A 69,269-nucleotide genomic window follows, 5' to 3' on the forward strand; every position below is an offset into this window, starting at 1 on the left:
TCATTTTGTTTACCCATTCATCAGTTGCTGGACATTTCAGTTTTTCTTACTTTGGCCATTATGAATAATACCATTAGGAAAATGTATGTGCAAGTTTTTGTATGGACATATTTACAGTTCTCTTGAGTAAACACCCAGGAGTGGAATGCTGGGCCATTCGGTAAGTCTATGTTTAACTTTTTAGGAACTGCCCTACTGTTCCAAAGCAGCTGCATCATTTTACACCCCACCAGCAACTTATGAGGTTCAATTTCTACACAACCCCACACCATTTGTTATTGTTTTTTATTCTAGCCACCAAGTGGGTGTGAAGTGGTATCTCAATGTGGTTTTGACTTGCATTTCCCTAATGACTAATGATACTGAACATCTTTTTTTTTTTTTTTTAATCTTCACCCCATATTTTTACAGAGGGTGGAGGGGATGAAGAAGGGGGGAGGGGAGAGAGAGAGAGAAACATCGATGTAAGAGAGAAACATCGATTGGTTGCCTCCTGCACACTCCCTGACCGGGGCCAGGGATCAAGCCTGCAACCAAGGTACGTGCCCTTGACCAGAATCAAACCCGAGACCCTTCAATCCAAAGGGCCGACACTCTAACCATTGAGCAACACCGACCAGGGCAGTGTTGAACGTCTTTGCTTGCGCTTATTGGTCCTTTGTATATCTTCTTTGGTGCAATGTCCACTCAAAACCTTTGCTTCTTTTAAATTGGGTTATTTATTATTTTATTGTGGAGTTGTATATTTATATAGTTTAGATCCAAATCCTTTGTTTCATATATGTGTTGGGGATATTTTTGCCCTGTGGCTTGCTTTTTTTTAATGAGATTTTCCAGAGAGCACAAGTTTATAATTTCGATAAAGTCCAATTTATCAATTTTTATTTTATGTTTTGTGTTTTTGTGTTCCACCTAAGAAACATTTGCCTAACTCAAAGGTGCAAAGATTTCCCCCTGTGTTTTCTTTTAGACATTTTATAGTGTTGGGCTTTACATTTAGGCTTGTGATCTGTTCAAGTACATCCGCTTAAGATGTGAGGTAAGAGTCATGTTTGACACTGAGGATACTTCCAAGTATCTCTCGTTCTACATTATTACATATATGTCGACACTGCATATTATTTTATATTTCATGGGGGAGAAAGCCTAGCCCACCTGCCCCGCACCCCTTACAGGGAAGCTTTTTCTGACTTATGTTTTCTGTGCATTTCTTTTCTTTTTTTAACAGTAAAGATACAGAGGTATTTTGCCAATATGGAGCATGCTATTTTGATTCAACACGGCCACATTCCTCTCCGTCTTTGACAACACCTGGTATTATAGAACTTTGAATTTGTTTTTATTTATTTATTTGTCAATTTGGATGGTGTGAAGGGACATCTCACAGTTTTATTGTTGATTTCTCTACTTGCTGGGAAGTTTAAGTATTTCTTCACATACTTGTTAACCATTCATATTTTCCTTATATGAATTTTCCATTATGGCTATATCCATTATTGATATTTTTATTTAATTCCTCTATTTTTCTTCTTGATTTGCAAAAATACTTTGTATATGGTAAATTAGAATTCCTTAATAGTTTGTTTTATTTGTGAAGTTAAATATATATATGTATGCAATAACCATTGTAAATTTGACACTGCAAATATTTTCTTTCATTCTGTCACCCATCTGTTAACTCTGTTTGTGGTGTTTCGTGAACAGAGATCTTTAATTTTTATGTGGTCGAATCCATCATTTTTTCAGCTGTACTTTGTGCTTTTAGAATCTTTACTCCCTCAATGTACAAAGGATGTCCTCCTTTATGCTCACCTCTTAGCTTCATGGCTTTTATGTTTAGATATTTACTCCATTATGTGTGTTGTGAGGTAGGGATCCAACATTAGTTTTTCTGTCCTGGTTTACCAGCTCCGTGTCCTGATTTCTTTAGCACAGCCGCTAGGCAGCAGAGGGGGGAGAGGGCCCGGGGATCAGGAGCCCTGAGTGGGGAGCAGAGACTGACCCGCTTTGGGGGTTTTCTCCCACTACCGGGGCTGAGAGCTGGACTGGGACAGCATCGGGTATGGGAGTCAGAATGGCCGGGAGGGAAGGGAATTGGGGACTGGGTGGGGGCAGGAGTAGACACGATAAGCCATGAAGCGCTGTAAACAGGAGCAAGGGCTTTGGTTCCTGTGAGTAGGTGCTTGAGACACAGGGACTTGCTTGCACGACAATCACTGAAAATCTGACCAGCAGGCCAGCGTGGGGGCAGAACACTGGGCCCCAGTGTGATGTGAAAGGAGACGTTTCCTTTATCCCCTCCACCTGCCAGCCACAGAACCTGTCAGCAAAGGTTCAGGGCTGTCCCCAGGCCTCTGCCGGCTGCACTGCCTCGAGGAATTCTCCACCGAAGGGGCAGAGGGGGAGAGCGAGAGAGGACAATCCCCCGGGGCTTTTTAGTCACAGTTTTGAAGTGACATTTCGTTGGCTGGAAGGAGTTATATGACTGCCCGCCTGCAGGAGCGCAGGAAGGGCCGGCCTCTGTGGACCTGCAGGTGAGGTCTGGAGAGCAGCCACCAACAGTCATGTCCACCGCGGGACGCGCAATGCGGTGTCCCCAGTCAGGACTGGCCTCCTCCTGGGCCTGCCTGGGCTTCCAGCCGGCCTGGGACTCGCCCTGGAGGGGAGATGTTGATGGTGGAGGCCCTGCAGGTCCCAGGGAGGCCTGCCCTCCATGGAGGGGCTGTGAGGCCAGCTGGCAGGAAGGGGGACAGTGTCTCCGGCTACCAGGGTTCCTTCCTGCCCTTTCTCACCAAGGGCGCTTCAAAGGGCTCACACCTGGGAGGAAGTGACACCAACTGAGCGGAGGGGGAGGGTTAGGAGTGATGCTGTACTGTCTCCTCCTCTCCCTTCTGTTCCAGTTTCCGTAGTGTGGACAGGCTTCTGGGACAACTAGGGAAATAACAAATGTTTATGTGTGCAGCTGGGTGTGGTGGGTGAGGCTTCTGTCCCCGGGGAGACGGGACTGAGGGTCTCAAGGGCCTCCTGGCCGGTGTGTGGTGCCTTTTTCGCTGGCTTTCACCAGAGAGGCCACCCCCTTGGATCTCCGCTTGGTAGCCAAGGAAGGTGGGGCTCAAGTCATTTAAGGGCCTTGACCAAGGTCCTGTGACGACTTGGGAGGGACCAGGTTGGGAGCCCAGCCTGCTGGCCCTGACCTGACCCTCATCTTCACTCCTTTCCCTCCACCTTGGCACCTCCCTAAGCTAAGCCTGCCCCTCAGACCATATCTGACACATTAAGACCATCCCTTCAGGAGAGCAGAATCGAGTATAAATTCCTTCCAACCCCCAGGAGTTGAAAACAAGAGGCCTGTGCCCCGTAGACCCACCCAGGAAAGGTGATGTGAAAACCCAGGAGGCGGGGGTGGGGGCCCGAGGCAGGGCCCGGGGTGTAGGAGGAGTGGAAACAGGATGTGAGCAGAGAGGGGGCCCTGAGCAGTAAGGTGGCTCCCAGCAGAGGCGGCCACCTGGTATAGCGTATTCTGAGCCATGGAAAAAGACCCTGGGCTGCGTGGGAGGTGTCACATCCTGCGCCCTGCCAGGCCTCCCCCAGCCTGCCTGGCTCCTGGCAGAATCCAATCCATGGGGGGGGGGGGTGGCCCTTTGGAGAGATGGGGGAGCCTGGCACCCAAAGGCGAAACCGAAAATGAAAGGAAGAGCAGGGCAAAGGGCTCGCTTGTCCACACGGCCAGTGCTAATAGCGGCCTGCTCAGCTGAGCTGGGCAGAGGGCAGGGAAGCTGAAGCTGCCGAGGCCCACGCCCTGGCTTCAGGGAGCCCACGTATCCTGTGCAGGGCAGAGGTGGGCCTGCCCTAGGAAGCCCTGGGAGAGGCCCTGAACTCAGCCTGAGGATCTGGGAAGGCTTCAAGGATGGGCGGATGAGGGGTGGGTAAAGGCATCCCAGGCAGTGCCAGCCAGCACAGGGCGCTGACAGGATACCTGGCCCGAGGTGTGTGGGTCATTGTCACTAGGGTCTCTTTTTGCCCACCTGGCCAGAGCCCACCCCCTTGGCCTGCTCAGGACCTGCAGTCTCTCCTCTGGCCTTGCCTTGCACCAGCATTGACACCCGTCATTCTCCTTCCTTGTCAGAGCAAGCTCCTTGGCCCGTATCCCACCCCCCAGCAAACCTGCAGCGTCACCCCCAGTTCTGGCTGAGTCACCATCAACCTCCTGGGGGTTTTCAACACTTCTCCTTGGTTTGTAGCCAGATGTTTTCTCCTGGAGCGTTTTCATACATATTTATGTTTATATAGAATCTAGACCTTTCTCTTTTTTATAGAAATGGTATCCTCCTCTGTGGCCTTCTTTTGCCACCTGCTTTCCTCGCGTGGCCGTGGAGCTGGTTCTGTAGCAGCGTGCACAGAGCCGCCTCCTTATGGCCGCGTTATTCGTAAGCAGGGGCTTGGAGACACTAGAAAAGCTGCGTCTCCCGTTTCCGCCGGTACAGACAATGCTGCCCTGGATGGGCATCTTCCTGCAGCTCTCTCCGTGCAGAATAACACCCGGGGGCAGGGGTGCGGTCAGAGGGCGCGCGCTTTCAACGTTTGGATAGGTCCTGCCTATTGATCTCTAAAAGAAACCATACCAACACCCTCTCCCATCGAAAGGGCATGAGGTTACTCATCTACCTGCCCCTCTCTTACTAAACCTTTGCCAGCCCCACGGGTGAAAAAGCCATCACCTTGTTTCAGTGGGTACGACGTGAGTTTCGCACTTGCACTTCTTGGCTTGTTGCTGTTCTTTGCTCCTTTCCTATCGTGTTCGTTTTTGTTGTTGTTTTTAATTAATCTTTATTGTTGAAAGTATTACAGGTGTCCCTCTTTTTCCCCCTATTGACCCCTCCCACCCCGCTCCAGCTGCAGCCCCCTCCCCCCCGCAAGCCTTCGCTGCGTTTCTACTGTGTTCGCCACTGTTTCTTACTCATTCCTGGAGGCCTCACGTCTTTGCTTGCCTTCCCCATGCTCTCTTCCCTCCTTCCCTGTTGTGTTTTTTCCCATGACTGCCATCTGACATATTATAAATTTATTTCCTTATTGCCTGTTTCTCCTGCCCCATAGAATGTAAGAACCAGGAGGGCAGAGAGTTTTGTCATTTGTTTATTTTATTGTTTCTAGCACCTATGCGCCTAGCACATAGTAGGGACCCCCTAATTAATTGTTCTATGAATGAGCGAATGAATGCGTGAATGAGTGAGTGAATAATGACCTTTTTTTTATTGATCTTTTTAGAGAGAGAGGAACGGAGAGGGAGAGAGAGAGAAATATCGATGAGAGAGAACCATTGATTGGCTGCCTCCTGCACGCCCCACAACCCGAGCATGTGCCCTGACTGGGAATCAAACCCAAACCGGTGACCCCTCGGTGCATGGGAGGTCAACCCAACCAACTGAGCCACACCGGCTGGGGCTGAATTATAACCTGTTATCGTTATTTGTTTTTCCAATATTTTCCCCATGTCTCTCACTTGCCTTTACCTTTGTTTATCACAAGTTTGATCAGATGGAAAATTTTAATTTATATGAGGTCAAAACTATTAGTCCTTTCACACATGCTTTGGTGTTCCGCATTTTGCTTAAGGCCTTTTTTTAATCTCAAAGTTATAAACAAATTCTGGTATGTATATTTTGGTCTTAAGTGATTTCTTGTAAAATCACTGGGCTTTTATAGTTTCTTTTCTTTTTTATTTATTATTTATTTTTTAAAGTTTTTTGTTGTAGTTTATTTTTATATCAAGTGGGACAACTCCCCCCTCCTTGTTCTTTAAAATATATATATATATATTTGAGAGATTTTATATATATATATATTTGAGAGAGAGGAAGGGAGAGGGAGAGAGAGAGATAGAAACATCAGTGATGAGAGAGTCATTGATCAGCTGCCTCCTGCACACCCCCTGCTGGGGATCGAGCCCGCAACCCGGGCATGTGCCCCGACTGGGATTCGAACCGCAATCGCCTGGGTCCTAGGTCGATGCTCAACCGTTGAGCCATGCTGGCCGGGACCCTCTCCATCTCTTAATCTGCAAAGATGTCTTTGCTTTTTTTGTACATTTTCTCTTTTAAGTGAATATGAAAACCAGCGTGTCAGGTCCCATGAAAACGTCTTGTAACTTTGGGCTGAGGTACATTTACCGATCAAGTCAGGCAGGACACGGCATCTTTATGTTCCTGGGCCAGACACAAGGATCTGTAGAGTTCGCTCCATCCTGTCCTTCAGCCAGATGTTACAGCCATCTGCCTGTGGGTTTTACACACTCCCATTAGGCCTGTTTCTTGGTGTTTTCCAGTGTCTGTCGATATTTGGGAAGGCATAGCTCTGTTGCAGTTTCTCGTTGCCTTTCCCAGTGTGTGGAAAGGCAACGGTTCCTGGCTGACCTCCCTTTTTAGTTCTCATACGTGTCCGATGCTTCTTAGATTTTTCTCGTGGGCAGTTGTATTTTCTGCAAGTAACAATGGTTAGGCTCCCCCCCACATCTCTCGCATCTCAGCGAGGCCCAGGGCCCCCCAGCACAGCCCGCAGCCGTTCCCGGGGCGCTCCCCTCGCTCCTCTTGCAGATTCGCCCTCAAGCACAATGTTTGCTGGAGTTGAGAAGGCTTCTGTTCTTCATTTCTGCTTCTAGGATTCCACTTTTCTATTGTCTCGGTGAATGTGAGATGGCGTTAGGCTTTAGACAGCCTGCGCGGTGTGACAGGGACTTCGGCCGGGCGCAGGGCTGCCCAGGATAACTGAAGCCCTTCTTGCAGTTGCGTGTGGCCAGGTGACTACATTCTGGCCATTGGGGTATAAGCAGAAGTTACTGCAACTTTCTGGAGGTGCCTTTAACGTTTTTAAGGGGCACGTCTTTCTTTGCCCTTTCCTCTGCTGGCCGGACCGCCGACATGAAAGCAGGACCTGGAGCGGCCGGCTGGGACTCTACGGTGGCCGTGCACTGCAGAGCCACAGGATGGAAGGGCCCAGGCTTTTTGATGCTTAAAGGAGGCGAGCCTCCAGGCCAGCCGAGTACCTACATCCCAGCTTACGCCCGAGCTACTGTTCCATCAGCCCAACCCAACGCCCGCTAACACACCTGAGTGCCGACAGGGGATGACACAGTCAGACTTACATTTTAGAAAGTTCATTCCGGCTGCTATGCGGAGAACGGACAGGCAGGAACCGGGTTGGAGGTGGGGTCTGTCAGTCCCCTTCGGCCACAGGCCACCGGGAACACACCTGTAGTTGAACAAGCCGGCTTGTTTGCAGACAGAGAGAACCACCCCCCCCCCCAACCTTAAGGAAACCATCGGACATCTCAGTGAGAGGATGTTAGAAAAAACCTGTTACAGAGTCCAGCTGTCCCTGTGACTCACTTTGACAAAGCCAGAGAAGCAGGCTCCACCTCTTGATGGCAGAGCAGCAACATGTGTTACTGTTGCCTCCACAGGCCAGTCCTGCATCTGGGGCTGGAGGGCAAGGGCGTCCCTGAGCCCCATGAGCGCTGGGGCTATGCAGAGGGGTCACCTCATGGGTCACAGGGGGACCCAGCCACTGCGCAGACCTTGGCGCCAGGGCAGTGAGGGAGTGGGGGCTAAGCACCCAGACTCTCCTGCTCTCCCTTTGCCAGCTGGCACCTCCTGGCTGATCCTTAGGAGGCCGAGGGCCAGGGAGCCCAGGTGAGGTGTCCACACAGATTGGAGCAGAGAGGGAGGAGCCTGGAAGAGGGGGCCAACAGAACAACCAGCATAGATAGCCATGCGTCCCAGAGCATGGTGGCCCTGGGTGTAAAAGCTGCTCCACAAACTTGTTGAGTGAATATCACAGGGGCCCCCGGCCCAGGCTCGACCCCTCTGATGTGTGTGTCTGGGGTCTGGTAGCCCTGGTTCCCCCAGGGAAATTCCAGGGTGGATGAAAGAGGTACAAGAGGTGGTGGGCCCAAAACAGAGTGGGTGACCCCCCACAGGATCCAGGGGGCCTTAAAGGGCCAAGAGCTTGAGGAGGGTCTGAGGGAAGGTTTGTCCTTGGCTGTGGGAGAGTGACCACACGGGGCAGTGAAGGCAGCCCTGTGCCCGGGGAGCGGTGGGGAAGGGAGAAAGGCCTTTTCTGGGGTCTCGGCATAGGTGGGGGCTGCCCCGCATCCGAGGAGGCCAGCGCACTTTCCCACGCTCATGAGTCTGTTGTTCCCTAATTATTTACATTATTTACCGAAGGCAGCCCTTCACAGTTTCCAAGATGCTTTCCTGAATGGTGATACATTCAATTCTTGAAACAGGCAGGTGGGCTGTGCTGCTCTGGCCCCCGGGGCCCAGGGGCGGCTGAGGCTGGGGTGACTCACTGGGACACCCTCCAGCCCACACCGAGGGACTGCCCAGCAGGGCTGGCTGGGAAGGGGAAGGCGCTGTTGTTGGTGTATAAGAAGTTTCTGTTTCCCTTGCCTGGGCTGTGGGGAGCTGCTTCCCCGCCATGACCTGTCACCCTTACCGGGCTCAGTCTGGGGGAGCTGCCCTGGCTCGCTGGTTCCATGGCCTCTCCTTAGGGCTTTCAGGCTGCTGGACACTGCCTTGCCGGTGACCCTAGACCCATGTGGCCACCCCCAGCTTGGGCAGATACCAGTCCTGGGCCCCTGGGGCTCTGGCTAGGGAGGCGGAGATCATGGAGGAGAAGCCCAGTGGCTGCTCTGTGACCTGCTCCACAGCCCCACTGCCCAGCTTGGCTCTGGGGGTGCCACTCCGTAGTTGGGCATAGGGGCCATGGAGGAGCTCTGCAGAGAAGTGGAGGGAAGGGAGTGCTGCTCCAAGGCAGCCTGAACAAAACCTTTCTTGCCCCACCAGCCCGATGCCCTGGATGTGGCCTTGCAGGACTCACTTTCCCTCTCTGGGCCTGTTTCCTCATATGAAAAGTAGGGCTGATGAAAGTCCCTGGGATGAGCGAGGCCTGGGTGAAGCAAAGCCAAGAAGGAAGGAGCCCTCTGCACCCCCCCTCCTTGACTGCAGTCTTATGCCTGGCGCTGAGCCACAGCGGATCCCAGAGGGGCAGGTGGGCCAGCGGCAGCCTGAGTAGAGAGACTCCAGCGGGACAGGTGCCCTCCCAACTGCATGCCTTTCTGGCTGCTGCACAGGACACTTCTCCAGGACACTATTCTCTTGCCCTTCAGGGGGTCCTCCTGTGGGCCCTGGGCATCCCTCCCTCACCCTCAGCACTCAGACCATCGTGGGGGAGGCTCCAGCTGTTAGCAAAGGCAGCTGGATATTAATAAGGGAAGCACGGGGAATGGGGCATTGTGGAGCCTAAGGGGCTGGGGAGCTGAATCGGACACCGAGCCAGCTGGCTTCCTGGGAAGTCACAGCTTCACACTCCCCCGGGGACTACCTGGTCCATTCCCCAATCGCTGGGGGAAGGGACAGAACCATAAAGGGGGTTAAGCACATGCCCTATAGGAGCCAAAACAGCGACCATAGAGGCCTGTCCGTCTAACCTGGGAAAGGATCGATTGGTTACGGGGTGGACCCATCAGAAGCCTGCCAAAGCTTGGGAAGTTGATTGGTCATTTTGAAAAAGTGTCTGGTCCTTCCCAAACCCAAGATAATATAATCAGCTTAACAAAGAAGCACCCCCACCTTATTCTCCACACCCCCACACACACTTGGTAACATGCCCCGCTCATTGGCTCCGCAGCAGCCAGGTGGGACTAGCAGCCACCTTCACAGACCCCAGCTAAGGCACCGCCAGAAAACAAGCAGAGCTGTCTGGATGGTGAGAAAGGCTGGACTGAATTAGCCTTGGCATGGTGCAAAATGCGTGAACACTGGCCCTATTCCTGGGCCTGATGAAGGCAAGATTGGATTTTTCATGGCGGGACAGACAGAGATGGGACACTGGAAACCCAGGGAAACTCCTTTGATTTCGCATCTGGCGCCACAAGTAAATGTTATCACCAGACCTCATCTTCCCTCGTGCTTTTCTTGGGATACCACGAGAACCCCACTTCCACCAGCAACACAGCCACCTAGGTTTTTGGCCTAATGATTGTTGTCCTTGGGGCTGCACCCTGGGGTCCTTGGTGCCCTGCCTCCTGCACCCTGCCTCCTGCCCTCTGTCACTCAGCCCACTTCAGCCCCAGCCAGCCCGTCCCATCCTGGCAGGAGCACTAGGCCCCTGGGCATGCCTGGCCCCTGCAGGCTCCAGGAAGCTGGCCTCCATCACTATTGCCCTGCCTGCCTTGTCTCCAGGGCCTTTCCTATCTTAGACTAAATTCGAGGCTTGCCCCTGCCCTTGGGGAAACTGAGGCAGGCATTCCTTGCTCAGGCTCTGCTGTGTGTGAGTCAAGCTGGGGACAGAGTCAGCAGCTACACCCCAGGAAGGAGCAGTGCCAGCAGGGATAGGCTTTCCTGGTTGGGGTGCTTGAGAAGGGCCCACTGAGGATGTGCCCCCCCAAACAGCTCTGATTGGGCACCCTCTCCCTGGAGCAGCGTTCTCTGACTTGGGGCAGTGGGTGGGCTCCCAGGGACTGTGTCAATGGGGATGACAGCAAAGCCCAGCTCACAGTGAGGTGCCCTGGAGGCACCCAGCATAGGGTTTGACACCCATGGGACCCTTACCACCACATTTGCAAAACCAAAGATTAATATGGGCCATTTGGTTTTAGCCTCTAGTCTCCCACATGGAGACCCCTCCACAGAGCAGCAGTGGTGGTGGTGGTGGTGGTGGTGGTGGTGTGTGTGTGTGTGTGTGTGTGTGTTTCTAGGAAGCCAGGCTCTGAGAAATGACCCTGCTTGGACCCATGTAGCCCAGTTTCCTTCTGGCTCAGCAAGAGTGGGGTGGGGAAGCCACAAAGGGAAGGGGAAGTCACACCTGAGCTGTCTGAGTGGGAAATGCACTTGGAGAGCTGTGTCCAGGCTGGACTGTGTTCCATGTCAGACACAGGTGGGTGCTGGTAGACGGGGTGAGTCTCAGGGCTGGCGATCAGGTATGCAGGTATGTGAGCTGCACAGGAGCAAGTGGGGAGTATGTGACAGGGCAGTGGGCCCCAGGGCCAGGGCTGGGCCTGCAGGCCTGTGTACTGGCCCCTGTGGACACTGGGGTGGGAGGATTGCTCACAAAGGGGCTGCTGTGGGCTGTCCTGGAGCCTGGGAGGACATCCCAGTGTCCATGGGTGAGGGGAGGGTGCTCGAGTTTGGCCAGGTGCGATGGTGTATGGCACCATGTGTACAAGGACAGGCGTGTGAGTGTATGAGTCTCCGTGCATGTGCCAGCCTTCTCTGGATGTCCAGGGCAGCTCTATGAGCAGCTTTGTCAGGAGCCCACCGTCTTCAAGGGCAGTACCTTCCCATTTGGGGCCCCCATGTTCCCTAACCCTCTCTAGGTACTTCCTCTCTGTCATCCACCCTCCAGCTAACTGTGCTGCTAACCCAGCCTGCGCCCTAACCAAGACTGCTTCTTGGTGCCACCACCCCCCCCCCAGCCACCTCCCCCCTCTGTCATTTTCCCTCGCATGTGCTGAGTGTATGCCCCTCTTCCAAACTATAAAACTGAGTCTTGGGGTAGGGTGAGGACACACAGTGGCTGGCATCTCTCAGCTGGCCCCCGAGTCCCTGCCTCTGGAGCAGGTGCCCAGGAGGGGCTCTGGGTTTGGAGGAAGGGGAGGGAGGCTGTGCCTCACCCTTCCCTGAGTCAGCTGCCCCCCTCAGCTCAGCCTGCACTGAAGCCCTCCTCCACTGCTCTGTCCACCGGATCCTGGATGCCTGCTCACTTTCACTGTCGCCCCGGGTCCATCACCATCCCCTAAACCACAGGCACAGCCCTGACCTCTCCCTGCAGCTCCCACAATCCCTCCTCCACCCACAGCCAGTGGGGCTGCTCTGGTGTCCATCAGATGGTTCGTTCCCTTTATCAAGACCTCCCAAGAATTCCCATTGTCCCTTCAATCAAATCAGACCCTCTCGGGAGACCAGGCCCAAGGGGGGCCACTTCTGGGACTCCACCTCTCCAGGCGCTGGCTCCATCCTGGCTCAGGGCTTTTGTCCTTGCTGCCTCAGCCTTTGGACAGCACTTTCTTACCCATCCCTGGCTGGGCCGCTCATCCCTCAAGCTACTGCTCCAAGGCCATGGCCTCTTAAAGCCCCCCTGCTGGGCCTCATTTTCCCTGCCGGTGTCCTCCAACGCACCTACCCTTGTCTGACATCAGCACAGTTTTTGTTTACTTGTCTATCTCTCTCCCAACTGGGAGGTCGGCCCATGAGGCAGGAACCTTCTCCGTCTTGTCGGTGCATCCCAGCACCCAGCACAGAGCTTGGCGCTCAATACACACCCAGTGGTTGAACCAGTGCAGCCTGCCCAGGTCCTCTGAGCTGCGAGTGGCAGAGTTCGCCCTTGAACTCAAGATACTTAGCTCTCTGCGCAAGTTACACGGGGCAATTCCAGTCACATGCTGGTATGCTTGCTCTCTGGGACCATCCTCTGTTCTGGGGACGCAAGGGTGCCTCTTCTGGCCTGGAGCCAGGGCAAGTTGGGGTGATGGACCAGCAGGGCCCTGTCCTGACACTGACCTCGGTTGGACATTGTGGATTGTCAACTTTCTATGTAACTGTCTTCGGGTGAGGGCTCGCTGGGGGCACAGAGGCGAGTGGACACATTTCCAGAGATGCAGCAGGCAGCCCTGAGACGGGTGCTGCACTTCCCAGTGCCCTGTGCCTCCTGCCCTCCCTGGAGTTTAGGAGTTTAGAGCTGAGCCAAGATATGGCACCAACGCCCTAAAAGCAGCAAGGTCCTCCCGCAGGGGGCCCCGCAGACCCTGCCCAGAGGCTGAGTCACCTAGTGCCTCACACCCAGGTTCCAATCTCAGTTCTCAAACTTACTGGTGTGTGGCCTGGCTCAGCCACCTTTGGGTCCCTATCTCCTGAGGAGCCCCTGGGATGCAGTAGCTCCTAGAACGCACCTAGCACAGTGCTAGTCATCACTATTGTTTAATGAGGGCACAGAGAGGTTAAGTCACTTGTCCAAGGCCACACAGCGAGGAAGCAGCCCCATTGGGCATAAGCCAAAGTGACATGGCCCTTGAACACCCCCTCTGTGCCCCCCAGGTTCCCCGACGTGCCCTGTGGCTGCTGGTGGTACTGGTCTTTAAGGGGGTGGTCCAGCCTAGTCTTGGGTGGTGGGAACAGTGTCAGGTGTGACGAGGGGGAAAAGCAGTCCCGGCTCCTCTGGACCTTGAAGTCCCCTTGCCACCTTCACATGGTGCCTGGCTTGGACTGCAGAGAAGCCCTGGGAATTCTTTTGACACAGAGCCAGCCACACACCCTCTGACCACAATGGTCACATTTCGGAGAATCCCTCACCTCTTGCCCAACCATTATACTGGTGACAGAGCCCTTCCTTAGCAACGACCTCTTCCTCTTCGGCCACCTGGACCCAAGCCAGGGGCACCCAGCTGACAGGGTGGGAATGGGCTAGCTCACTGCTGGAGGGGTTTGGGGCCACAGGTGCTGGGAATGGGTGCACACCCAGGGAAGAGACAGGGAAGGAGGTCTCCTCTGGCCGCAAGCCCAGGCAAGTCCAGGGGTGCAGCCAAGCCCGGGTCCCTTTGATGGACACGCACAGAGCCACAAGGGACACAGATGAGGGGAGCTAGCTCTGGACTTGGCAACAAGACTGGCTTTCCCAGACCCCCTTCCTCAGGGTTGCAGCCCCCTCTCCCCTCCACTCCTAACGGGAGGCCACAGCAGGAGGGGGAACCAGACCCCACAGCATGGCACTGTGCAAGGCTGCAAGGGGCTGCAGGGACCCTCTCTTGGGCATTGTGTCCTGACTCATGTCTTCTACCTTCTTACACTTAGTGACATCTTTGGGTACCATCTGTACCATTCACCTTAGTTGTTACGAACCTAACATTTATTTTAAAAGGAAACTCTATCATTACTCCAGGTGGATAACCAGTCTCACTTGGCATGAACACAACGTAATCACAAAATAAATATTATTGAAACAATGAGGTCAGCTCCCCAAGGGCAGTGGTTTGCGATTTGCTGCTGTATCTCCAGCTCCCGCGACAGTACTGGCACGTCACAGGTGCTCAAAGTCTGTCTTTTGAACGAGGGGCTGAGTAAACGAGTAAATGAATAAATGCAGAAAGGAGCGTGTGGTCTGGAATGGATGCCTGGGGAGGGCACCAAGCCTGCTTGTTAAAACGAGGAAAAGCAAGTATTCGAGAGGCATCGAACCACGCCGGTCTCACATGGAGACTTTCTTCTTGCATTCACCGTGTCCAGCAGGGCTGTCCAAGTGTGTACCTGACGTGACACACGTGCTCGAACAGTCTCCGGCCCCTCCGCTGCGTGCAGGCCCCCCTGCGCCGGCCGTGCTGAGGGCTGGGCGCTCGGTCACAGCTCCCCTCCTGCCTGTCCTTCCCACTGTGGACAGGGCCATCTTCATAGACCATGATGTCACTGTCCTCGCCTGGCTGGAGCCTGTGGGGGTGGCCGCTGCACTGCTTGGGTAGAAGCCTGGCACAGGAAACCTGACGTCATCCTGACTCACTCCACACGCCGGGCTGGGGGTGGCCTCACTCGTCACTCTTACCTTCATACCTGCCCTGGCCTATGGATCGCAGCCACACCAGAGGCCACCTCAGCACAGAGCTTTGTGCTTCGTGATGTGGACGGGAACACCGCTCTGCAGAGGGGTTGGATGTACTGTGGGGCAGGGAAAGACCGGGGACCCCAAAGCTGGGAAGCGGAGGGGGCAGTGATGCTGAGCCAGCCAGTTACAAAGAACACCACCCAATAATCATGTGTTCCAGCTGGGTATTTTAATTTTTAAAAAGGCAGAGCCCCAACTCTACTTGATAGTGTCTGCTCTGTAACAGCCAGGCCAGGAAAACAAAAACCCGAAAATCCTCCTGAGTCTGGCACACACCTGCTGCCACCCCCTCAAGACCCAGTGGTGGGAGCAGGGTCCTCCCTCTGGGACCTGCAGGCTGTGGGCATCAGGTTTTCGAGACCCCTCCTCACACTGTCCTCCACCTATGTGCCCAGAGCCCCGCCTCCCCTCTGCCAGGGCAACCAGTGGTCCTTGAGGAGGTGGCAAAGGAGACGAGACAACCGTGGCGTGACTCACCAAGGGTCGGGGGATCGTTAGTCAGAGCAGAAGTAGGGTGGGATGTCGGCTACACTCTCCTCCCCTCTCTTCTTCCCCAGGCAGCAGGCTTTCACTCAGTTATGGGGGTGGGGGCTCCCCCAGTTTGGGAATGGGGGCAGGGGAGTCCCTCCATGGTGAAGTCAAGCCTCCTTGAGCCTGTGTTCCAGAGCTGAAAAGGGACAGCCCCAAAGCAAGTGGCTTTGCATACACGTAGCCACGGCCAGCATCACTGCTTTTGGCCAGAGTGGTGGGCAGGGCCCTGGGGCCTGGGCACTGGAGCAGAGCCTCAGCAATACACTCCCACTCCCACGGGGAACTTCCCGAAAGGTCACTGGCTCTTCCAGCAGGGGAAGAGGCTCAGCCCAGCACGGACTGCAGGGGCTGGAGTCCCCACACTGCCGAGCTGGTTTCCTCCTGAGCCAGGGTCGCAGCTGGCCAGTCCTCACTACTTGTCCCCTTGCTGAAAGGCCAGGGCTCCCAGCACAGCAGGTGACCAGCCTCGTGGTCAGCAAGCCTGGGCCTGACTATCCTTTCATGCGCTCTGTAATTTGCCCCTAGAATCAGCCATTGAGTCATCTGCTGGCTGATGCCAAGGATAAGACCCATATCAGACTCTGGGATCTGTGGCCCAGACTCCCTGGCTCTGCTTGGCTTTGCCGAATCAGCCTCCAGACTGGCCTGATAGGAGGGACAGAGCCCTGTAGGTCCTCCGACAATGGTGTGGCCTCGTGGCCTTGGAACCAGTGTAGGCTAGTAACTGGTCTATTATGAGTTCCCATCTTACTGATGGGGACATTGAAGCACAGGAAGGTGATGTGACCCCAGCTATCTTGGGCGTCCTTAGGGTTCTCTCACCTGTGTCCCTTCTCCCTCACAGCACGCAGAAGCAGTAAGCTGTCTCAAACATTGTGGAACTGCATCCAGAGCTGCTTTAACACAGACACATCAAGCCCAGTGGAGGGCTGGGGAGTGCCCACGGGTCCTACCTGTGGTCCTCCAAGAAGGTTGTACTAGGGGCCTGCAGGGGAGCTGGAGGGGTCCCACAAAGGGCACAGAGTAGTGACTCAGAGATAGGGGGCTGAAGGACTTAGAGTTGGGGGTGGAGGTGGGGGCAGCTCCAGCTCCAGGATACTGTCCCCACCCACTTAAACTTCTCTGTTTTGGAGTTCAGAACCCCCACACACACCTGGGGCTCACCACATCCGCCCAGGGCTTTCAGTTGGGGTGGGGGTGGGCAGAAGGGGTGTGATCGCTGAGAGCTTCCTCTTCTTACTGCTCTTGACCTTGAGGGAGTGCAAGCCCTGGGTTCCTGCCGTCCAGGGGTCTGCTGCAGGACTGATGAAGCTGAGCAGGGGGAGGTGGGGGCGGAGGAGGCAGGCTCTGGTAGTTCTTCTCCCCCTTCCCCTTGGGGCCACTCCTGAAAATACCCTGAGGTCCTGGGGAGAGCCCAGCATCGTCAGCAGAGTTCCCCTTCAGAGCTGGCCTGTGACTTGGGGAAGTGCTTTGCCTGGGGCCCCTGGGGTTTCCCTGGGCTCCTGGGGAAGAAGCCTTGCCTGCTCGTAACTGGAAATTCATCATGGGCCCTTGCCTTTCCCATCCTTCCCAGCCTGGGGTCCTCCTCACCCTAATGCCCAGGGTGTTGGCCTCAGAGAACCATGTTCTGGCCCAGCTTGGGGAACCTGCTGGGCAACCCTGGGTGCTGGTCTCAGCCATGAAATGGGGGAGAGAGAGGGAAAATCAAGGCCCTCCTGCCCAAGGTCTAGAAGAAGAAAGGGTGCACCCTCCAGTGTAGACATCACCGCGGCAGTAGGCACACGTCAGCTTTTGTCGTAACCAGTTCCTCTGAGGAACATCCTGGGAGGGACAGAGGAAAGGGAGAGGAAGCGGGCAGGAGCACCAGGGCTCCAAGTCCCTGGGAGGAGTGTGTGCGTCTGAGGGGCCACCGCTTGAGGACTGAGCCCCACGGGGCGGATCAAAGGGGGGCGCGCGCTCCCAGGCTGCTGTGCAAAGCGGGAATGTTTGGGCCTCGCTGCCCTGGTCCCCAGTCCTACCTCACTCACCCCGCCCCCAGTCCCCGCTGAGCCCGCGTGAGGCCGCGGGGGCGTCACCGGCGCCTTCCTGCCCTGCCCATGTTTGGCGACCCGGAGGCCGGGCCGGGCTACATAAAGGCGGGGCTGCCGAGGGCGCAGGAGCCGCCGGCGGGACCTCGCTGAGAGCGGGAGTTGCGGGAGGAGTGGGGACCAGGCGGAGAAGCGCAGGAAGAGGCCGGCGCCATGGGGCTGGAGGCGGCGCGCGAGCTGGAGAGCGCGGCGCTGGGCGCGCTGCTGCGGGAGCCGCGGGAGGCCGAGCGCACGCTGCTGCTCGACTGCCGCCCCTTCCTGGCCTTCTGCCGGTGCCACGTGCGCGCCGCGCGGCCCGTGCCCTGGAACGCGATGCTGCGGCGCCGCGCGCGGGGCCAGCCGGCCGCCGCGCTCGCCTGTCTGCTGCCCGACCGCGCGCTGCGGGCGCGCCTGGCCCGCGGGGAGCTGGCGCGCGCCGTGGTGCTGGACCAGGCCGGCGCCTCGCTGGCCGCCCTGCCGCCCGACTGCCCGGCCCGGGTGCTGCTGGCAGCGCTGCTGCAGGAGACCCACGCTGGGCCCACCGCCGTCTGCTTCCTCCGAGGTGAGCCGTGGGGCCCGCTCCCCTGCCCGGCCCGCCCGCGCCCCCCTCCTGGCCCTCCCGCTGACAGCGCCCCCTGCCCTCTCCGCAGGAGGCTTCGAGGCCTTCCAAGCCTGCTGTCCTGATCTGTGCTCTGAGACCCCCGCCCCAGCGATGCCACCTGCTGGGGCAGAAAACAGACGCTCGGACGCCAGGACTCCCTTCTATGACCAGGTGAGTTGAGATCAGGGCTCCTTGCCTCTGTCCCCCTGTGTGTGCCTGGCATGGGTGGGGTGTGTGCCTCTGTGGGTCGGTAGCCTGTTTGGGGGGCTCAAGGGGGATGTGTGTATCTGTGAGTTTATATCTCTGTGTGGCCCTTGGTGTCCTCATATCCTGGAGCCTGGTCCAAGTCAGGACTGGCGCGGGGCACCTCCAGAGTAGACCTCCTCCTGGGCAGAGTAGACCTCACACCACCCCTTCCCTTCTCCCTCCAGGGTGGCCCTGTGGAGATCTTGCCCTACCTGTTCCTGGGCAGCTGCAGCCACTCGTCGGATCTGCAGGGGCTGCAGGCCTGTGGCATCACCGCTGTCCTCAACGTCTCCGCCAGCTGCCCCAACCACTTTGAGGGCCTTCTGCGCTACAAGAGCATCCCGGTGGAGGACAACCAGATGGTGGAGATCAGTGCCTGGTTCCAGGAGGCCATAGGCTTCATTGGTAGGAGGGGGACTCTGCTCCAGGATTGAGGGGTGCCGGGGAGGGACTGGGGTATGGTGTCCTCCCTGCCCAACTTCCCATCTGACCCCTGCCCATTTCCCTTGCAGACTCTGTGAAGAACAGTGGGGGCCGGGTGCTGGTGCACTGCCAGGCGGGCATCTCCCGCTCTGCTACCATCTGCCTGGCCTACCTCATACAGAGCCACCGTGTGCGACTGGATGAGGCCTTCGACTTCGTTAAGCAACGCCGAGGGGTCATCTCCCCCAATTTCAGTTTCATGGGGCAGCTGCTACAGTTTGAGACTCAGGTGCTGTGTCACTGAGGCAGGACAGCGGTGTACACAGCCGTGGTTTCCAGGAGAGCTGACCTGGGACAGCCGGGCTCTCTTCAGGGCCTCGCAGCCCGCCTCACCTCAGGGAGAACTGCCCCTTCCTTGTAGTTTGGAAAGACCCGAAGGTGGGGGCGCTGGAAGTACAGGAGTGCTGGACTCGCTCACCTGCTGCTCTTCTGCTAGGGGTCTGAGGGCTGGCCCTCATTTGGGGACAAAAGTGAGGGTTTGTCTACTTCCCTCCTCCCCCATCCTCTGGCAGAAACGAACTGGACTCTACTCTCATGGATCCAGTGGTCCCACCACTGTGTTGAAGCCCTTGGCAGCCTGAGAGCCCAAGGAACAAGCTGTGATAACCAGGAGCCCCATCTGGGGGGGGGGGTGCACCCCAGGGCCTGGAGCCTGAGCCCTGTGCTCCTGGGGAGCTGGGTTGAGGGAACTGATGAGTCCCTTGCGTGTGGACCTCTTGCTTGCATGTGTGTATTTGAGCATTTCACGCCTTGTTGGCGCTGGAAAGTTGTGTTCAACTGACATTTAACACTTCCTCCCCTACTTCCTCCCAGCCCTGTGGGCGGGGATTGGAAACTTAGCACTTTATATTTATACAGAACCTTGAGAATACGTCAATAAAATATTGTTTTGTTTAAAAAAACAACTTCTTGAGCATCTGGTCTCAAGTCAATGTCTGGGAAAATGCTCAAAAGCTGTTTCTTAATCAGAGCTCACCTTTCCTTGTGCTTGGGGCCTGGAAAACAGGAGGAAGGTGCATGTGTACCCACATTGGCAGGCGGTGCCCTCAAACACAGGGGGTGCCCTCTGGGCCCCAGCTCTCCTGTGCTGCTGGCCTTTCCCAAGTATTCTGTCTCAGCTGAAAGGTGGTTTCTGGGAGACTGTTTCCAACTTTATTCCTGTTACTGGCATTGGTCCTGTGGGGAAAAGGCCGTGTCCATGACTCAGAACTAGGCCCAGCGCTGCCCTAGTCAGACCCCACTTCCTTCTGGAGCATGTGGATAGACGTGTGTGTGTGTGCATGTGTGTGGGTGTGCATGCACCCATGTTTGTGACAGTCCTGTGGGTGTGGGTGTCTTGTGCTTGGCTTGCACACACCTATATGTCACATGCATAGGTGTTGGGGCAACAGGCTGAAGTAACTGAGGAGAGAGGGCAGAAGTCAGGGACCCCTGGGGACACAGGCCAGCTAGCTTCCTGCCACCAAGGGTGCCACAGCTCAGGTCCCAAGAGCCATAAAGATGTGAGCGGCCTGACACAGGCATGTGGGAGTGGGCAGGCCATTAGAGGTGGGATGGAAGCTGAGAAGTCAGCTTGGGTTGTGAATCGTGGTGCACAACACAAGCCTTTTTTCTGTATAACAGAACTCGCAGCTGATTCTGTGGTGCCCATCAAACAGAGCACTTGTCCCTGAAGAGGCTGGCTAGGGGTCCCAGCACCCCGTGTGGCCTAGTTCAGAAGTGCTCAGAGCTCTGCCAACAGCCCCTCCCTGGAGCACAGCAGCTCCTTCCTGAGCACCTTAAATATGTGGTGGAAAGATGGGGCAGGGTCCTCCCTGGCCTGATTTTAAGGCACTACTCTTGGCCTTGGCAGCTCTTCTCTTCCACCAACCAAAACCCTTTGAAGCACAGGCTTCACAGCACCCAGCATGTCCTACCCCACAGGCCAAAGGTTTTCCTGGATTCTGCTTTTACACCAGGCACTCAGGGTGTAATGGAGAACAGGAGCCTCACCTTGGCCTATCTGCCGGCCCCTGCCCCTGGGGTTACCCAGCCAGCCCAGCCCAGCCTCATGCTGTGCCATCTGCAGGCAGCTTCCAAACCACAGAACAGTCTTGCTCTCACCAGGTCACTGTCTTATTCTGGAGCCTGCTTCCACCCCCAGTCTTCTAAAAGATGGCATTGCTCTCCTAAACACAGAGTGTCCCCTTCTCCACTGGCTAGTCGCCCCAATTCCCATCCAGCCTGCTCCCTTTCGACTCTGCCCATCACCCCCTGCCACAATGGTGTCTGTGTCACTCCTTGTTCTGTCTTCCCCAGACTACCAAAGCCACCCTACAGCCCCACCAGCCACTCTGCCAACCTGTGCTCAGCTCTCCCTTCATCCCAACACTTCCTGAGCATCTCCTCTGGGCAGGGCACCAACCTGGGTCTGGAGGGCTCAAACCCGGTCCTTCTGGAAGCCCTCCCAGCTACCACCATTCCAGATGTTACCCTCCTTTCACATTCAGGCTGGCTGTTTCTAATAGAACACTCACTCTGACTTTGGAGAGAAGGGGTGTCTACCAAGCTATGAGCAACAAAGAGATCCCTCCCATGTTACATCCCAAGACGCCTAGGAGTTAGAGGAGCTCAAAGGCCTCTGTCACTATCTGTGAGGTTACTGACACCTACTCACTCACTGGCTGGAGGATGTCCCCCTTAAGGAGGAAGCTGCTCTCTGGGGTTTCCTCTGGGATGAGCCCTGAGAAGGAAGGGAGAGATGTGTGTGGGCCCAGGCCCCTCAGAGCACATGCTCTAGATACAGCCTCGCAAGGTCTTGACTGCCAGACCAAGCAACACCCCGGGCTGTCCATTCTCTGACTCTGGAGCCAGAGCTCCCCTGGGCACAGTGGCTGTGTGGCCTCAGGCAAGTCCCGCAGCCCATCTGAGCCCCAGTCTACAAAAGTATGATGTTTCTCACCCTGACACACCCTTCTCTTGCTCAAAGGCAGTCCATGGCTCTCATGACCTTCACAATCCAGTACCAACCCCTGTCTCCTGTGTCAGAGGCCCGTGGAGGCCCTCTGCTGTCAGGAGGCAGCCTTTCTTCCAGCCGCCACCATCCACCTCAGCCCAACCCTCAGAACACACCTTGAGCTCTGTCCTACCTCATGCCCCATCAAATTCCTGCCCCTCTGTGTGGTATTCAGGACCCTTGTGGTGGTGACAGAAATTCCAGCCCAAACCACATAGGAGGAAGGTGAGCACAGTTCCAGGGGGCCTGGCTCTCTCTTCCCAAGCTTCTCACTTCCCTCCCTGTCTTAGCTTATCTCTCCTCTCCTCCTCCAACTCCATTTTCTGCCACAGCTGCAGCCCTTCTCCACAGTCTCTTTCCCAACATCTGAGGCCCATGAGGACTCCTGGAAGAGGGCCTGACACCCCGGAGGTGCCTGAGGTTGGGTTCCCTAGAAGCAGAGCCGTGAGCCATCTGGAAATGATTTCAAAGGGACCAAGGAATGCTAGAGAGCTCTGGGGACAAACTGGGATCAGCTGGAGGGCAGCCTCAGCCTGATCCCCCTCAGCCTGATCTCAGGGAGCTCTGGGCCCCAATGGCACCATGGACTTGTCCTGCTTTGGGGCAGAGGCCAGACCCACGTACCCATGAGTCACTGTGGACCCCCCTGAGCAGGGGAGGGGAGCTTCCAACATCCCTAGCCTAAGGCCTTCAGCCGCAAGGCCTCAGCAGTCACCATTCTCAGCAGCTGGGACGGGCTGCTATAGGGAGGGGCTGCTGGCAGACCTCTGAGCACCTCTGAACTAGGCCACACGGGGTGCTGGGACCCCTAGCCAGCCTCTTCAGGGACAAGTGCCCTGTTTGATGGGCACCACAGAATCAGCTGCAAGTTCTGTTATATAGAAAAAAGGCTTGTGTTGTGCACCACGATTCACAACCCAAGCTGACTTCCCAGCTTCCATCCCACCTCTAATGGCCTGCCCACTCCCACATGCCTGTGTCAGGCCGCTCACATCTTTATGGCTCTTGGGACCTGAGCTGTGGCACCCTTGGTGGCAGGAAGCTAGCTGGCCTGTGTCCCCAGGGGTCCCTGACTTCTGCCCTCTCTCCTCAGTTACTTCAGCCTGTTGTCGGCTACAAGCAACAAATGGCCCCCAAACTGGGGTGTGGTGGGTGTCCCCTTCCTGCTCTCCTGCAAGTATGGTGAGTGAGCACTGGGAGCCCAGCGCAGCCCCGCCAGGGCCTGCCCCTCCTGGCCCCCCCCCATTCCCAGTGCAACCTGTGCCGCTCTCTGGATTTTCTTCTTCCTGTATATCCACACACCCTCTCTATCAGCACCACCCGAAGAGCCCTTCCCCCAGAAGCCCCCCTTTTAAGTAAAGATGTGGTACACACATACAATACATACTACCACCCAGCCATGAAGCCTTGCATTTGCCGCAACATGGATGGATCTTTTGAGTATCATGCTAAGTAAGTCAGGTTAAAAGCCATAGGATTTCGCTCATATGTGGGATATAAAAGAAAAAGTAACAAACTAACAAAACAAAACCTCAGACACAGAAGCCCCCCCCCTTTTTTGCCGGCCACTTTTATTTATTTTTGTCTTTATTGTTGAAAGTATTACAAATGTCTCCCGTTTTTCCCCCACTGACCCCCTCTACCCTGCCCCCCCCCAGGCGTTCACCATGACACAGAGGCTCTTTCATTCCGGGGGCCTCCTAAGCTCCGGGAGGGGGCGAGTTAAGATCCTGGAATAGGTGATGGGAGGTACATCTAGGGACTATCTCATCCATTCTGAGACCAAGTGGCCCAGGGGACAGTGACCTATCCAAGATCACGCAGCCAGGGTCTGGGTGGAGCCCAGCTTTCTTCCCCTACACCATCATGTTGCCTTTTCTTGATACTACATGTTGGGGGTGATTTGAAGCTCAGTTCCCTGCCTCACATGCAGACTTCCAGGGGGCATGAGGGCTCTGGGGCTTGGCTGGGCTTCAGCAGGTGTCCCCTCCCCAGATCAGCCCAGCTGCAAGGTCATCCTGCAGGCATTTGGTGAGTTGGAACGCTCACATGCATCAGGCTTTTTGCCTGCCATGGCCGGACAGACTTCCTCTCTGCCATCCCCACGTCTGGGTAAGCGCTCCTGGGTACGTGTGCCACGCGTGTAGGCTCCCACGCAGGATGAGTTCTCAGCTTTCTTCTGCATTCAGCCTGGAGTGAACTAAGCTGTTGTCTACAACCTATTTCTGGGCCTGTCCGCCCAGGTCCAAATACCCCTGCTCACTCTCGGTGACTTGCCCAGCATGAGCTGGACCTATAGTACTCAGGGCAGAAAGTGGGGAGGGAGGGAGTTCGGTGCTTGACCCCCCCCTTATGAAGCCCTCACCCCTGGGAGGCCTCATAGTCTGGTTGGTGAGTGCAGGTTTGACGGGACAGACCTGGCCTCGGCCCCGGTTCCACAATGCAGGAGCCGCCTGACTGCAGGCAATTCCCTAACTTCTGAACCTCTTCTGCCTTCTCTCTGAAATGAGGGGCATGCTATTTCCTAGCTTGTTGGGGGCCTAAGCTAATGTGTGTGGCAGCTTTGACTCGGGGCTCCCTGTGTGGGTACATTCATTCAGTGAGCTGCTTCTGTCACCCATGTTAGTGAGTTTCTACCTCCCCTTTGCAACCCAGGCAGGTCACGGGGCTCAGTGCACCCATTTCATAGAAGGCCAGGCAGTGAAAGGACTTGGGAACAGCGATCCCATGTTGGTCTCATTCATCCCTGGGCTGGGGAGGAGGGGAGGGGCGGGTCTGCTCTAGCTCCTTGGGCCAGTGCCCACCCAGCTCGCTCTCATGGCCCTGCAGGTGCTTCTCCAGTGTGGGGCACAGTGGAGGGATGCAGGTGCTATCCCTGGCACCAGCATGTCTCCAGAGGGGCCCAGGCATTGTCCTGCATGAGCATTCACGGGCCGACTGGGACCATTATATTCGTGTCAGCTGGAATGAGGTCCTGCCAGGTAAGCCAGGCGGTGCACAGGCCAGGGGGGGTCTAGGAGTCCATGGAGAGAGGGCCGCAGGTATGAGCCAGGCTCCGAGGAGTTGCCTGGCTATTTGGAAGAGGTTGTTCATTTCCCCCACCATCTGCCTGTCTTCCACGGAGAAGGTGGGGCGCGCCTTTTCTTTGAGACCCAGCAAGTGGCCCAGATGCTGCTGCCCTGGGCTCTAAGCCTTCACTTGCCCACCCTCAGTCTTGCGCAGGTCAGGGCACCACCATTTCTCCTCATGGACACTGTTGGCTTCCTGAGGATGGGTTGCTGGCATCCTATGAACCTTGTGCATTGTATATCCAACTGCCAGTCGCTCATGCGCACAGCCCAGCTCATGAGGGTGAGGCTGTGCTCTGGCTGCAGGGGCTGAGTCAAGCAGAGGCTTGGAGGTAGTGGGCTGTGTGTGTCCTTGTCAGATGCAGGTGGCCGAGGGCAGTGCTGCAGGGTCTTGGTGCCTGTGAGGGTTACTGGTGGGTATGTAGGACTGAGGAAGCTTGGGAAGACTGGTCTGGGGAGTGGGCAAGAGCACCAGAGGCCTGTGTGCTGGGAACCGTGCTGTGTGCTGGGGTCTGATCCTGGTCATGGGGGGACCCTGACCTTGTGAGGGGATAGCCCGATTCAGGAGGTGATAGAAATAGAGACTACTGCTTCACGGGGAGGGGGAGCAGAGGAGATGCATGGTCAGGGGTTTGGTTTGGGGCGTGGGAGCAGAGAGGGTGACTCAGAACAGAAGGCTCCCTGCAAACAGAGGAACTGCTGCCGTGGGGTTAGGTGTGTGGGTGCTGGAGATAGGCCAGCATCGTGGAATCCCAGAGGACGCCCTGTGGGGCATGGAGATTGGAGATCAGAATTTAGCTTAGGGAAGTGAAGGGTGATGGTGACTCTGTATCCTGAAAATGGAGACTATAACCCTTCCAAGTGTTCAGGGAATACTTGTGAAAACTTACCATATGACAGCAATAAAACTTCCAATTTGAAAAAGTAGAGTTAATACAAGTGTTTTGTCGTGATGTAAAGTAAAAAATGGAAACTAATAACAAATCGAACCCCAAACTTCTTCCTCTTGGAAATTAAAGTTAAAGAAAAACAAAAATCAGCCTGACCAGGCGTGGGTCAGCGGCTGAGCATCGACCTAGGATCCAGGCGATCGGGGTTCGATTCCCGGTCAGGGCACATGCCTGGGTTGTGGGCTGCAGCTGATCAACGGCTCTCTCATCATTGATGTTTCTATCTCTCCCTCTCCCTCTCTTTTCCTCTCTCTGAAATCAATAAAGATATATTTAAAAAAAGAAAAAAGAAAAACAAAAACAAAAATCAGACAGCAAAGCTTTCTCTTTTCTCTGAGGTTAAAGAAATAGCAGAGCCCTAGCTGGTTTGGCTCAGTGGTTAGAGTGTCAGCCCGAGGACTGAAGGGTCCTGGGTTCAATTCTGGCCAAGGGCATGTACCTCTGTTTCAGGCTCCATCCCGGGCCCTGGTCAGGGAGCGTGCAGGAGGCAACCAATCGCTGTGTCTCTTTCACATGAATGTCTCTCTCCCTCTCCCTCCCTTCCCCCCTCCCTTTCCCCTCTCCCCCTCCCCCTCCTCCTTCTCCCCTTCCCTTCTCTCTCCCTGAAAAAATATCCTTGGTGAGGACTTAAAAAAAAGAAATAGCGGAATTCTAAGAAAAAACTCATAAAGACACATTCGAACCAAATGTTCACAGCTCAAGCAAGGCTCAGGGGAAAAGTGCAGACTTACATACTTTTATCAATAAGAATAGAACCAAGCAAGCATTTCAGTCCAAGTCAAGAAAAAAATAAAGGAAAGCAGAAGGAATTAATGAGGGTAAAAGCAGAAATTAATGAGTTAGGAAACAAACAGCACTGATAACTCAAGGGCTGTTTCTTAACAATAAAACAGGTGAAAACACCTGCTCCCTCATGGGAAAACTGCTTCAGAATTTTGAAAAATGAGACTGTATTTAGTTAATATATACAGGACAAACTCTGCTAGGACATGCCAACTACTAACAGTAATTAACTGCGGGGGTGGGAATGTGGGGGCTCAGAACGGGGATGGAGTGGGAAACATTGTATATCTTACGTTTTTAATTTTTGAACCAGATGAATATATTGCCTATCCCAAATTGTTTAATAACGAGGGTTTTTTAAAAGGAAGAAATGAGCCCACTCTAGGGGCAGCTATTTCAGGCAGGTGATGGGATGTCATTTGATTCATGGTGAGGGGGCTGCTGGTGGCCAGGTGAGGGTGACCATGGGAAGGATGTGGAAGCGGCTGGGCCTGGGGGGTGGGGGGATTTAGGGGGCAGAGGTGGAGGGTGCAGCTCTTCTTTCAGAGGCTCCCTGTGAAGACCAGAAGTCGGGGGAGGGAATCTTGCTCCTCCCAAGTCAGGAGCAGTCAGGTAACAGGGAGAAGTGGGTGCTCCTGCCAACAGGGGAGTGCTGGACTCTGAACCCGGAGGTTAGGTGCTGCTGGCCCAAGGCAAGAACAGCTGGGCTTGCTGTGGGGAGTGGGGGTTCACTGAACCCCAGCAGATGCTGAGCTAGCAGGTCTGTAAAACAGTGAGGAGTAGGCGCTTGAGCTAGTGGGTGGGGGGCATACAAGGCACTCAGAGCCAGTGGCTTCACGGAAGCTGTAGGTCATACGAAGAGGAGTCTAGTTTTATACAAGGGGAGCTTGAGATGAAGAGGGCAGGTGGAAATGCTTAGGGGGCCTGGGGCAGGTCTGGACCCCTCCAGGAGAGGGGGTGGTAAACAGTGAAGGCACAAAGGAGACAGGATTGGGGACCAGTGGGGGGGGGGGTCAGAAAGAAGCCCATCCGGCTGTGGTTTTAGTTTTGAACCCCTCAGCTTAGGCAGCTAAGTTAAGTCCCTTATCCGCCCCCAACCCCGCTCTCACCCGTTCTCCTTCCCCATTGATAAATATATTTTCAGGCTCTGAGATCAACATTAAATCTCGGAGCAGCAACAAGCTGGTGCCCTAAGACTACGCATCTGCATCGGTGCTGCACCTTGGGGGGCGAGGCGAGGCCCCTTTCCTCCCCCTGCGCCCTGGCCGGCCCTGCTGGGTCCAGACGCAGAGCCTGCTGCTTTCCAGGCTCCCCTTCAGCCGGCGTGGGCTGCCCCCCCATCCCACCGCTCTGGGCCCCCCGTGTCCACATTGGCCAGGGCCAGTGATGGAATCTGAGCACCTCAGACATCACCCGGGTCCTCCTGCTTTGCGACTGCAGCCCCAGTGGCCCCGGCCCCCATGGGAGAGGTGAGTGACAGGGCCAGAGGAGAAGCTTCCTGCACTGAGGTGGCGTCACTGAGGGCGACGTGGCACCAGGTGGGGCTGCAGAGGTGAGCAGGGCGAGACAACCAGGGGCTAAGACGACTAGTTATCCATTTAAAAAATGAAGTCCTAACTCACATCACGCATGAAGAAACTCCAGATGTATGTAAGATTTACATGTACATGGAAAGACTTTGAAACTCCTAGAAGGTATTGGGCTCAGCAGGGGCATGGTGGGTTATCATGTCCGTGAGAGGAGCCCTGTGGATGAAGCTGGAGACAGCTCTGGCTCCCTGCGGCTGGGCCCCCAGGCTCTTGGCAGTGGGCCCACTCTTTCCTCCTCTGATTCTGTCTTTCCTGCTCCAGGGTTCCAGGCCCATGGCAACGGTGGGAGCCCCACTCCCAGCTCTCGACCACACCTGCAGCAGCTTCTGGAGGCACTGTTGGCAGAGTCCAGGAGCCTCCACCCTAGTGACTCCAGGGCTGGAGAGAGCCCACTGGAGTGGGAGCCCCCCACCCTGGGGAAGTTTGGTGTGGAAGCCTCTGCTAGGTGGCCTCAGACCCCAGCTTCTTCTCCAAGCTGAAGGCCTGGTGCAGGTGGTCCTGGTGTTGCCCTGGAGTGACCCTGGCAGGCCCAAGTGCACACTGTGCCCCCAGCACTGTCTCTAGAAGATGACCAGCCAGCACCTACCCAGGCTACTTTGGGGAACCCAGCTCTGGGTCACTTCAGGGGGAAACCCAGAGGTCAAGCCTGTGGCTTCTGTCCCCAAGTGGCGAGGGCATCCTCTGGGTCAAGCAACCCTTGACTCCTCTAGGAGACGCCCCTGTCTTCCAGCCCCAGCCTGACCTCTCTGTCTGAGGCCCAGCCTCTCCCTCTGCCCCTTCCTTCCCCACCATGTTCCCCCAAGGGCTCCTGGGGACAAAGGTCTGTCTGGGAGGCAGGCCTATTGGGGATGCTGGCTCTGCCTGCTCTCATGTCTCCCTCAGCCCTGGAGGATGTAGAAGTCCTGTAGCTGAGGCCCAGCCCCCCAGCATGGTCTGCTGGGACTGCCTCTGCCTCTCCCTCGGGCCAGGCCGTGAGGGGAACCCCATGGCTGGGACCCTGGGAGCAGCCTCCTGTCCCTGATGTCTGGGTGCTGGGGATGCTGGCCTCCCTCTGCAGCCTCTAGCCCTGCTCTCCACAAGGTTTTCAGACCCCACCTCCCTCCCGTTCAGCTCAAGAAGGCCCCAGAGTCATGGGGGTGTCACCCATAGGGAGACAGGGAAGAGGTAGGGGCCCCCTAGGACTGTACAGTGGGATATCAGCCAAGAACATGAGGACCCTGAATATAGGACTTGACGCTCCTTTCTACCCTGTGTTGCTATTTCCAGGAGCCTTGTTTCCCCTTCTGGCCAGAGGAGGCCCTGAAAGGTGGAAAGGGGCCAGGCAAGTCACCCTGCTGGTTCTCCTTCAGCCAAGCCCCACTCCCCTGCCTCTTCAGTCCCTGGTGAGGGTGTTTCAGGAGCAAAGAACACCTCCAAGGGTGCCTGGGAGCAGGCCAGCAGCCCCCTGGTGGCACTGCTCTGTGGCCCGGGGTGGGAAGGAGCAGGAGCCCATGCCCTATCCCAGTAGGGCCAGGTGCCTCAGATGTTAGGGGGAGGTATAAAGTTGGGTACTTGCTCCAGGAGTTGGGCACTGGGCTGTGCTGACTACCCATCCCCCCACCCCCACATACCCCCACACAACTTTGATGCTCTTCACTGCCCTGGGAGGGCCCTCAGGTAGTCATACCCATTTTTTAGAGGGGCACTATAGGCTGAGGCTCAGCCTTTGCCCACCTCAGGGGACATGTGGACTCACAGGATGCTAGAGCCCCTGTCCTCAGTCTCCCTTGGGTCAAGGATTTTCTGAGACAGAACAGGGCTCTGATCTCCAGTATTCGCTTCAGAGAAGGATCATGTGGGGGAAATGCTATCCTCTTCTTGCTCCAGACATGGAGGGGATGTCTGAGTGAGTTTAGAGTGGGTGAGAGGGGGCTCTGGCATGCTCCTAGCAGAGTGACAGCTCTCCGGGGAGCATCCTAGCAAAGTCTTTGGGCCAACCCTAAGACAGACATCACCTGTAGTGCCCTCATTTGTCAGAGAAGTGTGACTGCCTCACAGCCTGCCGGTCTCTCTGAGCGCCCGAGCCAGGCCCCTGGCTCTGGGCTGGGTTTTCCCACATATGTCAGAGGAGGTGACATGCTTTGTGCCCTGTGAGGGCCTCCCAGCTCTCAGAGGCTTCCCATTACGTGCTTTCATTAGTACGTGGCTTTGCTCTTGGAATCTGCACACTCCAGCAAGTGAAGCGGGGCTGGCTGACCCTGGTGGTGCAAGGGGAAGAGGGCCCCTCCTCTTCTTTGGGGGTGATCAGGGACAAGGCTGTCCTTTGTCATGCCTTTCCCCTTGAAGCCACCTATCACTACAGAGCCCATTCCCCAAGCCAGCTCTGGGCCCAGGCCTGTTTTACAGGCTCCACCCTGGCCGTGGTGGTCCAGCCCTGGTTCCGCCCCTGGAGTTCCAGCATGGAGTGTGTGATATGCATGGTGCCCTCAGGTGTTAACCAGAGCCCGGGTGGCTAGCCACTCCATCCCAGGGTCTGTGGCCTGTTCCTCAATCCCCAACCACATAGCTATGTGGGCTCACTCATCAATTTATTCACTTGGGCCACAGATGCCTCGTTATGAATTAGGTGTCAGGTGGGTCGTGTTATAGGCACTGGCAATAGCGTGGTAAGCAAGGCAGGGTTTCTGTTCTCATGGGGTTTATTGAGGGGTGGGGAGAGGAGTGGAAGGTACACAGGCGGGTAAGAAAGCACCTGGGATTGGTAAGTGATGGGGGAGGGGAGCATTCCCTTCGGGTGTTGGCATTTCAACTGAGACCCCGATGACTACCCTGTGAAAATCTGGGGAAAGAGCAGCCAGTGCAAAGACCCTGGTCCAGGAGAGGAGGGTGTGTCAGGCCAGTGTGAATGGGGGGATCAGAACAGGGAGCAGGCAGGGCCAGGCCGGTCAGAGAGGGAGGGTTTTATTGCAAGAGCAGCAGGGAGCAGCTGCTGAGGGGTTCTAAGGAGGGGAGTGATAAGATCTGATTTAATATTTAAAAAGCATTCTGGATGCTCTGTGGAAAGTGGATGGGAACAGGGAGAGCAGTTGGAAGCTGCTGCAGTTGCATAAGCAAGAGCGATCTGGGCAGTGGAAATAGGCAGAAGCAGGTGCTTTGGGAGTGTGAGGAAATCACACCTGCGATTGGTGCAGGGGTGGGGAGACGCAGGGCTCAGGGAAATAGGTATGTTAAGTCTGAAGCTGTTAGACCTGGAATGAGTGGGCCAGGGAGCATGTGGGCTCGCTGAGCCTGGAGCTCCCATCTGATGGCTTCCACTTTCCCCGAGTGTAAGGCAAAGTCACAGCGTGGGGGTGGGCGGTGGGGAGAGGACAGTGAAAGCAAAGCCAATTCTGAAGAGAGGAACCGAGCTCTAGGAAAGTCTGAGATTTGTGGTTGTGAGTTGAAAGTGAGGCCAGTCGATGCGGTGTGTTCTGCTCCGGAAAAGGCAGCCGCTTGGTCAAAGGTGATTTACTTCTGACTAGGGTTGGGGTTTTGTTAGACAAGTGTAATGGAGGAAGAGAGGGTGACCGACTGACATTAGAGGGCACTGCTCAAGGGTCTGGGAAAGGGTGAGGTTGGGTCATACAGGGTGGTCTGGGGAGAAGGGTCCCAGGGACTTGAATGGCTGGGGGCCTCAGGAGACAGCCTTGGGGTGAAGCATGGTTGGGGATCATCCTCGTGGGCCCTGAGCTATTGGAGCCCTGGCCTGGGGGGACCTGGGCCAGTCTCACGTCTCAGGCCTGCATAAGCAGCTCCAGAGCTTCCAGCTAAGATGGCACAACTCTTTTCTGCATTCTCACAGCTGGGAATAGAACGACTGTCTTCCTTCCCTGGGAAACATGGTGCCAGGTCACCTTTCCCCCATGGCCCCCCCTTTCCAAGGACATCCCTCAAGGGCACCTTCACTTGGGCACTCTGAGAAGGGCTGGTGTGTACGTCATCCATTGATACCTGTGCCACTGCCGGTCACCATTCAAGCTTGGCCATGTACTGGGGACAGAAGAGATGTCTCCTCTGATGGAGGGAGTGATGCAATACACCCACTGGACACCATCTCAGTACAGTGCTCTGAGTGGGACAGTGGTGGTGTATGTGCACGGAATCAAGGATCTTGGAGACTAGGGTACCTCCTTCTGCCTGAGAGGGCGGTGACAGGTGAGTGTATCTTGAAAAGAGAGTGAGGACCCGCCAAGAACAGAAGGAAGGGTGAGGAGGGTGTTTCTCGCAGAGCAAACAGAGCCTGGAAAGGACTGGAGATGCGGGAGTTCAGAGCAGGTCCAGGGACCAACACGTAGCCTGGTGGGGTCAGGAAGCGGGGCCAGTGCCTGCTCTAGGCAGCTCCTGCTGCTGGCTGCTTGGAGGTCTGGGACTGAACTCTGCCTGGTGGAACAGGCTGACAATGGAAAGTCAGATCTACTTGAAGGAAGCCCTGCTGTGGCCTGAGGCTCTGATTCATGCAGCGCTGGGTGGAACAGGCAGCTGGAAGGTGTGTGGGGGAGATGGAGAGCTGCAGACAGGAGCAGGAATCTGGTTATATAATGGCCCCCACTGTCCTCAAAGTCAGACGAATGTCTGGGAGGTGGGGCTGAAAGGTGGCAGCAGGTGACACAGAGCCTAGAGTTGTGACTGAGCCTCATGGGTGTTTGTAGACTGTCCTGGGCTGTCTCCACCTGGGCTGGTACCCAGCAGGACCTGGTGTTGGATAGGCCCAGAGCTGCCCCTTCAGGAAGGCTCACGTGAGAACCCCTCAGTGGGGACTTGTATGGGTCAGGGGAGGGAGTAGAGCAGCTCTGGCCTCAGTTCCTGCAATGTCCTTGAGTCCTAGCCTTTTAAAGAAAATGGGGGGAGACAAAGGCTGATTCTGGCTGTAGTGTCTGGACTCCCAGCCTGAGTATGGTTGGAGAGGGTGAAAGTGGTCCTTCCCAGCCCCTCTGGGCTTCCAGGGTGCTCAGACTGCACAGCCACAGACCAGGGAGCCATGGGGACAGGCAGGAACTTGCTTCAGTGGCTGCACCCCAGGCTCCAATGGTCACCCCCTGCCTTTCCTCATGGAAAGGGTTACTGAGACTTCTCCATCCCCGGCGACTGTGGGTCCAGGCCCTGCCCAGTCTAGCGAGTGGGGAGGAGGCATCCATAAAACCTACCTCTGGATAGGGCAAGAGAGGCTGGCTGCCCTCCTGGAGCCTAGCCTAGACAGCACCGAAATCATTGGCTGTGGGTACTGAGGGGTTGGGTAGGCTGACAGCCCAGGATCAAGGCGGAACACACCTCCTGCCCCTACCAGAAGGTTAGGGGATCTGGGGTACCCCCCATCTGAGACTGAGTAGGGATGAGCCACTGTCTGTGGGCACCAGGAGGTCGTACTCCTTGCTCCCACGAGGATGGAGCTGACAGGAAGGTCCAGTGGGCACCTGGCTCAAGGCGGGTCCTGTGGCACAATCCTACTTCCTGAATGGGATAAATACTTATATATATATATGAAGAAATATGAAGCCAGGCTGGGGTGATAGCATGAGGGGCTCCAGAAGCAGCGAAAAAAGTGCCCCGTGAGGTTGCCCAGGCTGGCCCTGGTGGCAGTGGCCACAGGGAGAGTGGGTAGGAACAGGGTGCCTGAGGGAGAGCCCTGGCTCCACGGCTCTTCGGCTCTTCGAGGCCAGGATGGGGTGAGAGGGGTGTGTGCTTAGTCGGAAATTTCTTCTTACCCCAACTCCTCTTCCCACGGCCACCCAAAGGGGGCGCGCAGAGTGCATGTGGGCCCTCAGCCGGACGAGGCAAGGAGCTTGGGAAGCTCCTTCCTCCACGGCTCCCCTGAGACCCGCTTTTTCTTTGAGACCCGCACTAAGTCTCCTAGCTCTGCGCCAGGGGACATCTTCCTATCGGTCAAGGGGTTGGGTGTGCCCAGAGCCCCCACACCCCAAAAGAACCCGTGCCCGCGTCTCGGTTGCTGCTGAGATTTGAATCCAAGCCAGTTTTCCTCTTACCTCTTTGCCCTGAGTGGAGGAAACCGAGGCAGCTGCAGGAGAAACAGGACAGCTGAAGCCAGAAATCTCCGAGCACTCGCTCGCCCCACCGGTTCGCAGCGTTTCAGGGCCCCCGGACGCGGCGGGGCTGCGGAGGCCCCGCGGGCCGCAGACGGCAGCAGAGGGCGCTCGCCACCCGGCCGTGCGCGCCTCCCCGGGCTCCACGGGCCCGACGGAGCCCAGTCTGGGCGAGAATGCATTAGGGGAAGGGGTTCGGGGCAGGCTCCCCGACCCCCCCCCCCCCCCCCCCGACCTCTGCTCGGCTTCTTTCTCCGGCGCCGGCGTTGTTGCGGTTTATTGTTATCCAGCGCCCAACACACACACACACACACACACACACTCACACACACCCTCTCCTTGGGGCTTTCGGGCGACGGGAGCTGAGATGAGCTTGCGCCCACCATCCTAGCCTCCAGGGCTCACCCTCAGTCCCGCAGTCCGTGGGACAGAGGTCCCCCTCGGTGCCCGCGGCCGCGCCCTTGCAGCGTCCCTGCTCCCCGCGCACACTGACCCTTCCACTCCAGCGAGCATCCCTTCCAGCTTCCCCAAGATCCCAGATTCGGGGCGCCTCGCACTCGCTGCCCTGAGGCCGGGGAAAAGGGGCGGGGCCTCTGGGGCGGAGGCAAGACGCCGGGAGGCTGCGGCCCCCAGTCCGCCGCGCCGCGCCCCTGCACCCTGCGGCTGCCCGCCGCCCGCCGCCCGGCCCGCGCCTGCCCCGCCCCCTGCCCCCGCCTCCAGTCTCCTCCCTCCCGCAGCCTCCGCTCCTCTCCCCACTCCCCTGCGGCCGAGGGCTGCCTGCAGGCGCGGCTCCGGGCCCGAGCGAGCGGACGCGGCAGCCACCGCGCCTCCTCCAAGACCCGGCAGCGCGCGCGCCCCCGCAGCCCGTGGGACCCCGCGCCCCAGAGCGCGTCCAGCGGCCTCCGGGTGGAAGGGCGCAACTTTCCCCAGGTCCCTGGAGGGGCGGGGACGGCAGTGGGACAACTTGGGAAACTTCTCCCGGCGGACGGCAGGGACGCCGGGCGCTGCTGGAAGGAGATGTAGGAGGGCAGTGCCCAGCCCCAGTATCTCCCAACCTCCGGGGCGCTTCTCGGCCAGGCCATGGGACTCCAGGGCCCTCTACGCCGCCAGAGGGGCGAACCCCGAGTCTAGCCGCGCGGGGTGGGCCAACTCCGTCGCTCCGTGCGCTCGCCCTGGGCCAGCAACGCCCCCTCCGGCCGGCTCTGCCATGGACTACCAGGAGCCCTACTCGGTGCAGGCCACCGCGGCCATCGCGGCCGTCATCACCTTCCTCATTCTCTTCACCATTTTCGGCAACTCGCTGGTGATCCTGGCGGTGCTGACGAGCCGCTCGCTGCGCGCCCCGCAGAATCTGTTCCTGGTGTCGCTGGCGGCCGCGGACATCCTGGTGGCCACGCTCATCATCCCTTTCTCGCTGGCCAACGAGCTGCTGGGCTACTGGTACTTCCGGCGGACGTGGTGCGAGGTGTACCTGGCGCTCGACGTGCTCTTCTGCACCTCGTCCATCGTGCACCTGTGCGCCATCAGCCTGGACCGCTACTGGGCCGTGAGCCGCGCCCTGGAGTACAACTCCAAGCGCACCCCTCGCCGCATCAAGTGCATCATCCTCACCGTGTGGCTCATCGCAGCGGCCATCTCGCTGCCGCCCCTCATCTACAAGGGAGACCGGGGCCCCCAGCCCCGGGGGCGCCCTCAGTGCATGCTCAACCAAGAGGCCTGGTACATCCTGGCCTCCAGCTTCGGGTCCTTCTTCGCGCCCTGCCTCATCATGATCCTCGTCTACTTGCGCATCTACCTGATCGCTAAACGTAGCCACCGCAGAGGTCCCAGGGCCAACAGGGGCCCTGGGGACGGTGAATCTAAACAACCACGCCAGGTTCCTGGGGGAGCCTCCCCCAAACTGCCAGCCCTGGCCTCCCATTTGGCTGCTTCCGGAGAGGCCGATGGACACTATAAGCCCACTGAAGAGAAGGAGCCCCCGGGCGGGACCCCTGAAGATCCTGGGAACCCAGCCTCGCCACCCAGCTGGCCTGCCCTTCCCCATGCAGGTCAGGGACCGAAGGAAGGCGTTTGTGGTGCATCTCCGGAGGGGGAAGTTGGAGAGGAGGAAGAGGAGGAGGAGGAGGAGTGTGAGCCTCAGGCCTTGCCAGTGTCCCCTGCCTCCGCTTGCGGCCCACCCCTGCAGCAGCCACAGGGCTCGCAGGTGCTGGCCACCCTGCGTGGCCAGGTGCTCCTGGACAGGGGTATAGGCGCTGCAGGTGGGAAGTGGTGGCGGCGGGCCCAGCTGACCCGGGAGAAGCGGTTCACCTTTGTGCTGGCCGTGGTCATAGGCGTCTTCATGCTCTGCTGGTTCCCTTTCTTCTTCAGCTACAGCCTGGGCGCCATCTGCCCGCAGCACTGCAAGGTGCCCCATGGCCTTTTCCAGTTCTTCTTCTGGATTGGCTACTGCAACAGCTCGCTGAATCCTGTCATCTACACCATCTTCAACCAGGACTTCCGCCGTGCCTTCCGAAGGATCCTTTGCCGCCAGTGGACCCAGACGGCCTGGTGAGCCGCCTGCCTGCTGCCCTTGCGGGGCTGGTGCCAGGTAGCACCAGGGCCACAGTGCTGCCTACCGTGTTTTATGTGGCCACCTCCCTGGGGCTGTCTGGTCTCTGCCCAGGTACTGCAGGCCTCATCTTGGGAGCACCCTGGGAGGCGCACTGGCAGGAGTGCTGTTCACAGGGGTCTTGCCTTGCTGTCCCAGCTGTGGGGGGACGTCTTCTCCGCGCCCTGCCTGAGCGCAGGCAGATGGAGGAGGCCTGGGCCTTCCTGAGTGTGGCTGAGGCCAGGCTTGGATAGAGCACCTCCCTTCCAGAACCCCAGAACCTGTAAGCTTCCTTGAGGACCGTGTGGTCTCTGGCAGGCCACTTGCTTGTGGTGTTTTCTTTCTTTTTCATCTTCCCCAGTAAAGAGCAGGAAGCCAGCTTCCATTCTCCCCAAGAGGCTGAGGAGGGGGCAGAAACCATGATGGCTGTGCATTGCTGCTGAGGGCCGTGGTCCCCATCAGGCTCTGGGTGAGGGTTTATAGGCTGGCACTGTCCCTGGGCCCTTCTTCCCCTTCCCTCTGCTTTTGGATTTATAGTTTCTTTGAAGGCCAGAGCTGTGATCTGAGTCCCACCCGGCGCCCCTCTGGAGGCCTGGCCTCTGCCTCAACAGGACGTCCCTGATCACTAGCATTCACCCCCTGCAAAATCCAGGGCAACAATAGCTTGCCGCCTACTCGCTGCAGGGAGATGAAAGGCATTGCATGAAGCTTTGAGCTCCATGGGGGAACCTAGAGAACCAGAAAATGTGATTATTTGGTGATATGAAAGTCCCCTTTCTCTGTGTTTACCACCACCTGTCTTCCTATAGACTTTTGTTCTGTGCCTGGGGTGTGTGAATTCCTACCCCAAAATGGAAGTGGGGAGTGGCAGGCAACCACTATTTCAGTTAAAGGATTTCTTGAGAATGTACTCTTGTGCCTGCAAAGGTTTGAGTTATGCTGCATGGCAACTTGACATTTCACCTGCAACACCAAGAGGGTTTTCTGTGCTGTTCACAGGGGTCTATCCTAAGCCTTGCCTTGCTGGCTCGGCCAATGGGCATAAGTCTTTGTCATCAAGAAGGCAAATTATTTCCCCAAGATAGCTAAAAGTACCCACACCCTGGGAACGGTCTGACAGGGGAGCCTGTGGCAGGTGACAGAGACCCCAGGTGGGGTTCTGGGCTGGAGCAGGTGAGCAAGGGCTCTCTGGACCCCTGGGGGAGCCTCAAACTGAGTGCCAGGCAGGGCTCTAAGCCCCAAATGGGTCCCTGTGATGCACAACTGATCCCGCTCGGATGGATGTTGGCTGGCCACTTCCGACCCAGCCACTTGGCTCTACTCCACTGATGGGGCTCCAGGGGCCTCTTCCTCCTGGTTCTTAACCCCCCACACCAGGCCCTTGAACCCAGAACAGTTTGGAGCGTGTGAAGAATGTTTCCCAGTGCCCCCCTGTAGGAGTCCCTGACTTCAACAGTAAGCCAGCGGGATCTTGGCTGGAGTGAGCTAAGTGGCAGGGCACTATTGCCACTCTGATGGACCTGGCCACGTGGGGAAGGGTGCTGAGGCTGTTTTCTGGGGTAGAGAGAATGGAGAGGACCAAAGGGAGACCCTCAGTTTGTTCCTCAGTCTCAGTGTGAGGCCAGGGCATTGCCCTGGGGCTGGGCTGGGTGGGCCTGAGGGAGGGGCTGACTTGTGACATCTGCTGACTGGTCTCTGTGCCCCAGGGCACCCCTAATTTTGTTGCCTATGGCCCCCTTATTGTGACATGCAGATGTTTTTTTAAAAGTCTGAGCTATTTTATCAATAAAAGATATTTTGTAATAAGCACACTGTGTCGTCGTTGCCCAAGACTGCTGGCTGTAGTCATCCCTCAGCCACGTGTAGCAGACTTGGCATGGTGGCCCTCCCCTCCTCCAGCTGGTTACCAACCCAGCTGCCTGCTTTGTCCACGAATCATCCCTTATTATTACAAGCCAGTGGGGGTGGAAGTGGCCAGGGGAGCCTGAGACTGGCTGCTTGGGAAGAAGGAAAGGGAGCCTTACCAGAGGAGGTGTCTTTTGGGCTGGGTCTTGGGGAAAGACAAGGAGCACCGCCAGAGGCAGGCTAAGAAACAGCACATGCAAAGGGTGCTATGTGGTGGACTTGATAGTTTGAGAGTCAGCCGGAAGCTGGCCTTGCTGGGCAGCCAGGGGCAGGAGTGGGGGCCACGGACGTGATCAGATGCCACCCACATGGTGTGGGCAAAAGAACGGGCAGGGCGCTCCGTGGAATGGAAGCTGCTGCCTTCAGTGAGGGCAGGAGAGTGAGTGGAGCTGGTGTGCTTCAGGCTCTCACACTGAGATTCAGTCCCCATGTCCGAGCTGGAGTCTCCTCATTTCCAGTGAAAGCACCTGAGGCCCCAAAGCTGCCCTGTGCACAGGAGTTCGGTCCACCAGGCCTCCTGATCCACCTCCCGGCCAGCCTCAGGCCAGACAGGGCAGGTTGGTCCCATGGCCAGCAGGAGACTGGGGTTGGTTAGGGTATTGCCAGGGAGGGTGCAGCCTGGGAGGGGAGGGTGAGGAGGAGCAGTGAGACCCCACGGTGTGGAAGTGTAAGGCCATCCTTTACCTCTACCATGACCCAGGGTTCATACTTCCCAAGGCCACAGGCTTTGTCAGGGGGGACTCCATGTGTCTGCCAACATTGGTGGACTTGGGGACATGGAGCTCCACTGAGGACTTAACCAAGAAAGCCAGGCCCTACCCTGAGAGGCTCCCAGCCCTTCCCAACAGGCTGCACCCACTGCCAAGGTCCCGAGGCCTGGCTAGGGCAGATCAGAGCAGTTCGTCTGTTTCCCTGAGCCATCGCTCTTCTGGAACTCTCTGATTACCTTGCTAGTCATCCAGGCCCAAGTCATGTTGCCTGAGGATCAACAAGGGGTAAGCCCAGGGGCCTGGGGCAGAATCTCCCTCGCAGTCTCTGGAGATGGTGGCAGAAAGTTTCCCTGCCGGAGCTGGACTATTGGCGTTTCATTCTGAATACATTATCTCATTTGAGCCTCACAACCTTGCCGGTGTGGCAACTTTATAGAAGAGGAAACCGAGGCTGGGTCCCCAAATCACAATGCTATGAAATTCAGATGCAGAGAAATTGTGGTCCCATCTCTGGGACCAGCTTTCATTCAGTGGCCTGGCTGCGTGGGGATTCTGAGCTGCATCTGGGCCCGACTCAGTAGGTGCAGTGCTGTGATTGCTCATGTCTGTCATTTTTACAAGATGCATCAGTTATGGTATGCGTTTTACAGGGTTGCCAAGTGGTGGTGGAGCCGGGCCTGGAACCCAGGTTGCCCTCTGTCCCCACACCTCCATACGGAGGGTTTGTAGCCACACTCAGGAGTGACAGGCCCACATTGAGGAAACCTCTGCTGATAGGCCGCTGCAGGCCAGGTCCTGTGCTTGGCATGTCCCCGCTACCTAACTCAGTTCTCAGTACCCGAGGAGCAGAGTCCTGGGCACTTGCCCAGTGCTGTGTGCACAGCTGAGCTGGATCCCAGGACTGCTGGCTCCAGATTGGACCTTCTCCTCTCACACCCCTTCCTGCTGTTCTGTGTGAGCAGCACCTACTTTAGATTGTACCCTAAGCCCATCTTAGGCTTAGTGGGTTGAAGTGGGTTCAGAGCAACAGATATGGGCGAGGGGGCCCTGCTCCTCCCAGGAATAGTCCTAGCAAATGCCTGGAGGTGAGGGTAGGGACAGCAGGACAGCAAGGAGGCTTGGCAGTCTCCCGGGTGGCTGGGAGCAGTCTTGGCTGGACACTTCTACCTCTGGAGATGTCCCTGACCAAGGGGAGGCAACCGATGGGGAAGACAAAGAAGAGGTTGGGTGGGAGGGCTTAGGAAGACCTCTCCCCACTCCTGCCCCACTCTAAGAATCTGGGTCCTTAGGTCACAGAGGACACCATTGAAAGGGCTTTGAGACCCTGCCCCTGCCTCAGGCCAGCTGCTGAGAAATTGGAGGTGCTGGAAATTCCTCTCTGGAGTTTTCTTGCAGGAGGCACCCTGGCCCACCTGCTCAGAAGGTGCTGTGGCAGGAGGGCCAGCTGGCCTGCTGTTGAGATGCAAGGTGGAGGCGGGCTTGTGGGTTCATCAGGTTCTTGTCCCCTCCCAATCCTTTGCATGACTTCCATCTTGTGTGTTTGGGGGAGTGTTGGGAAGGGCATTTGCCACCTTGTCCATCTATCCCCTGCAAATGAGGTTGCTGCTGGCTGGGAGGAGGCATCTCCCTCTGGAGTTGATACTGGGGTACTGGGCAACCTTTTGCTGCCCTGGTGTTGGCTGAGACTTCTGCTCCAGCGCTTGGTCTCTGTGTGTGGCAATGCTGGGGTGGGATTCTATGCCACTGAAAATCATGGCGGGGACATGGTGGGAAGGTCAGGGTCATGCCTGCTTCCGCCACCACGTGTCTGGTTGCCCCTGGGTAGGGCTGGTTCCCTCTTGGGGCCTCAGTGTCCCAGCCTGCCCCCGAGGGATTGCCCCTATAGTCCCAGGAATCCCTAGCCTGAGGCTCCATCTCTGTCCCACTCCAAACCCAGCTCATCCAGCTCCTGGAGTTCTGGACACTGAGGTCCCAGGAGTTAATTAATTGTTCTTGAGTAGGGCTCCTGGACAGGATCAGGCTGTTTTCTTCGCCTTTGCACCTCAGTGGAGTGACTGCATCTGGAGTGACCAGTCAGCCTGGAGCCTTCTGAGATGGGCAGTGGAGAGAAGAATGATGGCAGCTCTGGGTCACTGGGGCCAGTGCCTGCCATGCATCATTTGAGATGGGAGCCATTACTATTCCTGTTTCACAGGTAAGGAAACTGAGGCTGAGGGGAGTTGAGGATCTTGTCTGAGGTTATCCAGAGCCAGGATTACAATTCCACCCAATCTAATCTCAACTGTGTCACTAACTGGCCTTAGTTGCTGCCCACCCAAAGTGGGGAGCAGGCTTGGGGACCTCCCAGCCCAGCAAAGCTTCTGACCTGCAGAGACTCCGGCTTAGGGGTGATCTCCCTGCCTGTTGGCACCTCCATTAGAGCAGGGCCCAGGCAGGGGAGGACATTCCCACCCTCCCAGGCTCCGCTCACTGTTAGCAGGGGAGGCAGGGAGCACAGGGCTAAAATTAGACTCTGGGATCCTTTGTGCTCCCGCATCCGTCCGGCGGTGTGGGGAAGGCTATTGTCAGAAGGCCAGGGCTGGAAAGAGCCTGGATGTCAGCTTGCACCCTCCCCAGGGCCCACTGGCTCTGATCTTCTCACACCCTCCCCAGTCCTTGGCCAGAGGTTCCTGCCCTTGGCTTGGCCTTGTGACCATCTATTGATTAGCAGTGATTTCAAAGGGAGAGGTACCCCCCCCTTTTAATATCCACCCTCTACCCCCGGATTCCACTGCCCTTTTATCCCTCTCTTCCCCTCTCCTGGCCCTTTCCACTTCTGGGTCCTCAGTGACTCACTCCCCCTTCTCTGAGACCCCAGTCTGCCTCCTGCTGACCCTCAGACTTCTGTATCTCCTTGGATGGCCCTGGCTTTTTATGGGGCCTGCAGGCTTTGTGGACCTTTGGCTGCAAGGGGATCTGAACAGACTGGAGACTGAAAATGAGCCCTTGTCCCTAGCAAGTGGGGGCTATTTGTGACCTGATGCTGCCCTTGTGGGGCCCTGTCCCTACAGCAGACCAGGTGGGGGAGGGGCTGAGCCTGGCGGGGGGTCCTGTCCTTGATTTCCTGGGGAGACGCAGGCCCCTCTGGGCCTGGGGGTTGGGCCACTCCAATCTCAGAGCACCCAGAACTCAGTTGGAGTGCCACTGCCTCCAATCCCAGGGGTACCTGGCTGCTTCGAGAGGAGAAAGGGCTGGACTGGGGCTGCGTGGAGCCCGTGTCCCTGTGTCGTCCAGTTCCCAGCCCAGCCCAGCCGCAGCTGTGAGGCAGGGAGCGTGAGAGCTGCCTGTGCCTGCTGCTGGGAGTCCCTGGACACTGGGGTCAGCAAGGCTTAGAGCCAGCCCTCCTCTCCTAGTTCAGAAGAGGTCTGGGTGGGGATGGCCAGAGCAGGAGGTTCCACCAGGCCCTGGGCTCCCTCTGACAGGTGCCGCTTGGACACAGCTATTCCAGCTGCCAATCCCCTCCACCCCCTGCTGGCCTGGCAGCTGGAATTAGAATGGACACAGGGCTGGCAACTGTTGGAAGGGACACTGGCCGGGGTCAGCTATTTCAGAAGCACTAGCCTGGTCCAGAAGCTGGGTCATGGTCCCAGCAGGGCCACCAAGTCCCTTCACCTCTCTGGGCTTCAGATTCCTCATTGTCAGATGAAGGAGTTGAGCTGGAGCCTGGTTAAAATAATGTCTTGGGTGCTGCCCTGGGAACCACTGGGTAAGGACTGATAGGTGAGGAAACTGAGTCGGTCTCTCCTGCCCCACCTCACCCCTGCCTTTTCCTGATTATCTGTTATTCAGGAAGGAGCTCCCCCCCTCGGCCCACCAGGATTCCTCCTCTGCCCACCCCAGGCTCAAATAACATCCTTAGCCACCTCCCTGTCCTGGCCATGACGCCTGTGTCCCAGGGAAATCTAGGTGGCAGAAACATTAGAAGGTTCATCTTGAAAGACATTCATTCATTCATTCATTCATTCATTCATTCATTCATTCCCCAAGGCAGGCTGGGAGCTGGTGGAACAAGGAAGGGGACGTGTGCGGGGGAAGGTGCGGTGTGGCAGGAGCCAGCCTGTGCTTGACATTGTGTCTAACATAAGGCTAGAAGGGGAACTCGAGCTGGGGGCAACAGTGAAGGAAGTGGGTGAGGTCCTCCTGGGAGGGCATAAAGTATGTGGGGGGCTCCTGGAGAAACCCTGCAGGGCCTAGAATGACATGGGGAGAAGACAGGGTTCCTGGAAATAAACCAGCATGAACCCCAGTCGTGGGGGCCTCCCTGGTGAGGGCAGGGGCTCTGCTCGGTTGATGCCCGTGCCCCTCGCCAGAAGCACAGCCTGACCCAGAGCAGGTGCGTGGGAAGCATTTGTGGAATGAGTGAGGTTTCCCAGCAATCGGGGGACAGCCTTGGCCTTGGTCATCTAGGGTTGGGGACCCTTGCGCTCCAGGAATGCGTTTCTGGTTTGCTGTGCAAATTTTCTGTTTTGTTTTGTTTGTCCCATAGTTTCCTAGAAAAATTCTGTTGGAAGATTCCATCCTGGCCTTGGCTGGACTAGAGTCAGGGGAACTGTTCCCCAGGGCTGGGGGAACACCAGAGCATCCAGGGTAAGGGGTGTTGGGACCCATCCTGGAGCGTGGAAGAGTAGGTGGGGCTGGACAGAGAGGGGACAGGCAGAGAGAGGGTGTGGTTGGGTCATCCTGGTGACAGCATGAAAAAAGTATTGGCTTTGCTGTCAAACTTGGCTCCCATAGCTTACTGGCTGTGTGGCCTCAGGCAAACCATGAACCCTCTCCCAGCCTCGACTTCCTCATATGTAAAATGGAATAACATTGGCTCCTTTAAGATTGGAGAGGCGTATTGAGAGACAGAGAGAGAGAGAGAGATAATACAGAAGATACTCTAATAGAGTATGGGAGCGCAGAGTTGTCACCGGTGGATGGCAGAGGCATTCTGACTACTCTCTGGACCAAGGTGTCCCCTAACTCACTGCTCAGGGGCCTGATGGAGGGCGAGTGGACTCTGGGTCCTGGACGATGGCCCCATCCTGCTTACGGAATCTGCTCTACCCCCGGCCTCACCTATGCTTCCAGGGATCCAAAGCCTCTCCCACCCGGAGCTTCTGCCAGCCTTTCTAAGTGTGTGGCTGGGAGGCGAAGGTGCTCAGGCAAACCAGTCAAATACAGCACCCCTGTGCTCGCAGCCTGACCGCTGTGATCGTGACAGACAGCAGCAGTGGGCCTCAAAACTCTCTCCAGGAGCTGCAGCGACCTGGCTGCAGGGAGCACTGGGCAGGCATTCTCAAACAAGTGCAGCGCGTGTGCAAGGTGAAGCCTACGTGCCCCTTGGGCCCAGGGAGAATCCTGGCCTTGAATCCCAGCGGGTGTGGAGGAAAGGGCTGCCCGGCCTGGTGCGAGGGGGCTGTTGGGGTTTAAAGAGGGCTGTCTCTGGAGACCCCTAGGATTCCTGTAGTGCTTCTGTGTAGGGGGCACCCAGGGGTCAAATGTGAGCAGCCAGGGGGGACCCCAGGGATTCTGAGAAAATTGCACGTGGATGCACAGTTGCCAGCAGAGGGGGGTCTGGGGGCCAGCTGCGGGGCGAGGCCAGGCAGCATGGCAGGGACTGGGTGAGTGGGGGCTTCTTGGGACAGCACCTTGACGGGGGCCAGAGATGGGCTGGAAGAGTGGGAAGGGCAGCCGTGCCCTCAGCCAGGTGCGGATGGTTCAAGTTCGCCCGCCCGCACTGCCTGTTCTGCCACTTGGCGTGAGCAGACACGGTGGCTCCCTGTGTTCCGGGAGTAGAATTTAGCCCCGATTCCATTCACCTACACAGCGCCCACCACAGCGGGGTCTCCCCTGCAGCCCCATCCATCAATGTACTCATGACCCCCACACCTTATGCGGACCCTCCCAGCCAACCACCTGTCTTCCTTCCCAGCCGTGAAGTTTTCTCCTTGGCACTTATTACCAGTTAGCAGGCTAGGTATCTTCCCTACCTGTCCGCTCCTCCGCTTTGTCCCCAGTAGACTGTGAGTAGCCCGAGGGCTGGCACAGTCACGTGTCGTGTTCACTGTGTAGCCGGGGCCTGACTGCCTGGCAGAGCGAGAACGGAAGGGCGGGCCTGGCTGGCCTGCTGCCCTGACCCCCAGCTCCAAGGTTGCTAATTTACCCTGGAGATGTGGCGAGGGGAGAAAGTCCTATTTCTTTGAACTCCTCCTAGGGAGGGAGGAAGAGTGGATGGGGTGGGGTGGGCAGTTAGAGCTTCACGAAGGAGCTTGAACAATGGCTTGGTTGTTGGCTGAGCCAACTTGGGGGAGCTGCCCAAGCTGCGAGTCCCCCACAGCACAGCTTTGGTTGGGTGAGTGGAATGTGCAAGTTTGGGACCTGAGAGGAACTGCTGGGGACAGTGGAGGTAGGCAGATGCTGCGCCCAGGGATCCCCTCCACCCCTGCCTATCTTGGCTGCGGTCACTGGATGGACAGCTGGTCCAGGATGAGCAGTTTAGAGGTGTCTGTGTCGGACCTGCCTGGGCACCTGGGCCCTTTCTGCCCCGACTCTCCAGTGCATGGAGCTCTGTGCCAGCTGGAAGGGCTGCAGAGAGCCAGCACCACCTGCACTCTGGAGCAAGGAGGGGCCAGGGAGAGGCCTCCAGCACCCAGGCTGCAGAGCACTGAAGGATGGACACAGGGACATGACAGGACACTTGGCACTTGGGGAAGGCAGGACTGGTGGGCTGTGGCAGTGCAGGAGGCCCGAAGGGAGGCCTGCGGGAGGGCGCTCTGCAGCCTCCTCGTGGCTGGTATCTCAGGCAGGGGTGGTGGAGGGGTTTGCAGGGGTCGATGCTATCCATGCTACAGCTCGGCTCGGGTGTGTGCTCCCTCACGTTCTGAGGTGCCCTCTGGCCCCAGGCTATTCCCCAGAGGCAGGGGACAGGGCGGGTGAGGCCCAGGGCCAGCAGTTCTGCTCCAGAAGCAGCGGACTAAAAATAAGTTGGGATGTCAGGGTCTCCTGGCTCCAGGAAGCGGAGAAGAGGGCTGAGTGTCAGGAGCAGGAGGCAAAGGGGGGGAGGGGGGGGAGATACAGCACAGCTACAGCTGAGGAAGGCCAGCGAACTTGCTTGTTTTCTTCTCTCTGGCCTGAAGTCTCTCAGGCTCCTGCTCCCTCGGTCTGGGTGAGTGGCTCTGGTCTGCAGGGACCTGCGGGTGTCTCCAGACCCCTCACTGCATGCCCAGCACACCATTCCCCGAGCACTCCTTTGACACCCCACTAGTGGTACGCAGGAGATGGGAACTCTGTGGGCGAAGGCAAGAGGGACCAGGTTACTGAGACCCTGTTTGGAGGCAGAGAGCAAACCTGGTGTTTCAGATTTCATTACTACCCCAATATTCTGCAGATGCAGAAATGGGCCCCCTGATGGTCTAGGGATTTGTCCCAGGTCACATAGCTGGCAATGCCTGGAGCCACACCTGAGCCCAGATTTCCCAACACTCAGGGCACTCTGCTGGGCCTCAGCTCAGGCATGGCACCACCACTGCCACCTGCCCTCTGAAGAAGGGGCAGGGTGGGACAGGGAAAGGCCATCTGCAGTTGTGGTCACAGGCCTGTGCGTGGGGGTGGGAGGTAGACTAGAACCAGCACCCCACAAGTCCTCAGGGTCCATATGGCACCCACCTCAGCTCAACACGCTCCCCCCTCCCCCAGCTTCCAGGTGCCTTAAGAGCTTGGCTTGTTGATGACGTGCCTCCCCATCTTCCCTGCACTCCAGCGGTTGGGAGCGGCTTTGCAGAGGCTGAGGGGTAAATGCGATGGGCCCTGTGCCCTCTGACCCTTGGCTCTGGGGCAACGCCAGTGAGGAGCCCATCTCCCATCCTGTCCCCCTCTCTTGACTCTGGGGGTCCTGACCACTGGCCTGGGTGGGGCCTCAGAAGGCGCAGGCCTCTGTCCCTCTGCCCAGGCCACCTTGCCCCTGCACTCCACACACCAATTTCCTTTGACTCAACTGGATCCGGCTTGTGGCCAGTGCACCCCCTTTGCCCTCCCTCCCATGCTAGTCTCCCAGTCCTCAGGAGAACCTCCACTGGGGCGAACCCTGACCACCCAGAGGTCACGTCTATGTGGCTGCCCTTGAGCCTCAGTGCAGGGCCACTCTCAGGCCCTGAATGCTTGTCACTGTTCACCTGCACCCCTCTGGTCACAGTTGGCTGAGGCAGCACGAGATTGCAGTGAGCTCCTCGGGATGGGGCCAGCCCAGGAGAGGCCTGCGCCCAGGGGCACAAAAGGGAGCCCAGCGCTAACCAGCAGCTCGCATGGTCTTTGGCCCCCTTCACCCTCTTGTCTTGATTCCGCCTCCTTCTTTTCTCTTCTCTTCCTTTGTTTTTATTATTTATTATTAAATCCTCACCTGAGGATATGTATTATTGATTTTAGAGAGGAAGGGAAAGGGACAGAGAGACAGAGACACACTGACGTGAGAGAGAAACAATCCTCCCCACCCAGCCCCTGCTGCATGTGCCCCTGAGATCGCACTCAACAGCCTAGGTATGTGCCCTGACCAGGAGTACAACCCTGCAACTTCTGGCGCACTGGATGGTGCTCCAACCAGCTGAGCCACAGTGGCCAGGTTCCTTTGTTTTTTTTAAGTCTGTTGTTGCTAAATTCTCTAGAAGGGCTCAAAATTCTCACCCCGCCTCACCGACTGCAGCTCTGTGGGGGTGGCCAGAATAGCACCGGGTGTTAGACCCATGGGGTCAGACCGGACCTAGGTGCAGCAACCTTGGTACTTGAGGCCTGGCTAGGAAAGAATTCAGAGTCAAGACTCAAACTATAAGAGAATGTTTATTTAAAAAAATCACAGAGGTGGAAGTAATCATAAAAGGAATGCGCTTAGGAGACAAGTTATAGAGGCAAAGGGAGGGCCCTTGGAGCTTAGAAATGAGGAAGGTAACTGGGGGGGACAGGGAGGGGGAGGGGGGAATGAGAAGGAGATGCAGAGGAAAGCTCACTGGGTCCTTTGTCCTAAGGGTTTTTACTGTGGAGATTTTAGGGGACGTCCCAGGGGAAGATCTCAATAGAATATTCAGCAGCTTTTCAGGTATGTCATTTCAGGGTCAGGGTCTCCACTGATTGATTGGTTGGTGCCAGGGCAGGGGGTCATTATCCAATGCAGCTGGTCCTGAGGTCAGCCGGGACATTGCTTGTTTGGTTTTGCTGCTTTCCTGGGCCTGGAGCTGAAATACAACCGAGGCCTAGATGGTATCTCCAGGGAGGAAAGGTCAGGGGGTCCAAACCGCAAGACTAGTGATATGCTAGGGGAGGAAAGGCCACCCTGGGGCTGAGGTCCTATCCTACAATTTTTTTCTAGGCACTTGGGGCTTTCCCCCCTGGTGACCTCTGTACCTGACCCATCGTCCTTGCCCTGCTCACGTCGAACTACATATCACAGCTCCATCCCACTAGTAATATCTTTCTCTGTGTCTCTCTCTCCATCTCTTTCTGTCTCTCTCTGTCTCTCTCTCTCTCTCTCTCACACACACACACACACACACACACACACACACACACACACACACACACACAGAGGCATGCACACACGCCTTCTTCCTCGGTAGCAACTCCCCAGAGGCAGGCAGCTCAGAGCCTCTGGAAGCCCCCAGCCCCTTGCTGTCCCTCCCAGCTGGGTCATGCCCACCCACACAAGCCTTTCCAGTTCTGGGGGTTGTTTCAGGGAGATGTTGGGATCAGGGTCTCCTCCTAGAAGAGGCTCCTTCAAGATGGGATGGGGGTGAGGCAGGATAGCAAGAAGCTAGGAAAATTCCTTGACAAGTGAAATAAAGGAAACTGAGACAAAATAATTAAACAAGGCCAAACAATTTGAGCAACTTACAGGCAGCTAATGAATCACAAGGTTTTATTTTCCTTAACCAAGGACACCTAGGAGCAAATGGTTTACCCATTCTAGACCATTCCCGGTTTCAGTACTGGTCCTTCTTTGATAACATTCTTTGAAAATAAAACTAACCAGAAAATAACCCCTGACCCTTCTATATGCACTTTTATGAATCAACATATTGAAGGACACACCTGACTATTCTGTTAAGACCTTCACCCTGAGACCTCCCTAGGATCCCCTTGAGCCAAAAGATAAAAAGCCTCAAGACAAAGAACTCACAGCACAGTTCTCACTAGAGCACACCCATGCCTTCTACCTCTGCAATCTCTTCTAAACTCTAAGGAACCCCACGAGACTTGCAACCAGGGCAGCAGTGGACAGTGGCAGCTCGTCCCGGGCTAACCCCCTGAACCTGTCTCCAAGGCTCCCCTTTTCTCTGACTTTCCAGTGAGCTAATGGCAGCCCCACCTTGGCTCACTTCTTTTACTGACTTTATTTCTCAGTGAGTCAAAGCAGCCCCACCTAGTCTCTCTCCTGTTGCTTCTTTTACCCTAAGCCCTTCCTTCATTTCACGGTCCCCAGCTTTAATAAAGGTACTCTCAAAATCACCTGGACTCGGTCTGTGAAATCTTTCCTACACAAAGTCAAGAACCCACACACTACTGGCCAGCCCGAGGCAGACCTCCTCTGGGTCCAGTCCCGTATGGTAACAGGGGCTAATCACAGAGCCCTGCTGTCAGTGTGACACCAGCCAAGCAATGCTCTAGGCCAGGGCACAGGCCCTAAGGCCTGTGAAAAGCCAACGCCTTGTCATCCCAGAGATGAGGTCACTAAGGCTAAGCATGCACTTCCTGGTTGCTCTTTCACTGCCCCACCAGGCCACTCCTGCCCCTGCCCTGGCACTTTGGGGTTGGGATGTCCCACCACCCCCAAGCCTGGAGGTCCTGAGGTGGAGATCTGTCCGGAGGATCTGTGGATGTGAGGCCAACAGCCCAGAGGACAGAGGCAGAGGGACAGCTATGGGCAACAGGTTTTATAGCAGGGGCTGCCCTCAACTGTAGGGAGCTGGACTGGAGTCTTGGCCTCTTCTCTGAGGTCCCCAAGCCTCAGATTCAGGACCCTGACAAACAGAGCCCAGGCCCTGCTGTCACCCTGAAGCAGCTCTCCAAGTCCTCACATACTGGGGTGTCCAATGAGTTGCTCTGCCCCCTGCCACCACCCACCCAGAGTAGACGGCTGCTCATCAACAGGGCGCTAGGGGTGGCATCTGCTCTCAACCAAGTAGGGTCTTAGGGCAAGTGACTTCTCTTGAAGCTGTTTTCTCATTTATAAAATGGAAATAATTATCTCAAGACAAAATGGGATGATGTCTGCTGAGAGCCAGGTGCATTGAACATTTTATCCCTCCTTTCTTCTGACCTACGAATGCTGTCTCTGACCCTTCCTAACACGTGTTGCAGGTGAGGGGTCAAGAAAAGCCCTCTGTAGGCCTGCCCAGATGAGCCCTGGGTTCAGGGAATCATCTGGGAAGGGGCTGTGTGGAGCACCAGGGCTGCCTTCAGATTATGGCACATTTACTGTGTGACCTCAGAGAAGTTATTCACCTCCCCTGACCAGTATTGTCATCTGTAAAATGAAGTCCCTGCTGTACCTTGCTCAGAGGGCAGTGGGGAGAGTTATGTTGAGATACTTGTCACAGAGATGGCCTGTGTTTGCTGTCAGGCCTAGGAGGATGGGGAGGAGGGCAGGGCCTGGGGGCATGGATGGAGTTCAAAAGATCCACCCTAGGGCACCCTTGACCTGGAAAGGCCTTGCCGAGGCTGAGGCCCAGGGAAGGGGCTGGGGTGGGACAGGGACAGATGGAGAGCTGGGGCTGCCTCCAGACCTCCCTCTCTGGGGTGTAACATCAGCCAGAGCTGCCACCTCTTCTCCCTTCTTCACAGTAATTACCCTCAATGCTACATCGGTTGTCATGACAACATAGTACCCATCCTTAGGTAAAGCCCTGTTTGCAGGGGAGTCAGGCTGTCTCCAGCTCCATCACTGGCCCCCACCATGGGGCTCCTAGCTGGTGCCTCTCCCTCCCTCCCTCCCATTTGGCCTTCAGAGAGGTCACTACTATTTTCTAAATTTCCAGAATGTTTCTGTGACTTTTGTTTTCTCTGTCTCACTTTGTGTCTGGGTCTCCCTCTCACTCCTCCCTTCCCTCACCTTCTTCCATCTGTCCCTTTTCTTTCCTCTTCCCTGGATCCAAGCCTCTTCCCTCTGTCTCCTTGTCTCTGCCTGTCTCTACATCTCCCTTGGGTGCGGCGGGATAGCGTGAATGTGGATGGGGACAGGCAGGGCCTGCTGGCTGGCACAGGTCTGCTGTGCAGGGGCCTCAAGAAGCCTGTGGGGCTCTGCGGGGAGCCCTGGCAGGCACACCCGAGAGCCTCAGGCCTGTGTGGTGTGTGGCCAGGAAGGTCTTCAACTGCTCCTAAAGAGGCATGGGCCAAAGGAAATGCCTTTCTGCCTCCACCCGTCCTCTGCCTTCTGCCTGTCCTTCTCTGGGGCTCCAGCTCGAATGTTGTCCTGACCAGAGCCTTGCACACTTACTGAGTGATCTCCACACACTCAGCACCAGCCTCAGGGCACCTACACAAGAAGACTTGCAACAGCTGCAGGAGGTGAGTGGAATCATTCCATGTTACAGGCCAGGAAATAAAAGATCAGAGAGGTCAAGCAACTTGCTCAAGGCCACACAGCTGGTCAATAGATGAGGCAGGATTTGAAATTCCATTCCACAGCCAGCACTCTCAACTGTGGTTCTCTAAGAATGATGCTATTTCTTGAGCGTTCACTGTCAGGCACCGTGCATCTAGCGAACATCTGGAACTCATTTAGCCCTCACAGAAACCCTGCAAGTTGGGACCGTGAGCATCAATTTTACCAGTGAGGGAATCAGGGCACAGAGAGGTTAGGTACCTTTCTCAAGGTCATGCTGTTCTCAGGGGCGTGGCAGGATTCAAACCAGGTCTTTGGTCTCCAGAGCCTGGTCTCTTAGCCCTGAGTACAGTTGCTACTTTCTTCCTCTCCTGTGGGGAGGGGGCGACAGCAGAGAGGGACAGGGACATGGGCTTCACCTGCATCCCAAGTCCCTCCTCCTCCCTGATTCTCTGTGAAGTCCCCTCTGGGCCCAGCCAGGCATGTTTTTGGGAACCAGAGGAGGAAACCACATGGCAATAGGTGGGCACAGCTATTTCCTCTTCTTTGCTGGGTTCCAGGTCACCAGGAGAGGTCCACACATCTTACAGTGACTTGCAGGCCTCTGAGGCACCCCCAGCACCCCACGAGCACCCTGGGCTCCCATCACTGGACTTAACTCTTCAGCACCTGGGGAGCCCGAGCCGACTCACGGCCTGGGGGCCCTGGCCCCGCGCATGCGCTCCTGGCCCGGGGCAGCCAGGAACATCCACAGCCCTCCTCGCCCCTTTGCTCTGGTCCCCAGAGAGCAGCTTGGTCCTTGGAACACACTGTCCCGGAGTGTGGCTGACGGCATGATGGAAAGGCGGGTTATTTTTAACAGCTGAGACTCATCGGCAGAGCCTCTTCCAGGCCAGGGGAAGAGACATAGAGGGAGGGTGGGGACCAAAGCTCCAGATCCTCCCACCCTCTTGCCCGCCGTACTCCTAAGCCTTAGAGCCCCACAGGCTTTGTGGAGGCCCTGGGCTTGACAGGGTGGCTGCCTCTTGGCTGTCAACCTCGAGAAGGGCCTGACAGTATTACGACCCTCACATGTGTCCCCCCTCCCCCAAAGCTGCAAGTCTGGGTTCTGTTGAGGCTCACGTGCCACCCTGGGATGGCAGGGAGCTCAGGCCTAGCTCGGCCTGTGTGGTCCAGTGGGTGCCAGCCCTGGACCCCTTCTTTTTCTGCGCCTCTGAGGAAAGGAGCTCATTGTTCAAGTTCCCCAGGCCCTTCTCAGCTTGTATGACCGAGTGTGGGCCCTGTCGGGTCCCCAGCTTCCCAGACACTGCAGAGCTCGCTCCCACAGGTCCTCTGGGTCCTGCAGTAAGTGTGCTGAGGACCTGGCCTGTCTCCCTTGCTCCCAGCGAGCCGTTCTCGCTCTGAGGATGGTGGAAATGCCTTATCCACCCCCATCTGGATGCTGAAGTTTTCAGTTCTTGCAGTGACCCTCTCCCGCCCTCCTGTGTTCCTACGTGGGAGGGCCCTTTTAGGGCTGTCAAAGGACACACCATCACTTGTCACGTAGCGTCATATGGGAGTAGCCTGCTGCTGGGAGCGAGCACTGTCCTCTTCCGGAGCTCCTTCCAGCCTTTACTGTCCCCCTTCCGCCGGCGGGCGGAGCACCCTCAGAGCCCCCGGCAGGTAAGCCTCTCACTGCCAGCCTTTCCTGCTTCCCTTTGGGGATCCTCTCTGGCTGCTCCTCCCGGTAGAAGGCAGACATCTGGTTTCCCAGTGTTCCTGGGCCATCAGGGAGATGTGTGTGCATGTGTGTGCGTGTGTGTGTCGTGTGTGTGTGTGCGTGCGTGCACACACACGTCCTCTGTGTCACGGGGACCAGCGCACGGTGTGCAGCTCCCTTATACAGGGGCTGATTTCTGGACGTTCCTCCTGTTTTCCCTTTCCTCCTGTCCACTGCGATGGAGCCCTGAGCCACCCATCCTGGACCTGGGGACAGACACTGCTGCCCCCACCAAGGAGCCTGAGCTCTGCTGGAGTGGGCGAGAAGGAGCAGGAGGGGAAGAGGTAGCAATTCTGGCTCTCCCCGCTGTTGCTGTGTGACCTCAGGAGAGCTCCCTCCCCTCTCTGGGCAGTAGCCCATCCTCTGCGGATTGGGAAAGCACAGTGCTCACAAGGTTAGTCATGAAAATGAGGTGAGATAATGCGAGTCAAGCATGAGAACAGGCCAGCCCGCGGCCAGCCCTGGGGAGCAGGGTGGTATGGCAGCCTCTGGGGGTAGCTGGGGGCCTGTGATAGGCAGTGAGGACAGGTGAGGAGAAGATCCAGCAGCTGTGGTCAGGGTCCAGGGCTGGGAAACCCCGCAGGGGGCCCTCCTGCCTCCCCACAGGAAGCCTGGAGAAGCTGGGAAGAAGAGAGGATCTAGAGGGCAGCAGAGAGACAGGAGGGGTGGGAGGGGGTTCACAGAAGCTGACACCCTGGGCACCAGGTGGCCCCGACACATCAGGAAATGCCTGTCCTTCTTCCAGTCAGTGTTCCAGGGCGAGATTACCTACCTGCCCCACCAAGGCTCCCCTTAGGAGCTCTCTGACCTCCCAGTGGTCCCGCCACAAGCAGCCCACCTCCTGCTGCATGGCACTGGCCTAAAGAGGCTGCTGGAAGACCATTTCCCCACAGGGCACACTCAGTCTGGGTTAATGGCTCCTCCCTGGTCCTGAGTGATGTCCCTGACACCTGCAATGAGCAAAGCATGGTTACTGGTCCCTCTGCCACTGCCAGGGCACAGACACTCGCAATAGAATTATAACCTCTTGTCCTCCCTCCCGGAGCCAGGGCAGCCTCCTCTCAGTGGCCCTTTGGGTGGGACCTGGTGTCCTGCCTAGGGCCCTGCAGATACCACATGACTGAGGCTTTTGTAATGGACTGGGACAAAGGAGGCTGAGCACTGGAGCAGGGGTCCAGACACTTGTCTCTGGGTCACTGGGGACCTGCTCACATGACCTCCTGGCCTGGTTTCCTCACCCCTGCTGTCCCCACCTCCCTCTCCTCAGCAGCTTTATCTCTTGGGAACCCGTGGCACTTCCCTGCTTAAAACCCATCAGTGGCTCCCCACGGCCCACGGACGAAGTCCAGATGCCTTGATGGGTGCTGGGGAGCTTCACATTTGGCCTGCAGCCCTCCAGAGGCTAGTTCTCCACTGCTGTGTTCGAGCAGCACAGTTGCTGGCTATGTCCTCAAGGTGCCCAGTTCCTTCAGGGTGTGGGGGAGGCAGCACCCAGGTGGATGCTCAAGGAGGAGCTATCCAGGCTCCTGACATCCTGGAGCACCTCTCATTGCTGGGCACTGTTAGACCAGGTTTCCCAGCCCCCTTGACCTAGGTATAAGTTGGGCCAGTGGGAAGGGGACAGAAAAGACCCATGCCACTTCTACTTGGTCCATAAAAGCCTCCCATGTGCACTCTGCCACTCAGTTTCCCTGTGCAGCAACCTCAAAGGCCTCGGGCTAGACACGGTGGCACCAGAGGCGGATTGGAGCCTGGTCCCTGAGTCACCACTTGGAGGAGAGCTGCCTGGCTCACATACGACTACGAAGTGAGCAATGATCAGTTTGTCCTAAACCACGGAGATTTGGGGGCCTTGCAGGCTCTGTAGGGCGGGCAGGCAGGGTTCCCCCACTGGAGTGCAGCATGGTATGTGGCAGCTGCCCACCCGGGACTCTGTCTTCGAGGCAGCCTGGGGAGTGAGCACAAGCCTTCTGCCTTCCTTACCCCCAAGTCCACCTGTCCCCTGGAGGCAGCTGCGGCCTGCGGGCCACAGGTACACACAGCTCACAGGCAGAGGATCCGAGTTACAACCTGCAGTTCACTCAGACACCGCTGCGGGGTTATCAGTGGGCTTCTCAGTAGGAGAGGGTGACACGCTCAGTCTCACCGTGTGTCACCAACACAGCAGCGCCAGCTGTTCCCTGCTCCTCTCTGGTGATGTTTACATGGTCCTTAGCCCAGGGCCCTTGCTCAGTCCTGTGTCCTGCTTTTCCAACAAATGTCACAACAACAGCTCCCCCACTCTGGTCAGTGTTCTCAGGCCCCGTTTTAAACAGCACAACTGCAGTTTATGTAACTGTCCTCCTGTTGTTGGAAACTTGGGTGGCGTCTGGCTTTTCAGCGCAGCAGAAGACGGGGTGTGGAACAGCTTTGAGAGCAGAGCTTCCTCCCGCGTGACCACGGCCTCCAGGGGACATGTCCAGAGCTGGGGCTGCTGGCTCTGAGGGCTCCAGCGCTCTGAGGCTTCACGCACTGAGGGTTGAGCGACCCTCAGAAATGACCTGGTCCCTCTGTCCTGGAGATGAGGTGAGGTCCGGAGAGGGGAGGCGGCCTGGTTAAGGTGACCGACAGGTTTGTGGCACTGCCAGCGTCTGGATCCAGAATCCGCAGCTCCATCTTCTCCTTCAGCTTCGTGGCCTGGAAAAGATGACCGTGCTGCAAATGTCCCTCCAGGGAGATTTAAAACATCTTTATTGAGATACGGTCTGCATGCCATATTCACTCATTTAAGATACACATGTAGCCCGGCCAGGCGTGGCTCAGCGGTTGAGCGTCACCCTAGAATCCAGGAGATCAGGGTTCGATTGCCAGTCAGGGCACATGCCCGGGTTGCTGGCTGCAGCAGATCAATGACTCTCTCATCATTGATGTTTCTATCTCTCCCTCTCCTTCTCCCTTCCTCTCTCTGAAATCAATAAAGATATATTAAAAAAAAAAAAAAAAAAAAAAGATACACATGTCACTGGGAAGATCCCAAAAGTGTGACACTGAGTCAAAACCATGTACTGGATGGAGGCTCTGACACAGACCCAGTCCTGCAAACTAAACACACAGGCATGCCGAATCACACTGGGCAGTTCTAAGGATTCATGGGCGTTTAAGGACATTCATGGGGAGACAGGAGGAGGAAGGGCAGGAGGGAAAATGGAAATAAATCCTACTGGAGGTGCCTCACAGGGCCCTCAGGTGAGGGTAGGTCATGAGCATGAATAGAGACATTTGCCTAACTCGGGTGCCGGGAAAGCGAGAGGGGAAATGGGAAGGTGCTGCGGCTGCAGGGGCTGTGAGAGAGTTGCTGTGGCCGTGAAGCGGGGGTGGGAGAGCCCATGTGCTGCAGCAGCCTGGAGGTTCGCCTCTGACTATACAGACCCAAGCAGGACAGGCGCCGAAGTGTTTGGAAGACATGGCCTTCTGCATGCCTCTTTGCTGAGGTCGGGCAGGAGGCTGAGCCAGCCAGGATTCTTGGGTCCCCGTGGGCTGAGTGCAGAAGGCCGCTGTCTCCAGTGAGGGGCAGGGGCCTTGGCCCCTGGAAGCCAGTCAAGGGATATGGATGCTGAGAAATGCAGATCTGAGCAGCTCTTGGCAGCCCTGGCCTCTTGCTGGCCAGCCTGGAGCCAGGCTTGGACTCTTCCTCCCCTTTCCCTGACATCCACCACCCTGGAAGCCAAGGGCTCTGCCTGGGACTGGGCTGCAGCGGGAGGAACCCCTAGGGCACAAGGGAGGGGAAGTTGTTGAATGCCTGGGAGCTTGACCCCATCTGCTGCCCAATTAAAGTGACACTTCCCAGTGCAGGCTGAGTTCATTGGGCATTGACCCCAGGATGTGGCAGCCATGCCAGGGCTGGGGGAAGGGGCAGGTGGGCTCCAACTCCCTGCAGGAGCCATTCCATGGTGGGTAGGAGGGAGGGCCTTGTGGTGAACTGGCTCTGAGAGACAGACGATGTGGACCCTGTCTCTGCCTGTTCCTTACCAGTGGTGTGGCTTTGGGCAAGCTGCTTTCTCTAAGAAAGCTGTGAGGTCAGATTCACTCCTGAAGGTGGAGGAGCTTCTTTTGTAAACTGTGAAGTGCTGCCCTAGTGGGAGGTGGAGTGGAGAGCTGGCTTCCAGCCAGCGATCCTGTGACCTCGGCTGGGGAGATTGTTCCCCGGGGTAGGCAGGCTGGGCCCTTCTCTTTTGACTCCTCTTCTAGCCTAGTCTTGGGGCTGTTTTGCCACCCTGGCCACACACAAGTTTGGAGTCTGCAGAGATTCTGTCGGTTTGCATTTTGCAAACCAGAAAGGACCATCTTCATGAGAAGGGTTATTACAATGGCAAGACCAGTCTGAGGCCTTTGGGAAGCACATGGTCAATGGGAGAGCAGCCAGTTTCTCTCCACGCAGCAGGCTCACAGTAGGGGTATGGCCTCCCCAGAAGCCCCTGCTCAGCAGGAGGCCCATGGGGGGTCATGGGAGCTGCACTGGCCAGCTGGCCAGTGCTCTCACAAGTGGCTGTGGCACATGCCTCAGAGACCTGGGGACACAGGCCAGGCCTGGCGTTTGAGTTACCCACAAGTACACTAGTTCAGCGCCCCCTCCCCTGCAGCTAGGCCCCTTGCCCAAGGTCACATGGATGGTCAGTAATTGTCCTGACCAGCATTCAAGGTGTCTGAGTCCTGGGCAGCTGCCCAAGCCTGGGGTTTCTGCCTTGAGGCCCCATCCAGAAAGTATGCTTCTTTAGAACCTAGCTATGTGGCATCCCAATGGGCAGCTGTGAGGGGCAGGTGATGGTGAGAGGGAGCACAGCACCCCGCCCAGGTGCCCCTTCCCAGGGTACTCTGGGGGAGCCTCACTCTGGCCTGACCTCACCTCCCCATGCAGAGGTGCCATCCACAACACTGTCCCCTGGCCTTCCAGGTTTTGCTTGCTTCCTTCCAGGGACAGGGAACTACTCTGTGGGCAGCTGGGCCCAGTATTTCCAGGTGGGTAGGCAGCATAGAATGCAATAATACCTCTGCACCGGCCACCACGCTGGGCCCATGGAGGTACCCAGTTAATGGTGCCCACCTAGCTCCTCATTGCTGGGCAGTTCTTTTTATTAGAAAGTGCTTCTTGTGGTGACCCGAAGCCTGTCACTCCCAACCACTGGAAATGTCCTCAGGCCGCCCTGCGGAGCAAGTCTCATCTTTTAAAGTGTCTGGGGAAAACCATCATGTCATCCGTCACACCACCCCGACAGAGTCCTTGGACAAAGCAAATCGCTATTGTCACAGTGGGCAGTACCCTCCCCAAGGGACAATGGGCATTCACTTCCAGTGGAACCAAGGCATACTGGTTTTTGCCAATGACAGTGAGCAAAAGTGTCACATGTTCCTTTCAGGCAGAGCTGTAAGAGCTGCTTGTGGTTTGCCATGTCTTTACTACTGCCACCAGGTAGAGAGAATGGTCCAGATAAAGCATCCTTTGTCAACTTGGGTCCCAGGGCAAAGATGACATGGTTCAGAGCCACAGCCAATCACAGTGGATACAGAGCATGAGAGAAGTCATTGACATGTGAGGAGCTCTTGTCACCGCAATGAAAAGCAGCCTATCTGGCTGACACACACTTGTGTGTTTGCTAATATCTCTTCGGAAGTGGGGTCTCCAGTCTCGAAAGGATGTGAACAATGTTGGGGAGGAGGGGGCCCTCCATGAGCAGGGGCTATGGGTATATCTGTTACCAGCATTTCTTATAGCAGCACATGTGTTCATAATAAACTTGGTCACAACCCCTTCTTGTGCACAGCTGGTGAACCAGGACTCTCTCACTTCTTGCCTCAGCAAAGGAGGCAAGAACCCACCTTCACAGACCCCTTGCCCTTCAGCTGCAATTGTAGATTCTACATTTACAGTTGGACTATGCTCCCTGACACTTACCTGCCTATCTATGCAGCACTCCACCCATCTATTGGTCCATCTTATCTTCTGATGACTTTCCAAGTAAGTTGCAAAGTCTGCACACAATGCACTTTCCCACCCCAAACATTTCAGTGAGCCTTGACTGGAGATCCATATTTGTTCATGATTTTTAGGTATGTACAATGAAACGCACAAGTTATATGTTTTGACAAATGCAAATTCCTGTGTAATCCATATTGCTATCACGGTAGAGAATGTTAGCATCACCGCAGAAAGTGCCTTCAAGCCCTTTCCCAGCCAATGCCCATCTCAACCCTCCAGAAGCAAGCACTGTTTTGATGGGTTTTGCCTATTCTAGAAATTCATATAAGTGAAATTTGACAGTGGCAGACTTCTTTTGATCAGCATGATATTTTTGAGACTCACCCGGATTGTTGCCTGTATCTGTGGCTTGTTCCTTTTTGTCACTGGCTAGTGCTCTGCTGCATGACTATACCACAATATGTTTATCTGTTGTCCTACTGATGAACACCTGGGCTGTTTCCAGTGGGCTATTATGAACAAACCTGCCTAGAACACTGGTGTGTGGACACATGTCTTCATTTCTCTTGGGTAAATATTTAATATTGTAATTGCTGGCTCATAGGTAGAGGTATCTTTAATTTTATAAGAAATGGACAGATCTTATCCCAAAGTGGCTGTACTTTCTCACTTCCACCAGCAATGTCTGGAATGTGCCCACTGCTCTGCATTCTTAGGTTTCTTTTCAATCTGGATCTCATCCTTCAATGAACTCACCGTCCTTTCCAGCAAGTGCAATCTTTGAGATTTGTTAAACTGTATTCTGTGACCCATCTAACTCACTGCCTATAATTTGGAACGGGATGGAGCCTATGATTGAGTATCAGAGGCCCTCTATTTAGTTATCTATGAAAATGCACCATGGAGCTATAAACTGTATACATCACCTCCAGGGCATCACGAGATAGTTTGTCAAATCGGGAAAGCCTCCTGATGCCACTCAAATATCAGAGGGGAAGGGGTTCAGGTTAACGTAACCCTATTAGGAGCCCTGCAGATGCTGCTTCCCAGTGCCTGTAAATTAAGCTGTTAAATAATTTAAGAACCTTGCTAGAGATAAAATTCAAGCATATCTGTGTGCGGGTTCCTGAATCCCTTCTTTAAAATGGGCACAAAGTTTCCCCATTACTTATCTGTTGGCACCTCCCGTGTCTCCCTGGTTTATTCGAAGGTCACTGATGGTAGGTGCTTGATTATGTCTGCAGGCTTCTGTCATTCTCGGGCCTGAGGGAGGGGAGAGGAGAGAAAGAAGAAGGAGACAGTGGACATGACTGAAAACCTCTTTGTGCACTGGGTCTGCAGTACACGCCCTATTTCATCTCAGGGGGTCATTGGCATCCCGCTTTTCAGATGGGCTCAAATCTGGCCTGCTGCTGTTATTGTAAATAAAGTCTTATTGGAACACAGCCATTCCTACTCATTTAAGTTTTGTCTATGGCTACTTTGGTGCCCCAGTGGCAGACACCATATGGCCTGCAAAGCCTAAAATATTTATACTCTGGCCCATTAGAGGAAAACCTTGACAACCCACTGAATAGAGAAGAAAAAGTGTATGGAACAATATTGAATAGTATTACATATGTATAATTGGAGTCCCAGAAGGAGAAGAGAGAAAGAATGGGACAGAATAAGTATTTGGAGAATGACTGAACACTGTCCAAAATCGATGAAAGACATCAACACGCAGATTTTAGAATCCTAGGAAACTCAAGCAGGACAAATACAAGGAAGGCTGTCTATACATAGGTACATTCTAATCAAGCTAGAAAAGGGAGGTAAAGAGAAAATCTTAAAATCATCCAGAAGATAGTCATATTATATTTAGAGAAAAAACAATGAGAGTTATAGCAGTTTTCTTATTAGGAGCAAAGGAAGACAGAAGACGACTGAAGAACAACTTGAAAAGGCTTAAAGGGAAACAGTCTGTGAACTTAGAAGCCTAATAATAGTCTCCTTCAAAAATAGAAGACAACTTAACAAATTTTCAGACAAATAGAAGCTTGGAAAATTCATTGCTATGAGACCTACATTAGAAGAAATCCTAAAGGAAGTTCTGCAGGCCAAGGGTTAGGCTCCCAGGAAGAAACAAAGAGTGCTAGAACTTGTAAATGTGGGCAAATATAAGAGACTGGTGTGTTTTTTCACTTAACTTTTTTTTTGACTGTTTAAAGCAAAAGTAAAAATATAGAAGTAAAATATATGGCATCATTAGCGGGAAGGTCAGAGAGCAATAAATAAATGATGCTGTTGCCAGGCTCATCTGTAATCTCCATGTGAGTGATGACTGCGGGGTGTACACATCTGTAGAGTTCACTGACTGAGCTGTACCCTTAAGATCTGTGCACTTCATTGCATGTTAATTATGCTGCTCTTCAAAGAAGCTCTGTGAACAAAAGGAGAGAGAAATAATGGCCATGAGAGAGCTCCGTAAGGCAGCAGGACTCACCAATGGAGCAGATGTTTGTGTTTGTCACAGGGGGTCAGGTCCCGCTCCCTAGAAGAGGCTGTTGCAAGCTGAAGATGGAGTGGGCTGAAGTGCAGTCCCCTTCCCCCTCTGCTGATGAGGCAGAAATTCCCTCCGTGACTGCCTCCTGCTGGAGCTTGTCCTCCTGCCTTCATGGAGACCTGCTGCAGGACTTGGCCCATGCGATGAAGGGCCCTGAGGCCTGGCCTTCCTGTCCTGGGCCTTGGGGTAGGGGGTGGGGACTGTAAGACTGATCACCCCCTTCTTGGAACCCCCTCCTTATAATGGAAAAAACTAGAATGTCAGCCTGGAAGAGACTTCGATTCAGTCGGTGTACTGCTGCCATTTTAGAGATGGGACTGGGGGCGCAGAGTGAACAAATTTGAGAAACTGGACTTGAAACCAGGCTGCCACCTTGTACTATAACAGCTCCCTTGGGTCTTGAACATAACTAGAGGATCCACGATGATCTCTTTCTCTGCCCCTTTCCTAAAAATCTTCATCCCACCACTGCCCTTGCTTTGTGAGATCTGGGGAAAGCAGCTGACCAAACTAATTCATACTAATGTGTGAGTGACTTATAGCCACTTAAAGCCTGCCTAAAAGCTCATGCATATTAACCACCTCCAAGAAACTGTCCTATTGGTGTGATCCCATCCAGCAAGGCAGGCTAATGAGAAATATTTTGGGACTGAGGTGGGCAAAGAAGGTGAAAAAAATGTTTCCAGTCTGGAAGCAGCATGGCATAGCAGAGAAGGCAGGGTTCTGTCTCTGCCCTCAGTCACCGGTTCATCTTGGGCACATTATATGACCTCCCTGGGCCCGTTTCTTCCTGTGTAAAATGAAGGCTGAACACTAGAAGAGCTCAGAGGCCCTTCTTTTCTGACATCCTAGCCCTTTCACTTACTAGTGCATTCACTTGACAAGAGCTGTCGTGTTACCATCTTTGGCTCTCATGACCACCTTAGAAGGAGACTACAGCCTTAGGGTTGTGGGGGTCTCCACTTTCCAGGTGAGGAAATGGGCAGAGAAGGAAGGCCCCTCTGTGGGATGGATGCTGTGTGCACCCCTCTACCCCAGGCTGCCTCATGAAAAGGGCTGGAGGGGCCTCCTCTGCACACCAGAGCTCTGGCTGCTTCTCTGGACAGGGATGGGGGGGCTGGCCCCACTCAAGGCTCCAGAGGGCAGTGGGTCCCTGCCAGGGGGCTCTTCCCTATCAGCTCTTCCCCGACACCAGGTGTCAGCCACCTCCAGGGCCTGCCCCGATTCCCCGCTGCCTCTCACCCTCTGCACCTCTGAGCCTCCGCCAGGCCATCACCCCCACCCCACCCCCGGCTGCCCTTCTCTTCTCTGCCTGGCACACTCTCACTGAAGTGGCTCCCCACTAGTTTTTCTTTTTTCCTTTCTTTGTAAATGCAAAAATTTTCTTTGGGTTTCTTTCGGTTAGTGGAACAGGTACTGATTTAGGTCTTTGGTAAAGTGAAGTGGTATAAAGCAAACTTTCAAAAAAAGAGGAGGTTACCTAAAGATGGAGGAACCTGCTCAACTAATGACAACTCTTCTTCTTGCTATTGACACTCCCAGCACCACCCGAGAGGCACTGGCAAGCCCTTGATACCCCTTGTTTGCTCAGTGTGAAGGGGAGAGCGGTCAGCGTTCCTGAGGCAAAGCCCCAGAGGGGGCCAGGGCTCAGGCATAGCAACCGAATCAAAGCGTGTCCTGTCCTTGGCCTGTTCTCAAAATGTATTTCTTTTCTGAGTAATGGACGCACCGAGGGATCTTATCTTTTTATAGCTTTGTTTCATCTTCCAGTTTCCCAGGGTCTGGAAGAAAACCTCCTCTATAGTTAAGAAGGTGGATAATTATTAAACAACTGTGGCTCTATTCTCACTACGTGCCCCTTCCCCGTATCAGAAGGGACTGCACGCACCACAGCATGAGGCCTTCCCTGAGGCTCCCTGGATCTTCAGGCATGTGGCTGAAACTCAGTGGGTGTCCCCTGAGCCCAAGGAGCAGGGTTGGCCACGAGGAGGCAGCTCCAAGCTGCCCCCAGGAAAGGGCCTTGACACCCCCACCCCCAGGCTGAGGAGAGGGGGACAGGAGGGGTGGTGGGGAGCCAACCCGGGTCTGAGGCCAGCCTCTGAGGCTGCCATTTTTTGGTTGAGCAGTGACCGACTTGCACAACTGGACCCTTGCCAGGTGCCAATGGACCCTTGCCAGGTGCCAAACCAGGGCACCACCGAGGCACCTTGGATACCTGAATCCTGAATTCACCCCTCTGCTCCTCCTCCCCCAGGGACCACTCAGCCTGGGCTGTGTGGGTTTGTCACCCTTCCGTTGACCTAGCGTCTCCCTGGTGCCAGCAGCCTGGGCGCTACTTGTGAAGCGAGGTTGGAGGAAAAGGGGGCTACTTTCAGGAAACTGGCCAGTGACAGGTCTGGGCACTGCCCATTAGGATGACTCTTTCTTGCTATGGTCTCTTGTTTTGCTGGAACATCGCTTCCAAACGTTTCCTGAGAAAAGATGCAGAAGTGGCCGTCCAGGGGCGGCTGCTGCGCAGACCCCGTGGGCTGTGCGAGCCTCCAGGCTGTCCCGCAGCTGGGGCGCGGGGAGGAGCTGACCTCCAGGCTGCTTGACCTTCTTGGTTGGCTCCCAGCTGCCGGGGCAGCTCCTCCTGACCTTGTGGACATGTCCCTCTCCCGACCTCCACCGTCTCATCCTGTCACTAAGAGGCCCCCAGCAATGATGACAAACAAACAAACAAAGCAAATAGACACAGGAAACACTAACAAATGGCAGCTTTAATTACCAGCAAAGCACATGGAGGTCACATTCCAGGAATGTATTTTTCCTAGAGGCACCTCATGGGGGAAAAGCTGAAAATGCTAATAAGAAAACAGCCCACCCCTGCCTCTGCCAAACTTGCTCTAGCAGCAGCTGCCTCCCACTGGAGAAGACCTACATCCTGGGAATATTACATTTTTCATTTTCTTAATTAATATTTTTTGGTGGAGCGGGTGTTCTATGTTTTTAACTGGTAGCAGTAGCAGTGGAGGGAGAAATAGGGGAACCGCAAAGCTGGCTCCAAGGGTCCTTAGATCTTGGTCCTCTTCGCTGGGCCTTGCTGGCCACGCAGACTCCAGTGTCAATCATCACTTGGAGACGCCTGGTATTAGAATGAATAGAGAAGCGAGGGGACGGGGCACAGGGTGAAGGGGAGCCCTGCTGGGGATTCTGCCCGGGAGGTTTCTGGACCACACTGGGAAGCTGTAGGGGTTACCATCTGTTGGGAAAGGTGCAGTGAAGCAGATGTCAGTCCCTGGCCATCTTCGGGGAGGCTGGAAGGGCCTGGATAGACTCCATTCCACACTCAGTGCCACCAATGGCCAGTCTGAGGTCACCAGCAGTGAAGTGGTGGCAGTTCAAGCCTAGGGTTGCCCCAGGTTCCCAGGAATACCACCTGCCTGCTTAGCCACCCGGGCCCCTGGGAGTGCCCATTGCAGATTTGCCCCGGGGGTGCTGACTTCACCTGCCCACAGTGCGGAGCTAGAAGCCCCAGGCTCCTCCTGGGCATCCATGGAAAGGGGATCACCCAGTGGCCCACCTCAGGGAGCTGGGTACACAAAGTTCAGGGGTAAGAACACCCCAGTGCCCCCCCCCCCCGGGAGAGGTAAACAAGCACAGGGGCACAGGTTGCTCTGGGTGTGCAAGGAGAAACCTCTGAGAGCACTAGGGACAATGCCAAGAGGGAGGAGCGCATGCTCACTAGGACCCCATTTGTGTAGAAAAAGCATGACCGTTTTGTGAGGAAACAACAAACATCTTATGCTTATACACTGATTTTAAAATACCCAGAGGAACCTGGCCGGGCGTGGCTCAGCAGTTGAGTATTGACCTAGGATCCAGGCGATTGGGGTTCGATTCCCTGTCAGGGCACATGCCCGGTTGCGGGCTTGATCAATGACTCTCATCATTGATGTTCCTGTCTCTCTCTCTCCCTCTCCTTTCCTCTCTCTGAAATCAATAAAGATATATTTAAAATAAAATAAAATAAAATAAAAAGACCCAGAGCAGTAGCCTCAAAATTGTTAATAATGGTGACTTGGGGGAGGGAGACAGTTCATCTTAGACATTTGGTTTGCTTGAATTGTTACCATGAACATGTATACATTTTTGCATGTATTATTTTTTTTCTAATTTTTAAGTTGCTTTTAGAGAGGGAGAGGGAGAGAAAGAGACATCAGACTGTTGCCTCCCATACACGCCCAGGCTGGGGATCAAGCCTGCAACCTGGATATGTGCCCTGATCAGGAATCGAACCCATGACCTTCTGGTACACGGGACGATGCTCCAGCTAACTGAGCCACACCAGGCATGGCTGCATGTATTATTATCATTGTTGTTGTTGTTATTTTAAAATATGTTTTTATTGATTTCAGAGAGAGGAAGGGACAGAGACAGAAACATCAATGATGAGAGAGAGTCATCGATTGGCTGCCTCCTGCACGCCCGCACTGGGGATGGAGCCCGAAACCCCGGGCATGTGCCCTGACTGAGAATCTAACCGTGACCTCCACGTTCATGGGTCGACGCTCAACCACTGAGACACACCAGCCGGGCAGCATGTATTATTTTTACTTAAAAAGTAGTACAAGCTGAAGTCATTACCTCTGGGGACAGAAAGTTGTTTGGGGGAGGAGGAGGTAGTTAAGAGACACTTTAGCATTGTCTGGAACAGTTAAGTGGTTTGTTTTTCTAAAGAGATGTACTTGAGCAATTTTTAAAGCATTTTAAAAACCTAGTGAATAAATAAAGAATAAAACTCCTGGCTGCAGCTTTCGAGTCCTTCCACTTTTCCCTCATAGCTTTTCTACTTCCACTGTGCCTGTGAGGTTCAGCTCTGAGGAAGGCAAACCTCTGTCTGCAGCATCCTGCAGAGTCCAGGCCCAGAGAGGCTGAGCGCTGCAGCCAGAGCAGTTCAGCACTCAGGACCCCAGCTCCACGGGCTCTAGGGGACTCAGCAGTGGCCACACTTACCCAGGCCTTCTGTCAGCTCAGAGGAGCAGGGCTGGAATCCAGGAGCCCAGCTCAGCTCCCCAGAAGCCGGGGTGGGGTGGGGGGGGTGCTCTTGACACTGATTCCTGCCCAGCCCCCAATGGGCAAGGCACCATTCCAAGTTCAAAGTCCTCCAAAGCCCTCTGGTTGCATGCCCAAAGGGATCCTCATGCAACCTGAGTCCACCAGCCCAAGAGTCCACACCTTTGCCCAGTGTAAGGTTTGACCCACCTCTCTGGCTCCTTTCCCCTCACTCATGGCCTCTCCTGTTACCAAGGCTATGGGACATGGGCTGAAGGAGGGGCATGCACTTGGGGAGGGGTCCCAGGCCCCTGCCCAGCACCAAGCTCCCTTCCTCCTCCTCACGCCCTCTGCTCCACAGTGGCTGGCAGGCAGCATTGTTCAGCACCTGACAGCTCCCTCCGCTCCCTCAGCTCCTGCCTCCTCCATTGTCATGTCAATTTGGACAGCTGTCACACCAGCTCTGAAACACACCCAGTCTTCCCCACTGGATTCTGGAAAGAGCCCTGGGCAGAAGCCAGGAAACCCAGCTTGAAGTCCTTGGTCTTCCCCAACCAACCTGGTTACCACAGACATCATTTTCCCTGGGAGTGAGAGATGTACCACCTTCCTGCCCAGCTGGAGAGCTGAGGGGTGGGGGAGGCAGAGGAAGCCGTGTTTTTGTTCACTCGGTGTTCAGCATTTACTCAGCACCCGCAGCACACCGGGTACAGCACAGGGGAAACCCAGATAAAGGAGAAAGCGTCTATACCAGCGAGGAGCTCACAGTGCAGGGCTGTGGCCAGCCAAGAAGTAGACAGAGAAATATGTGGAAATTCCACCATGATGGGACTGGAAGTAACAAGACAGGGCCTTAAGTTATGCCCGGGGTGGGGGCTCAGAAGCTTTGTAGAGGTGGGGCCATTTGATCTGGGGCTGGAGGGATGGCTAAGAGTTCACCAATGAGAAGAGACCAGAGAGGCCTTGTAGGCAGCAGGCAAAACAGAGAAAGTAAAACGTGTTTCACCTAGAGATGCATCAGATGGTGAAAGACGAGGCTGAAGAGACAGGTACGTGGGCACTGGATAGTGTTGGGTCTTTGTATTGGTTAGAGCGCTATTGGCTACAAGTAAAAGACCTACTAAAGTGTATAGACACACATAATGTCTTATTTTGTCACATAACAAACAGAATTGCCAGGCTGGCTAATTTAGCAGCTCAATGGTATGGTTAAGAACCATTTTTTCCACTTTGGGCTTACCTCCTCATGGTCACAAGATAGCTGCCACAGCACCAGACAACGTGCCCTCACACATCCAAAGACAGCCAAGAGGCAGTTTCCTCAGAAACCTCAGCAGACTCCCCCATCCCAGGTCCTCTTATCTAGGATTGAGTCCCATGCCAAGGCTCTCCCTATGAAGGGGCTGGAAAAGCAAGCACCTGGCATTTTCTCTCTCTAATGGAAGGCTAAGTGCGCCAGTAGGAAGAAGGGTGGAAGTAGAGGTCCTGGGAATGGCCATTGTTAGACAACCAGCACTGTCTGCCAAGGTATTGAGGCCAAGCCTATGAGTAAAGACCATCGTGAAGCAATGGGGCAGCTGTCAGAAGCCTGTGGCCAGGGGAGTGGTGGTGCAGCCTGAGTGCTGAGACACACACACACACACACACACACACACACACACACACATACACACACAGTGGTCCTCACCTTATCCCCTAGAGGGTGGAAGGGTGATTGGCAGGGCTCACCCAGTTCTGGAAGAGCAGAGACCCAGCTAGCTCAGAAATCCCCTGAAGGCTGGTGGTCCATGTGGGTGTCCACAGATGGCAATGTGAAGGAAGGGGCCTCAACCCAGCTGGGCGTGGCTCAGCAGTTGAGCGTCTACCTAGGATCCAGGCGATCAGGGTTCGATTCCCGGTCAGGGCACATGCCCGGTTGCAGGCTCGATCCCCAGTCGAGGGTGTGCAGGAGGCAGCCGATCAATGACTCTCTCATCATTGATGTTTCTATCTCTCTCTCCCTCTCCCTTCCTCTCTCTGAAATCAATAAAGATATATTTAAAAAAAAAAAAAAAGGAAGGGGCCTCAGAGCCCAAGACAGGCTCAGAACACAGGGGCACCATGCCAAACCACCCTCCAATGCCTGAAACCCACCACTAAAGCTTTGTTCCTTTGG

At 55.8% G+C, this 69,269-nt stretch overlaps 3 protein-coding genes across 3 annotated transcripts; all 3 read left to right on the forward strand.

Annotated features, from left to right (window-relative positions):
- The first annotated feature begins 17,414 nt into the window (after positions 1 to 17,414).
- On the forward strand, positions 17,415 to 18,814 carry DUSP2 (dual specificity phosphatase 2). The gene is made up of 4 exons (XM_087823873.1): positions 17,415 to 17,802; positions 17,891 to 18,012; positions 18,273 to 18,492; positions 18,600 to 18,814. The coding sequence occupies exons 1-4, from the start codon at positions 17,415 to 17,417 to the stop codon at positions 18,812 to 18,814; spliced, it is 945 nt and encodes a 314-aa protein (XP_087679999.1).
- Positions 18,815 to 22,147: 3,333 nt separating this feature from the next.
- Positions 22,148 to 28,473, forward strand: ASTL (astacin like metalloendopeptidase). The gene is given in 9 exon segments (XM_087823764.1): positions 22,148 to 22,185; positions 22,659 to 22,747; positions 23,561 to 23,608; positions 23,611 to 23,677; positions 24,395 to 24,546; positions 27,511 to 27,595; positions 27,674 to 27,698; positions 27,700 to 27,835; positions 28,217 to 28,473. Coding segments are annotated over 9 exon segments (897 nt in total).
- Positions 28,474 to 35,218: 6,745 nt separating this feature from the next.
- Positions 35,219 to 36,732, forward strand: ADRA2B (adrenoceptor alpha 2B). Its single transcript, XM_016209647.2, has one exon. It carries the CDS (start codon positions 35,219 to 35,221, stop codon positions 36,560 to 36,562), a length of 1,344 nt encoding a protein of 447 aa, XP_016065133.2. The 3' UTR covers positions 36,563 to 36,732.
- The last annotated feature ends 32,537 nt before the right edge of the window (positions 36,733 to 69,269 follow it).

The sequence above is a fragment of the Miniopterus natalensis genome, chromosome 13 (genome assembly GCF_054644295.1).
Source record: "Miniopterus natalensis isolate mMinNat1 chromosome 13, mMinNat1.hap1, whole genome shotgun sequence".
NCBI classification, from domain to species: Eukaryota; Metazoa; Chordata; class Mammalia; order Chiroptera; family Miniopteridae; genus Miniopterus; species Miniopterus natalensis.

Excerpts from the sequence above, each read along its gene's own strand:
- ADRA2B (XM_016209647.2), top strand. The coding sequence starts at position 35,219 with ATGGACTACCAGGAGCCCTACTCGGTGCAGGCCACCGCGGCCATCGCG.
- DUSP2 (XM_087823873.1), top strand. The coding sequence starts at position 17,415 with ATGGGGCTGGAGGCGGCGCGCGAGCTGGAGAGCGCGGCGCTGGGCGCG. Across the intron at positions 18,013-18,272 it reads GGACTCCCTTCTATGACCAG|GGTGGCCCTGTGGAGATCTT; the intron begins GTGAGTTGAGAT and ends TTCTCCCTCCAG. Across the intron at positions 18,493-18,599 it reads GGAGGCCATAGGCTTCATTG|ACTCTGTGAAGAACAGTGGG; the intron begins GTAGGAGGGGGA and ends TTTCCCTTGCAG.